This window comes from Grampus griseus (assembly GCF_964374135.1).
Source record: "Grampus griseus genome assembly, chromosome: X".
Classification (NCBI taxonomy): Eukaryota; Metazoa; Chordata; class Mammalia; order Artiodactyla; family Delphinidae; genus Grampus; species Grampus griseus.
The window spans coordinates 41,199,213-41,262,371 of record NC_138999.1 but is presented as its reverse complement, the minus strand read 5'-3'; the positions used below and the strand labels follow the sequence as shown (position 1 = coordinate 41,262,371).

At 41.6% G+C, this 63,159-nt stretch overlaps 1 protein-coding gene across 3 annotated transcripts; it reads right to left on the bottom strand.

Annotated features, from left to right (window-relative positions):
• Positions 1-41,169: 41,169 nt before the first annotated feature.
• RGN (regucalcin) lies at positions 41,170-62,110 on the bottom strand. 3 transcript variants are annotated; one of them, XM_082681903.1, is made up of 7 exons: positions 61,874-62,110; positions 59,873-60,053; positions 57,620-57,802; positions 44,422-44,637; positions 42,780-42,911; positions 42,264-42,418; positions 41,170-41,581 (listed from the first exon to the last, which is right to left on the bottom strand). In XM_082681903.1, the coding sequence occupies exons 2-7, from the start codon at positions 60,039-60,041 to the stop codon at positions 41,531-41,533; spliced, it is 906 nt and encodes a 301-aa protein (XP_082538029.1). In that variant the 5' UTR covers positions 60,042-60,053; positions 61,874-62,110; the 3' UTR covers positions 41,170-41,530. The 3 variants fall into 3 exon arrangements, with proteins under 3 accessions (XP_082538029.1, XP_082538031.1, XP_082538030.1); XM_082681905.1 differs by lacking the exon at positions 61,874-62,110 and adding an exon at positions 61,162-61,273; XM_082681904.1 differs by lacking the exon at positions 61,874-62,110 and adding an exon at positions 60,283-60,361.
• Positions 62,111-63,159: the final 1,049 nt, after the last annotated feature.

Sequence of the window (63,159 nt, the reverse complement as noted above, 5' to 3'; positions counted from 1 at the left end):
AGCATGGAAACCAACAGATGAGATAAATTCTGCCAGAAAGCGAGTGTGGCTGGAATACTGTGCTTACTAGAATCACTGGAATCATCCAGCAAAAGAGTGGTTAGAAACGAGGTTATAGAGATGGTCATGGGCCAGATCTGTAGGGCCCCATGGGCCATGGTTAGAAGGAGTTTAGATTTTTTTTAAAAATTGAAGTATAGTTGATTTACAATGTTGTGTTAGTTTCAGGTGTACAGCAAAGTGATTCAGTTATATATATTTTCAGATTCTTTTCCATCATACGTTACGACAAGATACTGAATACAGTTTCCTGTGCTAGACAGCAGGTCCTTGTTGGAAGGAGTTTAGATTTTACACACTACACAAAGTTGACCAGAAGCTGACTGAAAACCCAGCTTAGCAAAGCCCATCCCAGACAATTCTGGACTGTCTAAGGGGATTGCGTACAGTTTTTCTCCTGGATTACCCAGGAAATAAAAACAAAATATCTTACCGGATTCACAATGACTATTACTGATAGACATAATCACTGCAGAACAAACTGACAACAGCTAAAACCGTGAACTTTAAAATGTGTTAAGGGAAAACAGAACCAATGCTCTCAACCAAACATGAACCTGCAAACTGCAATCTTGAAATATTAGACTTGGTGAAAACTTGCCACAAATAAAGCTCAGAAGAACAGGAGCTATTCATTCAACAAATATTTATTGAGTGCCTACTGGGTGCCAGGCACTATTATAGGTAGTGGGGATACAGCCGGGAACAAAAGGTTCAAAACTTCCTGCCCTTGTGGAGTTTTGTTCTAGCAGAGGGAGACAGACGATAAACAAGACAATAAATTACATTATATTTGTGTATTGGGAGGTGATAAGTATGCATTAAATTAAAAATAAAGGCGGGGGGCTTCCCTGGTGGCGCAGTGGTTGAGAGTCCGCCTGCCGATGCAGGGGACACGGGTTCGTGCCCCGGTCCAGGAAGATCCCACATGCCGCGGAGCGGCTGGGCCCGTGAGCCATGGCCGCTGGGCCTGCGCGTCCGGAGCCTGTGCTCCGCAACGTGAGAGGCCACAACAGTGAGAGGCCCGCGTACCGCAAAAAAGAAAAAATAATAAAGGCGGGGGAGGGATAAATTAGGAGTTTGGGATTAGATATGCACTACAATATATAAAATAGATAAACAACAAGGACCTACTGTATAGCACAGGGAACTATATTCAATATCTTGTAATAACCTATAATGGAAAAGAATCTGAAATATATACGTACATATATATGTATACATATGTATATATATATAACTGAATCACTTTGCTGTATACCTGAAACACTGTAAATCAATTATATCTCAATAAAAAAATAAATAACAGCAGTAAGGGGGATTAGGAGGGCAGGATGGGAGAAGATTGTATTTGAATAGGGTAGTCTGCTTAGGACTTGTTGAAAGGCGATTTTTTTTTTGAGGAAAAACATGTGAAGAAAGAAAGAGATGAACTACAGATGCAAGAGCATTTCTGGCAGAGGGAACAACCAGTGCAGTCCTCAAAGCAAGAATGTGCCTGAGTTGTTCAAAGAGCAGCCTGAGGGCAAGGAGATATCAGGGGCAAAGCTATTATTGCTGAAATATGACACAGATAAGAATATTGATGTGTTGATCTAATAATCACTGTAAATATTAACCCGAAAATGATTCATCCCACTGAAAACAATTTCAGAAAAGTGAAAATGGACAAAATTGGCTTTGGGTTAACTTCGCCACTGTACGGCATTGAACAAGAATTTATATTGACTCAGAATTAACTCCAGGGCAAACTTCCTCAATAGAAATTAATCTGAATTGGTATAATTCTGATTTTAAACGTTAACATTTGTAAACAGAGCCAATACACTTGCGGTCGAAAGCATGGGAGTCAGAGGGGTGAATCCAGAGCCAACCAGGATCCAAGCAAGGCAGCCTGGAATCAGCCATCATTGGAAGGGTTCATTCACTCACTTATTCATTCTTTCATCCCACAAGGGAAGGGTTCATTCATTCATTCCACAAATATTTACCAAGTGCCTACTGTGTGACAAGGGATACAGCAGCAAATAAAACAGGCGAAAATCCTTGCCCTTTTGCAGCTGACTTCTAGTGCAGGACACAGATATTAAATGTAAAGAACGAATAACAATTTGCGGTAATAATTGCTAGATAAATAAAATGTATAATATAATGATAAATGTTAAGGAGAAAAATGACGCAGGAAAGGATATAGTGAGTGTGTGTGTGTGTGTGTGTGTGTGTGTGTAAATTTTAGCTAGAATGGCCATGAAAAAGGCCTCACTGAGCTGACATTTAAGAAAGACATAAGGGAAGTGCCTAACTGAAGAGAGAACTTTGAAACAAGACCCATGATTGCAAGACAGTCACAGGGGTTAAGGGCATGGATTCTAGAGCCAGACTGGGTTCAAATCACAGCCCTCTCCACATTCAATGTGTGACCTTATATTCCCATTTTCCTCCTCTATCAACTCGGGCTAATGACATTAACTACCTCCTAAGGATCTTGAGAGGATTAATCTGAGAGTACTTATAACACTGCCTGCCACAGATTAGGTGTTTGTAAATATTGGTTGAATGAATGAATCCTCATTAATATTAATGTAGTGGCCATGGAAGTGCCCTATAAAATGAACTTGTGGTAACTATGGTTTTGGGGATGTTCAGATTGTGGACTCGGTATGGAAGGTGGTTCTGGAAACCTGGCAGTCACTACTGAGAGGTTTAGGGTATGGTATTGAAAGTTGTGGTTCCAGTAGGCAAGGTCTGAAAAATTACTTAGGCCAGTCAGGTACTTTAGGTAGCAGTTGTCAGAAAAGCTGCAGGATTCTTGGAGTCAATTGCTTCAAAGGCAGAGAGAGTTTGGGGAACTCTGACAGGGTCAGAATGAGGATCCAGGGTTTCAGCTGAACTCTAGGAAAAGAGCAGAGCAGCCATCAACAAATGCCACGAGGTGTCAATTAGAGGCCCTGAACTGGGGCCCTGAAATGCTGTAGCGTTGTCTTTTTATCCTCTTTCCAACTCCCTCACCTCCTTCAAGTGTTTTGCTAAACATCAGCTTCTCAAAGAGGACTCCCCTCGTTTAAAGGTACAATCCCCCTTACTACTCATTCTCTAGGTTTTTTTTTTCTTTTGGAGTTTTTTTCCCCCCACAGCACACACAAACTGCATTAGTTGTGTTGTCCTTGTAATTGAGGTCATGCTACCAGCAATTAAACAAAAATAAACTAGGTTGTTATTTTAATGAGGGGGAGAGAGAAAGGAAGAGGAGAAAGAGGAGAGAGGAAGGGGAGATGGAGGAAATCTTCAAAAACCCTAAACCCATCAAGACGTGGCAGGAATGGTGGTTTGGGGCCAGGTGTCACACCGAGGTTTGGTGTGTGTGTGTGTGTATTTGAACAAATTCCATCTAAATGAAAAACATTATTTGCACAGTTTCCAGCCTCTGTTTCTGCCAAGATTCTAAGTCATAACAACCTCTGGGCCGCTATTTTTCTAACCTAGAATCCACTTTCTCCCTTTTTCAGAAAATTCCACTTGCCCTACAAACGTGGCCTCTTTGGGGGGAGATTCATTTTGAAAAAACAAGCTCAGAGGGGCCATTTGGGATCTGACCCTGAAAAAGGCTTTTGATTAATAAAATTTACCATTTTTAATTTAAAGTCTATTTTGTCTGATATATAGCTACACTTGCCTTTTTGTGTGTGTGTGACCATTTGCTTGAATTACCTTTTTCCATCCCTTCACTCTCAGTCTATATGTGTCTTTAAGACCAAAGTGAGTCTCTTGCAGGCAGCATATGGTTGGGTCTTGTATTTTTTAATCTATTTTATCTATGTCTTTTGATTAGAGTATTTAATCTATTTACATTTAAGGTAATTATTGGTAGGTAAGGATTTACTATTGCCATTTTCATTATTCTCTGGCTGTTTTGTAGATCCATTGTTCCTTATTTCTTATCCTGCTGTCTTTTTTGTGTGTTTTGATTTCTTTCAGTATCAGTATGTTTTGACTTCTTTATCATGTTCTTTTGTGTAGTTACTGCAGGTTTTTCCCTTATGGTTACCACGAGGCTCGTAAATTATCTTGAAATTATAACATCCTATTTTTAGCTGATAACTTCAATAGCACTCCTAAACTTTACACTTTTCCTCACAATTTAGGTTTTTGATGTTACAGTTTATATATTTTTTACATTGTGTAACCAATAAGAGTATTGTAGTTATGGTTATTTTTACTACTTTTGTTTTTCAACTCAAACTAGAGTTGTAGGTGAATTACTCACTACCATTACCATATTACAGAATCTTACAGAAAACACAATTACAGAAAGTTCAAATATATTTTGAAAAAATCAGACATGCACACATGCAAGTAAAATTTCCCATGCAGTCTGAAGGAAAGCCAATACCTAAGCGCTAGGTGAGAACTCCAAAGAAGCAGCTCGCTGAGTTAATCTTTAAAAGTGTTTTGGACCCACCCCCAGGTTTTTGTTTTTCCAGAATGTGGCTGCGTAGGGACTCTTTCCCTCTGTGCTCTTACAGTCTGGGAAACCTACACTGCGCCACGGTCTCTCTTCCCTGGTGGAGACTGGGCTCCAAACCGGACACCTTAAAAGGACCAGCAGAGGGAAGCTGGGATGCGCGCAGAGCCTGTTTGCAGGCACGCCCGTCTTCGTGTCAACAGATGTCTGGGAAGAGGTGGAGCCAGTCGTGACAGATCTGTGGGCCAGTGACAGCCCTTGGGTTAATCAGCTGTTCATCACAGCAGCTTTGCCACCTTTAGAGGGTGGATTCTCCATCTGAAAGGGCAGCAGATGGCCAATCAAGAGCTCTTGCTCCTGGGGCACTGGGTGTGCTGAGCGAGAGGGTGGAGGACTGATTGACCAGCCAGCCTGTTTGTGAGTGCAGGCTCTGGACCCGCCGCTCATCTGCGAGCAGGGGGCGGGAGTGGGGACTTGATTGATAGCCTTTCCAACGAGTCAGAATGTCTGAGCCACGGGGCCCTGCGTAGCACGGGTCTATTGGCAGTTGAGGGGAGGGTCTTGCTTTGACTGACACATTTGTCATCCAGTAAGCAGGTCTACTTGAGCTGGGGGCGGGGCGGCTAGTGGCAGAAAAGGCAGGGTCTTGTCCTTGACTGACCCTTGTTTTGCTCAACGAGGAAAACCAAATTCCACAAGTAGCACTCCCCCTTTTCTGTTTTTATTTTTTTATTTTAATTTTTTCCCCTTTTCTGTTTTTGAAAAGGCTATGATACTTTAAAAAGTTGGAAAATCACAGCTTTAGAGCAATTTAGCTTTCTCATGCTGGACAGAAATGGTGGCCTCACTGTGCCTGTGAAAAAAAGAGCAGCCCTTAGAAAAGGTGATCTTAGTGGTGGGGACTGGAAATGGAAGTGGTTCTCAGAAGCAGCTGAACAGCAGTTGGCATAGAATTGGAACTTGATTTGAGATGGCGATGGAGGAGGTTGTCTGATAGAGGGTCTCTGGTGAGAGTGAATGGGTGTTTCTGAGGACAGTGATGGTGGCCTGTGGGAATCTGTAATGGATGGTGAGTGGTTGAGGTCAGTCTGGGTGACTGATGTAGACGCCCATAGTATGGGCCTGTTCTCTGATGAGACCAACTAGAATCAAGCAGCGGATGGAGTCTGTGCTGCTCAGATCACTGCCGTTGTCCCTTGGACATGGTAACACATCCACCATCAGAGACTGGGTACAAAGTAAAAATCTCTATGTTTCTGATGCAGACTGTTTGCAGTCTGACAGTGGTGCACCCAACAGTGCTCCCTACCATCAGCAGGTATCTTATATTGTTGAACATTGAACAGCCTCCTCAAAAATGGACTCAAAAGGATTTCAGACTCTACCTCTCTCTACCTCTTTCTGGTCCACACACTTAAGTAAGTCAGTTTGGTCACTGGATGTGGCTGCCACCGGAAAGGGATCGCCTATTGGATACCTTCTGGGTAATGGTCAGGACAAAAGGGGTGGCAACTCAGCCCAAAAGGGACCTAGGGGATTTGAACTTCATTCTGGTTCAGTCACCTGGATTCTTTTGTTGGATGGATGTGGTCGTAGATCATAACAACACTGACCACTTGACTGAAGACACTGCTTACCGAATTCCCCTCCAGTGGCCCACAGGGGCCAAGATAGACGACATTAAAAAAAAATCTCTGTAAATTTTATAAAAATGCCTTTTGTCCTCTTGCACCTGACCCTGCATCTGGATGGAAGGTCTGTGTGCAAACAGGAAATGATTGAATAAAAGTGAAGTTATAGGCACTGGGATGGGACACAGCGATTTCATGGCTATGGAAGGAGTGTACTTGGGGAAGGAACATCTTAGACCCTGAGAGGTGCGAGATGGGGAGCCAATAAATGTTCTTTGTCCCCTAGATTGAGCACTACAGCCTGGCAAAACAATCGTGTGGTTTCCCCGAGTCAAGCAGACAGCTGGCAATCTGACCTGCTACCAGGTGTGTCATCACTTCCTTGGGATGACAAAAACAGAAAAACTCATGAGAACATGGCTGGTCCTAAACTAGTCTACTGTGCCCGAGGCCATCAATGTCAACTCCTGAAGACAGACCTCCCTCATAACTGTACAAACACATGGGCCAGCATGACCTTGTTTAGATCTGACCGATACAAATTCATCTGCTTCCCCCAACACCTGAATGGTCTCAGATTATGCTGTGTTTAGCGATTGATGTTACCACCTATTGGACTTCACCAAACCAATGTCATGGTGTTCCCAGTCAAGTCTAACAACAAATTCTGAACTGAAATGAACTGTGTTCCTTTGGGTTATGTGTTTGTATATGGAGGAAAGACTGGGGCATAGAACGTCTCTCCACTGGGGATGGGGTTTACTTTTGGGTGCTGTCATTATTGATGCTGACACCAAACATCCGAAAGTCAGTCTAAGCTCCTTTGTGTTGGGTGCAGTATCATAGCCTGACCATAGACTACTTCCTGGTTGTCTAAGATGGACTCTGACCACTTAATACCTTGGCCATTTCTCAGGGCTGTGTTGACAGTGAGGAACCTTGAGGGATGAGGTAATATCTCCCTCTGGGACAAAGAGCAGGCTGGATTCCCCAAATTCAGCTTTTCATGGCTGTGATGTAAACCCACTGTGTGTGCAGCATCCACCAGGGTCCCTCTATGTCACCCCTGTGGGACTTCGAGGACATGGGGTGCCGATATGATGTACGTGCTGCTTGCTGCTCCGTGAATAGCAAACTCCTTTGTCTCTGCCCCAGGAATCTCATGTCTTCTGTCAGCATCTCTAAAACTTGCTGTCTTCTAAGAGGGTAAAATCTCAGACCCTTTACAAAAATATCTTGACCCTGACAGTCAAGGACTGAGGGATGGTTCTGTATACTCTGATAGTCCCTATAATTTGGCCATTGGCAGTTTTGGAAGGTCAGTGATCAGCTGCCAGTGATGTTGGGAATGTGGCTCCATTAGTGAGTCCTGAGGGAAATAGTGATTGAGGCCTGCGAGGCTGCTGATTGAGGATACGTGACTGTCGATCACTGGGAGAGGGGCTGTGCTGCTCGTGTTTATGTGGGCCAGTGACGAGCGACACTCTGATGGGGGTTTCTTTGGCTCCTTAATTGGATTCTTTAAGGGTCAGTGTTTGGGGCTGTGTGTCATTGGTGTTTGGAGATTTTGGAGGACCCTGTGAGAAATACAGCTGCCCTTCAGGAAGATATGCAATCTTCAGGAAGATATGGGATAGGATTTTTCTTAGATAATAGTCATCCTTTAGATTCAGACTTACCTGCATTTGGTACTTAGCTCTACCACTTACCAACTATGTTAGAAAAAATCAACCAGTTCTCCCTCTTGCGTATAGGAAAAAATATCCCACCCGCGCCCTTCCCTGTGTCTCCCTTACTTCAGGGAGACACAGGGAAGGGAGAGGATGGGATTTCTGACACTCTGGTCACCAAACATGTGGAGGTTTTTTCCACAGCAAGCAATTCTCTGTGACATCAGCTGGGTATCCTACAACTGAACTCAATTCTAACACTGTCTACCTGGAGAGCACATCAGATCCCACAGGTTAAGGGCTCAGCCCCACAAGACTGCCCCCCACCCCACTTCAAATGCCATTTGCAAGTAGTAGGTCCCCAGGTTACCCACAAATTCTGTCTGATTTGGTTGCAACTTGGAGGTTCCCACGACCTCCTCTTCAGGTTGGATTAATTTGGTAGAGCAACTCACAGAACTCAAGGAAATACTTACTTACATTTACCAGTTTATTAAAGGACATGATAAAGGATGCCGATGAACAGCCAGATGAAGAGATACCTAGGGTGAGGTCTGGGAGGGTCCCAAGTGCAGGAGCTTCTGTCCCTGTGGAGTTGGGGTGCATCACCCTCCTGGTATGTGGATGTGTTCACCCACCCGGAAGCTCCTGGAACTCCATGCTATTGGGATTTTATGGAGGCTTCCCCACGTAGGCATGACTGATCATTAACTCCATTTCCAGCCCTCTCCCCTCTCTGGAGGATGGAGGTTGGGGCTGAAAATGCCAAGCTCCTAATCATGGTTTGGTCTTTCTGGTGACCATCCAGGAGCCCACCCAGAGTCGCCTCAGTAAAATAAAGGTGCTGCTAATGCTCTTATCACGTAGGAATTTACAAGGGTTTCAGGAGCTCTGTGTCAGGAACTGGGGGCAGAGACCAATATATTTATTTTCCTTTATTTCACACCAACATAGTTTGACTTTTGTTAGATTCCTTATTCCTTCTGAGCCTCAGTTTCCTGATTTGTAAGATGGAGGTAATATATAATACATATAGTATATAAAATGTATAATATCTTAGTATTATTGTGGAAAATGCTCAGCATGTCTGTAGTGTAAGATCATACACAATTTGGGGGAATAGGGACAGTAATACACTGGGGTAACCCCTATGGATTCAGGACTTGGAGGATGGGGTAACAGTGTGGATAGGGAGTGGCTTTTTTATATTGTAAAATGCATTTATTAGGATTTGGTTTTAAATGTTAGCAATTACTTTTTAGACATCTATTATATTATTACATGATGTTATTTTCTTATTTAACTTGAAATGGTATTATGTTAAAATTTGTCTGATACTGATATTGATCCTTGGACTTCTTTTTCTTTTAAAATTTATTTTATTGAAGTATAGTTGATTTACAATGTTGTGGGGGTTCTTTTGTTTTGTTTTTCTTTTTTTGGCTGCGTTGGGTCTTCGTTGCTGTGCGTGGGCTTTCTCTAGTTGTGGCGAGCAGGGGCTACTCTTCGTTGCGTTGAGCGGGCTTCTCATTGCGGTGGCTTCTCTTGTTGCGGAGCACAAGCTCTAGGCATGCGGGCGTCAGTAGTTGCAGCGTGCGACCTCGGTAGTTGCGGCACGCAGGCCCTAGAGTGCAGGCTCAGTAGTTGTGGCGCACGGGCTTAGTTGTTCCACGGCACGTGGGATCTTCCCGAACCAGGGATCGAACCTGTGTCCCCTGCATTAGTAGGCGGATTCTTAACCACTGTGCCACCAGGGAAGTCCCTACAATGTTGTGTTAATTTCTGCTGTACATCAAAATGATTCAGTTATACATATATATACATTCTTTCTCATATTCTTTTCCATTATGGTTTATCACAGGATATTGTATATAGTTCCCTGTACTCTACAGTAGGACCTTGTTGTTTATCTATCCTATATATAATAGTTTCCATCTACTAATCCCAAACTCCCAATCCTTCCCTCCCCTCCCCCTTGGCAATCACAAGTCTGTTCCCTATGTCTCTGAATCTGTTTCTGTTTTGTAGATAAGTTCATTTGTGTCATATTTTAGATTCCACATACAAGTGGTATCATATGGTATTTGTCTTTCTCTTTCTGACTTACTTCACTTAGTATGATGATCTCTAGTTGCATCCATGTTTCTGCAAGTGGCATCATTTCATTCTTTCTTATGGCTGAGTAGTATGCCATTGTGTGTGTGTGTGTGTGTGTGTGTGTATGTGTGTGTATGTATATATATCATATCTTCTTTATCCATTCATCTGTCAATGAACATTTAGCTTGTTTCCATGTCTTGGCTATTGTGAATACTGCTGCTATGAGCATAGGGGTGCATGTATCTTTTTGAATTATAGTTTTGTCCAGATATATGCCCAGGAGTGGGATTGCTGGATAATATGACAACTCTATTTTAGTTTCTTGAGGAACCTCCATACTATTTTTCATAGTGGTTGTACCAATTTACACTCCTACCAACAGTGTAGGAGGGTTCCCTTTTTGGAGATATATATTTTTTCATGTGCCATTGTTAATGTCCACTAGGCAATTAGATATACATAGTGAAATGATTACTACAGTCAAGCTAATTTACATATCTGTCTTCTCACATAGTTACCTTTTTGTGTATGTGTGCTACGAGCCCCTGAAATCTACTCTTACAGAGCATTTAAAAAAAATTTATTTATTTTTGGCTGCGTTGGGTCTTCGTTGCTGTGTGCAGGCTTTCTCTAGTTCCTGTAAGCGGGGACTACTCTTCATTGCAGTGTGCAGGCTTCTCATTGCGGTGGCTTCTCTTGTTGCGGAGCACGGGCTCTACGGTGTGTGGACTTCAGTAGTTGTGGTGCATGGGCTCAGCAGTTGTGGCTCGCAGGCTCTAGAGCGCAGGTTCAGTAGTTGTGGCACACTGGATTAGTTGCTCCACAGCATGTGGGATCTTCCTGGACCAGGGATTGAACCCATATCCACTGCCCTGCATTGGAAGGTGGATTCTTTTTTTTTTTTTTTTTTTACATCTTTATTGAGGTATAATTGCTTTACAATGGTGTGTTAGTTTCTGCTTTATAACAAAGTGAATCCGTTATACATATACATATGTTCCCATATCTCTTCCCTCTTGCATCTCCCTCCCTCCCACCCTCCCTATCCCACCCCTCCAGGTGGTCAAAAAGCACCGAGCTGATATACCTGTGCTATGTGGCTGCTTCCCACTAGCTATCTACCTTACGTTTGGAAGTATATATATGTCCATGCCTCTCTCTCACTTTGTCACAGCTTCCCCTTCCCCTTCCCCATATCGTCAAATCTGTTCTCTAGTAGGTCTGTGTCTTTATTCCTGTCTTACCCCTAGGTTTTTCATGACATTTTTTTTTCTTAAATTCCATAGATATGTGTTAGCATACGGTATTTGTCTTTCTCTTTCTGACTTACTTCACTCTGTATGACAGACTCTAGGTCTATCCAGCTCATTACAAATAGCTCAATTTTGTTTCTTTTTATGGCTGAGTAATATTCCATTGTATATATGTGCCACATCTTCTTTATCCATTCATCCGATGATGGGCACTTAGGTTGCTTCCATCTCTGCCTATTGTAAATAGAGCTGCAATGAACATTTTGGTACATGACTCTTTTTGAATTTTGGTTTTCTCAGGGTATATGCCCAGTAGTGGGATTGCTGGGTCATATGGTAGTTCTATTTGTAGTTTTTTAAGGAACCTCCATACTGTTCTCCATAGTGGCTGTACCAATTCACATTCCCACCAGCAGTGCAGGAGTGTTCCCTTTTCTCCACACCCTCTCCAGCATTTATTGTTTCTAGATTTTTTGATGATGGCCATTCTGACTGGTGTGAGATGATATCTCATTGTAGTTTTGATTTGCATTTCTCTAATGATAATGATGTTGAGCATTCTTTCATGTGTTTGTTGGCAGTCTGTATGTCTTCTTTGGAGAAATGTCTATTTAGGTCTTCTGCCCATTTTTGGATTGGGTTTTTTTTGTTGTTGTTATTGAGCTGTATGAGCTGCTTGTAAATTTTGGAGATTAATCCTTTGTCGGTTGCTTCATTTGCAATTATTTTCTCCCATTCTGAGGGTTGTCTTTTGTTCTTGTTTATGGTTTCCTTTGCTGTGCAAAAGCTTTGAAGTTTCATTAGGTCCCATTTGTTTATTTTTGTTTTTATTTCCATTTCTCTAGGAGGTGGATCAAAAAGGATCTTGCTGTGATTTATGTCATAGAGTGTTCTGCCTATGTTTTCCTCTAAGAGTTTGATGGTTTCTGGCCTTACATTTAGGTCTTTAATCCATTTTGAGCTTATTTTTGTGTATGGTGTTAGGGAGTGATCTAATCTCATACTTTTACATGTACCTGTCCAGTTTTCCCAACAACATTTATTGAAGAGGCTGTTCTTTCTCCACTGTACATTCCTGCATCCTTTATCAAAGATAAGTTGTCCATATGTGCATGGGTTTATCTCTGGGCTTTCTATCCTGTTCCATTGATCTATCTTTCTGTTTTTGTGCCAGTACCATACTGTCTTGATTACTGTACCTTTGTAGTATAATCTGAAGTCAGGGAGCCTGATTCCTCCAGCTCCGTTTTTCGCTCTCAAGATTGCTTTGGCTATTCGGGGTCTTTTGTGTTACCATACAAATAGTGAAATTTTTTGTTCTAGTTCTGTGAAAAATGCCAGTGGTAGTTTGATAGGGATTGCATTGAACCTGTAGATTGCTTTGGGTAGTAGAGTCATTTTCACAATGTTGACTCTTCCAATCCAAGAACATGGTATATCTCTCCATCTATTTGTATCATCTTTAATTTCTTTAATCAGTGTCTTATAGTTTTCTGCATACGGGTCTTTTGTCTCCTTAGGTAGGTTTATTCCTAGATATTTTATTCTTTTTGTTGCAATGGTAAATGGGAGTGTTTCCTTAATTTCACTTTCAGATTTTTCATCATTAGTGTATAGGAATGCCAGAGATTTCTGTGCATTAATTTTGTACCCTGCAACTTTACCAGATTCATTGATTAGCTCTAGTAGTTTTCTGGTAGCATCTTTAGGATTCTCTATGTATAGTATCATGTCATCTGCAAACAGTGACAGCTTTACTTCTTCTTTTCCAATTTGGATTCCTTTTATTTCCTTTTCTTCTCTGATTGCTGTGGCTGAAACTTCCAAAACTATGTTGAATAAGAATGGTGAGAGTGGGCAACCTTGTCTTGCTCCTGATCTTAGTGGCAATGCTTTCAGTTTTTCACCATTGAGGATGATGTTGGCTGTGGGCTTGTCATATACAGCCATTATTATGTTGAGGAAAGTTCCCTCTATGCCTACTTTCTGCAGGGTTTTTATCATAAATGGGTGTTGAATTTTGTCAAAAGTTTTCTCTGCATCTATTGAGATGATCATATGGTTTTCTCCTTCAATTTGTTAATATGGTTTATCACATTGATTGATTTGCATATATTGAAGAATCCTTGCATTCCTGGAATAAACCCCACTTGATCATGGTGTATGATCATCTTAATGTGCTGTTGGATTTTGTTTGCTAGTATTTTGTTGAGGATTTTTGCATCTATGTTCATCAGTGATATTGGCCTGTAGTTTTCTTTCTTTGTGACATCTTTGTCTGGTTTTGGTATCAAGGTGATGGTGGCCTTGTAGAATGAATTTGGGAGTGTTCCTCCCTCTGCTATTTTTTGGAAGAGTTTGAGAAAGATAGGTGTTAGCTCTTCTCTAAATGTTTGATAGAATTCTCCTGTGAAGCCATCTGGTCCTGGGCTTTTGTTTGTTGGAAGATTTTTTTTTTTTTTTAAATCTTTATTATTTATTTATTTATTTATTTTTCCGGTACGCGGGCCTCTCACTGTTGTGGCCTCTCCCGTTGCGGAGCACAGGCTCCAGACGCGCAGGCTCAGCGGCCATGGCTTACGGGCCCAGCCGCTCCGCAGCATGTGGGATCTTCCCGGACCGGGGCACGAACCCGCGTCCCCTGCATCGGCAGGCGGACCCTCAACCACTGCGCCACCAGGGAAGCCCTGTTGGAAGATTTTTAATCACAATTTCAATTTCAGTGCTCGTAATTGGTGTGTTCATATTTTCTGTTTCTTCCTGATTCAGTCTTGGCAGGTTGTGCATTTCTACGAATTTGTCCATTTCTTCCAGGTTGTCCATTTTATTGGCATAGAGTTGCTTGTAGTAATCTCTCATGATATTTTCTATTTCTGCAGTGTCAGTTGTTACTTCTCCTTTTTCATTTCTAATTCTATTGATTTGAGTCTTCTCCCTTTTTTTCCTTGATGAGTCTGGCTAATGGTTTATCTATTTTGTTTATCTTCTCAAAGAACCAGCTTTTAGTTTTATTGATCTTTGCTATCGTTTCCTTCATTTCTTTTTCATTTATTTCTGATCTGATCTTTATGATTTCTTGCCTTCTGCTAAGTTTGGGGGTTTTTTGTTCTTCTTTCTCTAATTGCGCTAGGTGCAAGGTTAGGTTGTTTGTTCGAGATGTTTCCTGTTTCTTAAGGTGGGCTTGTATTGCTGTAAACTTCCCTCTTAGAACTGCTTTTGCTGCATCCCATAGGTTTTGGGTAATCGTGTCTCCATTGTCATTTGTTTCTAGGTATTTTCTTAATTTCCTCTTTGATTTCTTCAGTGATCACTTCGTTATTAAGTAGTGTATTGTTTAGCCTCCATGTGTTTGTATTTTTTACAGATCTTTTCCTGTAATTGATATCTAGTCTCATAGCATTGTGGTCGGAAAACATACTTGATACAATTTCAATTTTCTTAAACTTACCAAGGCTTGATTTGTGACCCAAGATATGATCTATCCTGGAGAATCTTCCATGAGCACTTGAGAAAAATGTGTATTCTGTTGTTTTTGGATGGTGTGTACTATAAATATCAATTAAGTCCATCTCGTTTAATGTATCATTTAAAGCTTGTGTTTCCTTATTTATTTTCATTTTGGATGATGTGTCCATTGGTGAAAGTGGGGTGTTAAAGTCCCCTACTATGAATGTGTTACTGTCGATTTCCCCTTTTATGGCTGTTAGTGTTTGCCTTATGTATCGAGGTGCTCCTATGTTGGGTGCATAAATATTTACAATTGTTATATCTTCTTCTTGGATCAATCCCTTGATCATTATGTAGTGTCCTTCTTTGTCTCTTCTAATAGTCTTTATTTTAAAGTCTATTTTGTCTGATATGAGAATTGCTACTCCAGCTTTCTTTTGGTTTTCATTTGCATGGAATATCTTTTTCCATCCCCTTACTTTCAGTCTGTATGTGTCTCTAGGTCTGAAGTGGGTCTCTTGCAGACAGCATATATATGGGTCTTGTTTTTGTATCCATTCAGCCAATCTGTGTCTTTTGGTGGGAGCATTTAGTCCATTTACATTTAACGTAATTATCGATATGTATGCTTCTATTCCCATTTTCTAAATTGTTTTGGGTTCGTTATTGTAGGTCTTTTCCTTCTCTTGTGTTTCTTGCCTAGAGAAGTTCCTTTAGCATTTGTTGTAAAGCTGGTTTGGTGGTGCTGAACCCTCTTAGCTTTTGCTTGTCTGTAAAGGTTTTAATTTCTCCATCAAATCTGCATGAGATCCTTGCTGGGTAGAGTAATCTTGGTTGCAGGTTTTTGTCCTTCATCACTTTAAATATGTCCTGCCACTCCCTTCTGGCTTGCAGAGTTTCTGCTGAAAGATCAGCTGTTAACCTTATGGGGATTCCCTTGTGTGTTATTTGTTGTTTTTCCCTTGCTGCTTTTAATATGCTTTCTTTGTATGTAATTTTTGACAGTTTGATTAATATGTGTCTTGGAGTATTTCTCCTTGGATTTATCCTGTATGGGACTCTCTGTGCTTCCTGGACTTGAGTAACTATTTCCTTTCCCATATTAGGGAAATTTTCAACTATAATCTCTTCAAATATTTTCTCAGTCCCTTTCTTTTTCTCTTCTTCTTCTGGAACCCCTATAATTCGAATGTTGGTGCGTTTAATGTTGTCCCAGAGGTCTCTGAGACTGTCCTCAGTTCTTTTCATTCTTTTTTCTTTATTTTGCTCTGCAGTAGTTATTTCCACTATTTTATCTTCCAGGTCAATTATCCGTTCTTCTGCCTCAGTTATTCTGCTGTTGATCCCATCTAGAGTATTTTTCATTTCATTTATTGTGTTGTTCATCGTTGTTTGTTTCATCTTTAGTTCTTCTAGGTCCTTGTTAAATGTTTCTTGCATTTTGTCTATTGTATTTCCAAGATTTTGGATCATCTTTACTATCATTTTTCTGAATTCTTTTTCAGGTAGACTGCTTACTTCCTCTTCATTTGTTAGGTCTGGTGGGTTTTTATCTTGCTCCTTCATGTGCTGTGTGTTTTTCTGTGTTCTCATTTTGCTTATCTTAGTGTGTTTGGGGTCTCCTTTTTGCAGGCTGCAGGTTCGTAGTTCCCGTTGTTTTTGGTGTCTGTCCCCAGTGACTAAGGTTGGTTCAGTGTGTTGTGTAGGCTTCCTGGTGGAGGGGACCAGTGCCTGTGTTCTGGTGGATGAGGCTGGATCTTGTGTTTCTGGTGGGCAGGTCCACGTCTGGTGGTGTGTTTTGGGGTGTCTCTGGACTTATTATGATTTCAGGCAGCCTCTCTGCTAATGGGTGGGGTTGTGTTCCTGTTCTGCTAGTTGTTTGGCATAGGGTGTCCAGCACTGTAGCTTTCTGGTCGTTGAGTGAAGCTGGGTGCTGGCGTTGAGATGGAGATCTCTGGGAGATTTTCACCATTTGATATTATGTGGAGCTGGGAGGTCTCTTGTGGACCAGTGTCCTGAAGTTGGCTCTCCCACCTCAGAGGCACAGCACTGACTCCTGGCTGGAGCACCAAGAGCCTTTCATCCACCTGGCTCAGTATAAAAGGGAGAAAAAATAGAGAGAAAGAATTAGTCAAAGTAGGAAGAAAGAAAGAAAGAAAGAAAGAAAGAAAGAAAGAAAGAAAGAAAGAAAGAAAGGAAGGAAGGAAGGAAGGAAGGAAGGAAGGAAGGAAGGAAGAAGAAAATAAGGAAAGAAGGAAAGAAGGAAAGAAGGAAAGAAAGAAAGAAAGGAGGGAGGGAGGGAGGGAAGGATGGTGGGAGGAAGGAAGGAGGGAAGGAAGGAAAAAAGAAATAAAGAAAGAAGATGAAATAAAATAAAATAACGTTATTAAATTAAAAATAATTATTAAGAAAATAAATTAAAAAAAAAAACAAAAAACGGACGGATAGAACCTTAGGAGAAATGGTGGAAGCAAAGCTATACAGACAAAATCTCATACAGAAGCACAGACATACACACTCACAAAAAGAGGAAAAGGGGAAAAAATCATAAATCTTGCTCTCAAAGTCCACCTCCTCAATTTGGGATGATTCGTTGTCTATTCATGTATTCCACAGATGCAGGGTACATCAAGTTGATTGTGGAGCTTTAATCCGCTGCTTCTGAGGCTGCTGGGAGAGATTTCCCTTTCTCTTTTTTGTTCTCACAGCTCCCAGGGGCTCAGCTTTGGATTTGGCCCTGCCTCTGCGTGTAGGTCGCTGGAGGGCGTCTGTTCTTCGCTCAGACAGGACGGGGTTAAAGGAGCCGCTGATTCAGGGGCTCTGGCTCACTCAGGCTTGGGGGGAGGGAGGGGCATGGAGTGCGGGGCGAGCCTGCAGCGGCAGGGGCCAGCGTGACGTTGCACCCGCCTGAGGCACGCCGTGCGTTCTCCCTGGGAAGTTGTCCCTGGATCCCGGGAACCTGGCAGTGACGGGCTGCACAGGCTCCCGGGAGGGGAGGTGTGGATAGTGACCTGTGCTTGCACACAGGCTTCTTGGTGGCTGCAGCAGCAGCCTTAGCGTCCCATGTCCGTCTCTGGGGTCCGCGGTTTTAGCCGCGGCTCGCTCCCGTCTCTGGAGCTCCTTTAAGCAGCGTTCTCAATCCCCTCTCCTCGTGCACCAGGAAACAAAGAGGGAAGAAAAAGTGTCTTGCCTCGTTGGCATCTCCAGACCTTTTCCCGGACTCCCTCCTGGCTAGCCGTGGTGCACTAACCCCTTCAGGCTATGTTCACGCTGCCAACCCCAGTCCTCTCCCTGCGCTCCAACCACAGCCCGAGCCTCAGCTCACAGCCCCGCACGCCCCGGCGGGTGAGCAGACAAGCCTCTCGGGCTGGTGAGTGCCGGTGGGCACCGATCCTCTGTGCGGGAATCTCCCCGCTTTGCTCTCCGCACCCCGGTTGCTGTGCTGTCCTCCGCGGCCCCGAAGCTCCCTGCTCCGCCACCCGCAGTCTCTGCCCGCGAAGGGGCTTCCTAGTGTGTGGAAACCTTTCCTCCTTCACAGCTCCCTCCCACTGGTGCAGGTCCCGTCCCTATCCTTTTGTCTCTGTTTTTTCTTTTTCCCTACCCAGGTACGTGGGGAGTTTCTTGCCTTTTGGGAGGTCTGAGGTCTTCTGCCAGCGTTCAGTAGGTGTTCTGTAGGAGTTGTTCCACGTGTAGATGTATTTCTGGTGTATCTGAGGGGAGGAAGGTGGTCTCCACGTCTTACTCTTCCGCCATCTTCCCCTCGTCCCCCCTAAACAGCCTCAGAAGGTGGATTCTTAACCACTGAACCACCGGGGAAGTCCTGTGGAATCTACTCTGTGATTTCCTGTGAAATCTAGCAAATTTCCAGTATACAGTACAGTATTATTAACTATAGTCATGCTATACGTTAGATTTCTAGAACTTACTCATCCTACAAAACTGCAACTTTCTACCCTTTGACCAACATCTCCCTATTTCCCCCACCTCTCCACCCCTGTTAACCACCGTTCTACTCTCTGCTTCTATGAGTTTGACTTTTCTACATTTCACACATAAGTAAGATCATGCAATATTTTCACACATAAGATCATGCTTATTTCACTTAGCTTAACGTCCACTATGTTCATCCACATTGTTGCAAATGGCAGAATCTCCTTCTTTTTAAAGGTTGAATAATATTTCATTGTATATATATCCACCACAATTTCTTTATCCATTCATCTGTTAACAGACACTTGTTTCCTTATCTTAGCTATCTTGAATAATGCTGCAATGAATATGGGAGCACAGATGTCTCTTCAAGGTACTGATTTCATTTCCTTTAGGTATATACCCAGAAGCGGGGTAAATGGATCATATGGTAATTTTATTTTTAATTTTTTTGAGGAATTTCCATACTGTTTTTAATAATGGCTGTACCAATTTATATTCCCACCTACAGTGCACAAGTATTGTCTTTTCTCCACATCTTTGCTAACACTTGTTATCTTTTGCCTTCTTGATAATAGCCATCCTAACAGGTGTGAGATGATATCTCACTGTGGTTTTGATTTGCATTTCCCTGATGATTAGTGATGTAGAGCACCTCTTCATGTACGTGTTGACTATTTGTGTGTCTTCTTTGGAAAAATGTTTATTCAAGTCCTTTGAGGGACTTCCCTGGTGGCACAGTGGTTAAGAATTTGCCTGCCAATGCAGGGGACACGGATTCCATCCCTGGTCCGGGAAGATCCCACATGCTGCAGAGCAACTAAGCCAGTGCGCTGCAACTACTGAGCCTGTGTGCCACAGCCACTGAAGCCTGCATGCCTAGAGCCCATGCTCCGCAACGAAGACTAGCCCCCACTCACCACAGCTAAAGCCCACGTGCAGCAATGAAGACCCAACACAGCCAAAATATAAGTAAAAATTTTTTAAAGTCCTTTGCCCATTTAAAAACTTGGGTTATTTGTTTTTTTCTATTGAGTTGTGGGAGTTCCTTATATACATTGTATATAACCCCTTATTAGATATATGATTTGCAAATATTTTCTTTCATTCTGTAGGTTGACTTTTTATTTTGTTGATGGTTTCTTTTGCTGTGCAGATGCTTTTTAGTGCGATGGAGTCCCACTTACTTATTTTTGCTTTTGTTGCTTGTGCTTTTGCTGTCATATCCAGGAAATCACTGCTGAGACCAATGTCAAAGAGCTTTTCCCCTATGTTTTCTTCTAGGAGTTTTATGGTTTGGGGTCTTAAAATTTAAGTCTTTAATCCATTTTGACTTGATTTTTGTGTATGGTGTAAAACAAGGGTCCAATTTCATTCTTTTGCATGGGGATATCCAATTTTCCCAACAAGATTTATTGAAGAGATTATCATTTCCCCATAGTGCATTCTTGGCACCCCTGTTGAAAATTTATTGACTGTATATGCTTGGATTTATTTCTGGGCTCTCTATTCCATTTCATTTCTCTATGTGCCTGTTTTTATGACAGTACCATACTGTTTTGATTACTATAGATTTGTAATATAATTTGAAATCAGGAAGTGTGATGCCTCCAACTTTGTTTTTCTTTTTCAAGATTGCTTTTGGCTGTTCAAATTTGGAATTTTTATAGGGATTGTATTGAATCTGTATATCACAATATTGATTCTTCCAATCCATGAACATAGGATATCCTTCCATTGATTTGTGCCTTAATTTATTTCATCAACATTCTATAGTCTTCAGTGTACAAGTCTTTTACCTCCTTGGTTAAATTTATTTCTGAGTATTTTATTTTTTTTTTTTTGTTGCTATTGTAGATAGGATTGTTTTCCTGATATCCTTTTCAGATAGATCATTGTTGGTGTAAAGAAACACTACTGGTTTTTGTATGTAGATTTTGTATACTGCAACTTTACTGAATTCTTTTATCAGTTTTAACAGTATTTTGGGGGAGTCTTTAGGGCTTTCTACAAGTAGGATCATGTCATCTGCAAACAGAGATATAATTTTACTTCTCTTATTTGGATGCTTTTTCTTTTTCTTGTCTGACTGTTCTTGCTAGTACTTCCAGTACTATGTTGAATAGAAGTGGTGAGAGTGGGCATCTTTGCATTGTACTGGATCTTAGAGGAAAAGCTTTCAGATTTCCCCCATTGATTATGATATTAGCTATGAGATTTTTATAAATGGGCTTTATTGTGTTGAGGTAAGTTCCTTCTATACCTATTATGTTGAGAGTTTTTAAAAATTATTATGAATGGATGTTGATCTCTGTCAAATGCTTTTTCTCCTTCTATTGAGATGATCATGTTATTTTTACCTTTCATTTTGTTCATGTGGTATATCACAGTGATTTATTTGCATATATTAAACCAAACTTGCATCCCAGGGATAAATCCCACATGGTCATGTTGTATAATATTCTTGATGTGTTGTTGAATTCAGTTTGATAGTATTTTATATAGGATTATTGCATCTATGTTCATCAGAGATGACCTTTGGGTAGCAGTTGGGAAAGTTGGGACATTAGATAGCAGTCTATCCCCTTTCAGGGAGAAACTAGGGACTGGGTGTTTTTGCCCATTTGCTCTGGGCTGAGCCAGGGGGAGCAGCCATCAGGAGTGCTTGTGCACCCATTTTATTTTAATTTTTTTGATTTTTAGAATTTTATTTTTTTTATACAGAAGTTTCTTGTTAGTTATCCATTTTATACATATTAGTGTATATATGTCAATCCCAATCTCCCAATTAATCACACAACCACACACCCTCCCCCCCAATGACTTTCCCCCCTTGGTGTCCATATGTTTGTTCTCTATATCTGTGTTTCTATTTCTGACCTGCAAACCGGTTCATCTGTACCATTTTTCTAAGTTCCACATACATGCGTTAATATACGATATTTGTTTTTTTCTTCTGACTTACTTCACTCTGTATGACACTCTCTAGATCCATCCACATCTCTAAAAATGACCCAATTTCATTCCTTTTTATGGCTGAGTAATATTCCATTGTATATATGTACCATATCTTCTTTATCCATTCATCTGTCGATGGACACTTAGGTTGCTTCCATGTCCTGGCTATTGTAAATAGTGCTGCAATGAACATTGGGGTGCATGTGTCTTTTTGAATTATGGTTTTCTCTGGGTATATGCCCAGTAGTGGGATTGCAGGGTCATATGGTAATTTTATTTTTATTTTTTTTGTTTTGTTTTTTTTTTTTTGCGATACGCAGGCCTCTCACCGCTGCAGCCTCTCCCGTTGTGGAGCACAGGCTCCAGACACGCAGGCTTAGTGGCCATGGCTCACGGGCCCAGCCGCTCTGCGGCACGTGGGATCCCCCGGACCGGGGCACGAACCCGCGTCCCCTGCATTGGCAGGCGGACCCTCAACCACTGCACCACCAGGGAAGCCCTTATTTTTGTCTTTTAAGGAACCTCTATACTGTTCTCCATAGTGGCTGTATCAACTTACATTCCCACCAACAGTGCAAGAGGGTTCCCTTTTCTCTGCACCCTCTCCAGCATTTGTTGTTTGTAGATTTTCTGATGATGCTCATTCTAACTGGTGTGAGGTGATACCTCATTGTAGTTCTGAATTGCATTTCTCTAATAATTAGTGATGTTGAGCAGTTTTTAATGGGCTTCTTGGCCATCTGTAGGTCTTCTTTGGAGAAATGTCTATTTAGGTCTTCTGCCCATTTTTGGATTGGATTGTTTATTTTCTTAATATTGAGCTCCATGGGCTGTTTATATATTTTGGAGATTAATCCTTTGTTGTTTGATTCGTTTGCAAATATTTTCTCCCATTCTGAGGGTTGTCTTTATGTCTTGTTTGTAGTTTCCTTTGCTTTGCAAAAGTTTTAAAGTTTCATTAGGTCCCACATGTTTATTTTTGTTTTTATTTCCATTACACTGAGAGGTGGATCAAAAAAGATCTTGCTGTGATTTATGTCAAAGAGGGTTCTTCCTATGTTTTCCTCTAGGAGTTTTATAGTGTCCGGTCTTACATTTAGGTCTCTAATCCATTTTGAGTTTATTTTTGTGTATGGTGTTAGGGAATGTTCTGATTTCATTCTTTTACATGTAGCTGTCCAGTTTTCCCAGCACCAGTTATTGAAGAGACTGTCTTTTCTCCATTGTATATCCTTGCCTCCTTTGTCATAGATTAGTTGACCATAGGTGCATGGGTTTATCTCTGGGCTTTCTATCCTCTTCCACGGATCTATATTTCTGTTTTTGTGCCAGTACCATATTGTCTTGATCACTGTTGCTTTGTAGTATAGTCTGAGGTCAGGGAGTCTGGTTCCTTCAGCTCCATTTTTTTCCCTCAAAACTGCTTTGGCTTTTCGGGGTCTTTTGTGTCTCTATACAAATTTTAAGATTTTTGTTCTAGTTCTGTAAAAAATGCCATTGGTAACTTGATAGGGATTGCATTGAATCTGTAGATTGCTTTGGGTAGTATAGTCATTTTAACAATATCGATTCTCCTAATCCAAGAACACGGTATATCTCTCCATCTGTTTTTATCATCTTTAATTTTTTTCATCAGTGTCTTATAGTTTTCTGCATATAGGTCTTTTGTCTCCCAAGGTAGGTTTATTCCTAGGTATTTTATTCTTTTTGTTGCAGTGGTAACTGGGAGTGTTTCCTTAATTTCTCTTTCAGATTTTTCATCATTAGTGTATAGGAATGCCAGAGATTTCTGTGCATTAATTTTGTATCCTGCTACTTTACCAAATTCATTGATTAGCTCTAGTAGTTTTCTGGTAGAGTCTTTAGTGTTCTCTATGTATAGTATCATGTCATCTGCAAACAGTGACAGTTTTACTTCTTCTTTTCCAAATTGTATTCCTTTTATTCCTTTTTCTTCTCTGATTGCTGTGGCTAGGACTTCCAAAACTATGTTGAATAATAGTGGCGAGAGTGGACATCCTTGTCTTGTTCCTTATCTTAGAGGAAATGCTTTCAGTTTTTCACCATTGAGAACGATGTTTACTGTGGGTTTGTCATATATGGCTTTTATTATGTTGAGGTAGGTTCCCTCTATGCCCACCTTCCGGAGAGTTTTTCTCATAAATGGGTGTTGAATTTTGTCAAAAACTTTTTCGGCATCTACTGAGATGATCATATGGTTTTCATTCTTCAATTTGTTAATATGGTTTATCACATTGATTGATTTGCATATACTGAAGAATCCTTGCATCCCTGGGATAAATCCCACTTGATCATGGTGTATGATCCTTTTGATGTATTGTTGGATTCTGTTTGCTAGTATTTTGTTGAGGATTTTTGCATCTATATTCATCAGTGAAATTGGTCTGTAATTTTCTTTTTTTGTAGTATCTTTGTCTGGTTTTGGTATCAGGGTGATGGTGGCCTCATAGAATGAGTCTAGGAGTGTTTCTCCCTCTGCAATTGTTTGGAAGAGTTTGAGAAGGATGGGTGTTGATGCTTCTCTAAATGTTTGATAGAATTCACCTGTGAAGCCATCTGGTCCTGGACTTTTGTTTGTTGGAAGATTTTTTTAAAAAAATATTTATTTATTTATTTATGGCTGTGTTGGGTCTTCGTTTCTGTGCGAGGGCTTTCTCTAGTTGTGGCAAGTGGGGGCCACTCCTCATCGCGGTGCGCGAGCCTCTCACTATTGCAGCCTCTCTTGCTGCAGAGCACAGGCTCCAGACGCCGCGCAGGCTCAGTAATTGTGGCTCACGGGGCCAGCTGCTCCGCGGCATGTGGGATCTTCCCAGACCAAGGCTTGAACCCATGTCTCCTGCATTGGCAGGCAGACTCTCAACCACTGCGCCACCAGGGAAGACCTGTTGGAAGATTTTTAATCAAAGTTTCAACTTCATTACTTGTGATTAGTCTGTTCATATTTTCTATTTCTTCTGGATTCAGTCTTGGAAGGTTATATCTTTTTCAGAATGTGTCCATTTCTTCTAGGTTGTCCATTTTATTGGCATAGAGTTGCTTGTAGTAGTCCCTTAGGATGCTTTGTATTTCTGCAGTGTCTGTTGTAACTTCTCCTTTTTCATTTCTAATTTTATTGATTTGAGTCCTCTCCCTCTTTTTCTTGATGAGTCTGGCTAATGGTTTATCAATTTTGTTTATCTTCTCAAAGAACCAGCTTTTAGTTTTATTGATCTTTGCTATTGTTTTCTTTGTTTCTATTTCATTTATTTCTGCTCTGATCTTTATGACTTCTTTCCTTCTACTAACTTTGGGTTTTGTTTGTTCTTCTTTCTCTAGTTCCTTTAGGTGTAACGTTAGATTGTTTATTTGAGATTTTTCTTGTTTCTTGACGTAGGCTTGTATTGCTATAAACTTCCCTCTTAGAACTGCTTTTGCTGCGTCCCATAGGTTTTGGATTGTAGTGTTTTCATTGTCATTTGTCTCTCTGTATTTGTTGATTTCCCCTTTGATTTCTTCAGTGATCTCTTGGTTACTTAGTAACATATTGTTTAGCCTCCATGTATTTGTTTTTTTTTTTTTTACATTTTTTTCCCTGTAATTGGTTTCTAATCTCATAGCGTTGAGGTCAGAAAAGATGCTTGATATGGTTTCAATTTTATTAAATTTAATGAGGCTTGATTTGTGACCCAAGATGTGATCTATCCTGGAGAATGTTCCATGCACACTTGAGATGAAAGTGTGATCTGCTGTTTTGGATGGAATGTGCTATAAATATCAATTAAATCTCTCTGGTCTATTGTGTCATTTAAAGCTTGTGTTTCCTTATTAATTTTCTGTTTGGATGATCTGTCCATTGGGTTAAGTGAAGTGTTAAAGTCTCCCACTATTATTGTGTTACTGTCAATTTCCTGTTTTATAGCTGTTAACAGTTGCCTTATGTATTGAGGTGCTCCTATGTTGGGTGCATATAAATTTATAATTGTTATATCTTCCTCTTGGATTGATCCCTTGATTATTATGTAGTGTCTTTCCTTGTCTCTTGTAACATTCTTTATTTTAAAGTCTATTTTATCTGATATGAGTATTGCTACTCCAGCTTTCTTTTGATTTCCATTTGCATGGAATATCTCTTTCCATCCCCTTACTTTCAGTCTGTATGTGTCCCTAGGTCTGAAGTGGGTCTCTTGTAGACAACATATATATGGGTCTTGTTTTTGTATCCATTCAGCGAGCCTCTGTCTTTTGGTTGGAGCATTTAATCCATTCACGTTTAAGGTAATTATCGATATGTGTGTTCCTATTACCATTTTCTTAATTGTTATGGGTTTGTTTCTGTAAGTCCTTTTCTTCTCTTGTGTTTCCCACTTACAGAAGTTCCTTTAGCATTTGTTGTAGAGCTGGTTTGGTATTGCTGAATTCTCTTAGCTTTTGTTTGTCTGTAAAGCTTTTGATTTCTCCATCAAATCTGAATGAGATCCTTGCTGGGTAGAGTAATCTTGGTTGTAGGTTCTTCCCTTTCATCACTTTAAATATATCATGCCACTCCCTTCTGGTTTGTAGAGTTTATCCTGAGAAATCAGCTGTTAACCTTATGGGAGTTCCTTTGTATGTTATTTGTCATTTTTCCCTTGCTGCTTTCAATAATTTTTCTTTGTCTTTAATTTTTGTCATTTGATTACTATGTGTCTCAGCGTGTTTCTCCTTGGGTTTATCCTGCCTGGGACTCTCTGGACTTGGGTGGCTATTTCCTTTTCCATGTTAGGGAAGTTTTCGACTATAACCTCTTCAAATATTTTCTCGGGTCCTTTCTCTCTCTCTTCACCTTCTGGGACCCCTATAATGTGAATGTTGTTGCGCTTAATGTTTTCCTAGAGGTCCCTTAGGCTGTCTTAATTTCTTTTCGTTCTTTTTTCTTTATTCTGTTCCATGGCAGTGAATTCCACCATTCTGTCTTCCAGGTCACTTGTCCGTTCTTCTGCCTCAGTTATTCCGCTATTGATTCCTTCTAGTGTATTTTTCATTTCAGTTATTGTGTTGTTCACCTCTGTTCTTTAATTCTTCTAGGTCTTTGTTAAACATTTCTTGCATCTTCTTGATCTTTGCCTCCATTCTTTTCCCGAGGTCCTGGATCATCTTCACTATTCATTAGTGAAGATATTCACGTTCACATTCATTATTCTGAATCCTTTTTCTGGAAGGTTGCCTATCTGCACTTCCTTTAGTTGTTTTTCTGGGGTTTTATCTTGTTCCTTCATCTGGTACATAGGCCTCTGCATTTTCATCTTGTCTATCTTTCTGTGAATGTGGTTTTTGTTCCACAGGCTGTAGGATTGTAATTCTTCTTGCTTCTGCTGTCTGCCCTCTGGTCGATGAGGCTATCTAAGATGCTTGTGCAAGTTTCCTGATGGAAGGGACTGGTGGTGGGTAGAGCTGGGTGTTGCTCTGGTGGGCAGAGCTCAGTAAAACTTTAAACTGCTTGTCTGCTGATGGGTGGGGCTGGGTCCCTCCCGGTTGGTTGTTTGGCCTGAGGCGACCCAACACTGGAGCCTACCCGGCTCTTTGTGAGGTTAATGGTGGACTCTGGGAGGGCTCACGCCAAGGAGTACTTCCCAGAATTTCTGCTGCCAGTGTCCTTGTCCTCACAGTGAGCCACAGCCACCCCCTGCCTCTGCAGAAGACCCTCCATCACTAGCAGGTAGGCCTGGTTCAGTTTCCTATGGGGTCACCGCTCCTTCCCCTGGGTCCCGATGCACACACTACTTTGTGTGTGCCCTCCAAGAGTGGAGTCTCTGTTTCCCCCAGTCCTGTCAAAGTCCTGCAGTCAAATCCCGCTAGGCTTCAAGTCTTATTCTCTAGGAATTCCTCCTCCTGTTGCCAGACCCCCAGGTTGGGAAGCCTGACGTGGGGCTCAGAACCTTCACTCCAGTGGGTGGACTTCTGTGGTATAAGTGTTCTCCAGTTTGTGAATCACTCACCCAGAAGTTATGGGGGGCTTCCCTGGTGGCGCAGTTGTTGAGAGTCCGCCTGCCGATGCAGGGGACACGGGTTCGTGCCCCGATCCGGGAAGATCCCACATGCCATGGAGTGGCTGGGCCCATGAGCCATGGCCACTGAGCCTGCACGTCTGGAGCCTGTGCTCCACAACAGGAGAGGCCACAACAGTGAGAGGCCTGCATACCGCAAAAACAAACAAACAGAAGTTATGGGATTTGATTTTATTGTGACTGAGCCCCTCCTACCATCTCATTGCGGCTTCTCCTTTGTCTTTGGATGTGAGGTGTCTTTTTTTGGTGAGTTCCAGTGTCTTCCTGTCGATGATTGTTCAGCAGTTAGTTGTAATTCCAGTGCTCTCACAAGAGGGAGTAAGCGCATGTCCTTCTACTCCACCATCTTGAAGCAATCTCCCCATCTTCTGTGCACCCATTTTAAAACAACCCTTTATTCTCTGTGGTCCTGGGAGACTCACAAATACTGAGCCCTGTTTGCCCTCAAAGCTAGATGATTTAATCCTCAAATTTGAAGATATTTTTGCCAGGTATAGAATTCTAGGTTATCTTTTTTTTTTCAATTCATTATTTTAAAGATGTAGCTTCACTGGTCATTTTTATATTTTCCATGTCTCTCGTTGAGTTTTTGACCTTGTGGAATACCATTATAATAACTTTTAATGTCCTTCTCTGCTAATTTTAATATCTGTGTCAAATCTGGGTTGGTTTTTATTGATTATTATTTTTATGTTTTCCTACCTTAGCATGACTGGTAAGCTTTGATTGGTTGCCAGATATTGTGAATTTTTTCCTTTTGGGTGTTGGATACTTTTGTATTACTATAAATATTCTTGGACTTCGTTTTGGGATGTAGTTAAGTTTCTTAGAAACATTTCTATCCTTTCAGGTCTTGCCCTTAGGATTTGTTAGATGGGGTCCTGAGCAATGCTCAGTCTAGGGTTAATTATTCTTCTGAGACAATTATTCTGAGGCAAGACCTTCCTGAGGACTTTACCCAATGCTTTATGAATTAGGTGTTTTTTTTTCAGTCTGGCTGGTGGGAGCAGGTCCTATTCTTGCCCCTGTGTGAGTGCCAAGTGTTGTTCCCTCTAATCCTTTCAGATGGTTCTTTCTGTGTTCTCCTCACATGCATGCACTAATTGGTACTCTTCTGAATACGCAAGAGTACTATCTTCAGATCTCCAGGCTTCTCTTTCTGTATTAGTCAGCATTCACTAGAGAAACAGAACCAGCAGGAATAATCTAGAACAGTGAGAAACAATCTAGAATAATATTAGACCAAATATATGGATACTGTGGCCTAGCCAAGTGGACACATAAAAAATTAACTGTCACATTCTCTGCGCAGCTTTTTGCTCTTTGGTACTCTGTTCTATCAACTCTAGCTGCTTCAATTCCCCCATGAGACTCAGCTCCAAATCCTCAACTCAGGGAGTCAGTTGGGCTCTGCCTCAGTTCCTCCACCCTGCACCATGGCCTGAGCACTTTCTCAAGGCAGTCTGGGAGAATCATAAGTACTCACCTCATTTGTTTCCCATCTCTCACTTCTTGGATGCCTGCTGTTCAATGCTTAAAACCTATTCTTTCATTCATTCATTACTTTCAAATAACTTGGACCCTTAAAAAAATCTTAATTGGGGACTTCCCTGGTGGTACAGTGTTAAGAATCCGCCTGCCAATGCAGGGGACATGGGTTCAATCCCTGGTCCGGGAAGATCCCGCATAAGTACTTATATGAAAACAAGCTCAGAATTGCACACTCTTCTCCAAAGAAATTTCTGAATACATTAGAATAAATCTAGTGAAACTAAGCAGTTTGTGTGCAAATTATTTATTTAATAAATTTATTTATTTTTGGCTGCATTGGGTCTTTTTTGCTGCGCGCGGGCTTTCTCTAGTTGCGGCAAGTGGGGGCTACTCTTCGTTTGGGTGTGTGGGCTTCTCATTGTGGTGGCTTTTCTTTGTTGCAGAGCATGGGCCCTCGGCGTGTGGACTTCGGTAGATGTGGCACAAGGGCTCAGTAGTTGTTGTTCACGGGCTCTATAGCGCAGGCTCAGTAGTTGTGGTGCATGGGCTTAGTTGCTCTGCAGCATGTGGGATCTTCCCAGACCAGGGCTCGAATCCATGTCCCCTGCATTGGCAGGCGGATTCTTAACCACTGCGCCACCAGGAAAGTCCCTGCGAATAATTCAGAATCACATATTTCCTGTAAATAAACTCTTTACAGTGAGTTAAAGCAAATCTAGGTGAAATTAAGAGCTTTATTTAATTAATTAATTCATTTATGGCCACATCACCTGGCTTGTGGGATCTAGTTCCCCAACCAGGGACTGAACCCAGGCCCTTGGCAGTGAAAGTGCAGAGTCCTAACCACTGGACCACCAGGGAATTCCCAAGAGCTTTATTTTAAAACATATTCAGAATCACAAATTTTTCGCAAAAGTAATATGGGTAGAGTAAATGAAGATGAAACTAAGCTTTATATGTATAAATAAGCACAGAGTCACACATAATTCTAAAAAATAACTCGTGGTGATTTAGTGCAACTTAAATGGATTTAAACAATATAAGTGAAAACAAGTTTAGAATCACACGTTCTTCTTAGAAGTAATTCCCCAAAGCAGGTTAGGGCAAACCTAGATGAAGAGAAGCAGTATGTTTTAAAACAAGCTCAGAACCTCACACTCTTTGCCAAGGAAACCAATTCCTGAAAGAGCAAATTTAGATTAATCTAACCAGTATAAGTAAAAATGTGCCCAGAATCACACATTCTCCTCCAAAGTAGCTTCTTACTGTAAGTTAGGGTAAATTTAGATGAAACTCAGCAGTATTTGTGGGGACAAGCTCAGTGAAAACAACATCAGAGTAACCCAGTTTTCTTAAAAGTAACTTCTTATGGCTAGAAAAATCTTATTATTATAAACAGTGTATGTAAAAATAAGATTAGAATAACACATTTTCCTACAAAGTCAGCATAAGGTTAGGTTTAGGGTTAATGTTAGTGTCAGGGATATGGCTAGGTTTAGTATCAGGGTAAGGCGCAGGATCAGGGAAACAGTTAATTTCATGATTAGGGTCAGGGTTAGTTTCAGAATCACTATCAGGATGAGTCAAGTTCATTGTCAGGGTCAGAATTAGGGTTATGTTTAGTATTAACATCAGAGTCAGGGTTAGAGTTAGATGTCGAGTTAGGTCAGGTTCTGGGTGAGGGTCAGTGTTCTGGTTAGGTTTAAGTCACGGTCGGGTTCATGGTTAGGGATAGGTTTAGTGTAAAGATCAAATTTAGGATTAGGTTAGGGGTTAGGCTTAGAGTCAGGGTCATGATCAGGTAATGTTTAGGATCTAGTTTATGGTTAACTTTAGGGTTAGGGTTTATAATCAGGTTTAGAACCAGGTTTAGGATTATGATTAATGTAAGGGTCGAGTTCATGGTCAGAATCAGTGTTAGGGTTAAGTTTAGGGTGAGGTCAATGTTCAGTTGTTCGATTTCAGGGTCAGGGTTAGACATGGGTGAGAAAGGGGGCCAAGAAGTTCTTTACTTGAGATTGGTTAGATAGCTGGCTACAATTGGGATTGGAGGGGCACAACTGGGGGGATCGGGATCACCCCAGTTCCACAGTAAGCCTCTTCTAAAAAGTCTCTGAGTCCTCTGTGTTGGCCTCCATGGACTTCCCAGAGACATCCCCCACAGTCTCTGCACCCCCTGACAGGTCCTAGAGGCCTCCTGGTGCTAGTCCTTCTCTTCCTTGACCTCCTCAGATTAAGAAGGGGGGTCAGAGGACAACCAGGTCTACGTTAGACAGCTAGCTGTTTACAGGTGAGGGAGCATAGTGTTGGGCTTCAGATGGCTCCTGGTCTGCTGAAATTCCACCTGAAAGCCTTCTTCCTTCACTGCAGGGACTCTCAGGGACTCAAGTCACTTCACATGCTATCTGATTTCTCCTAGATGATAACCAAGGCCAGGATGTCACTGGCTTGAAGTAGCCTGGTTAACTTGCTGCAGTTGGAGGAGGAGTTTGGTCTGGAGGTAGGGACCAGCCCTGAATGTCAGGACATTCTTCAAAAAGCCCTCTTCTCCCCCTGAAGAGGCCACAGGGGCTCCTGGCACTGGTCCCACTGATTGCAGAGGTAGGAACCCAGAGCCCAGCAAGCCTAGCCTCTGTTGAAGCCTTCAAAGGACCAGGGAGCCTGTCCTACTTCTTTCTGACCTCACCTGCTGAGAACTGGGGCTGGGAAGCAACAGGGTAGAGGTGGAAGAGTTAGCCTCCTGAGGTGTGAGGAGCTTGATCTTGGGCTTTTCCTAGAGCTAAGTGTCTGGAAGGGACCTCCTAAAATGTCTCTGCACCTTGTGTGGAGGTCCATGGGGGCTGAGCAAGTCAATCTAGCTTCCAGAGTCAAGCTGAGCAAGTCAGTCAACCTTCCAGACCATGGCATCAGAGAGTGACAATGTCAGATCACAAGCTGGCTGAAGAGGGTGGAGCTTAGATGAGGTTTCAGATAGTCCCTGTTCCATAGGAGGTTCCCCTGAAAGATTTTTTTATGCTTCACATTGGTCCCTGGGGTCATTCCATGGGATTCCATTGCTCCCTTACATGAAAAACTGGGCCACAGATCCCTGGTAGTTATTGGAAGACCAGCTGGATGCAGAGAGGGGCACTGCTTGGGGCCTCAGATCCATCTAGTTCCTGCATTGCCCCTCCTGAAAGGCCACTCACTGCACCCACCACGGAGAACCCCAGGGTTGACTTGTGCCATTTTCATGAATTCTTTTCTCCCCTGCATAAGAGATGAGGTCACTAAGTGCCCAGGTGCTGGCTGTGTGTCTAGCCAACTCTGTTGCAGGAGCATGTGCTGGTATTTGGTTTTACCCCTTTTTCCCAGTGAGTCCTTCCTAAAAGACCTCTGTACCCTTGGTGTTGGCCCCTGAGGTTGTTCCCCTGCTCCCCAGCCTCCTCTACCCAAGAAATGGGGCTTCTAGGCGCCTGGGTCATTATCGACAGACCAACCAGCCACAGAGGGTAGAAAGGGCCTGCTCAGGGTCTGTTACTGTTCCTGGTTTTCCTAGGATCAGTCCTGAATGGACCCTGTACCTTCTCTGTAAGTCTCCAGGGTCTACTTTTGCTGGTCTCTCCCCATTCCTTTCTCCTCTGCATGAGAAATGGTATCATGAAATACTTGGTTGAGGTCAGGTGGCTAGACAGCTTTGGTGACCACTTGTGAAAGTTGGGACATCCTCTGCAGTGAAAATTGGAGACTTCATCTCATGACTAAGAATGAGGACTTAGATTCTGGAGCTGAAATTGGGACTTAGCATCTCAATGGGTACTGGAGGTTTGGCCTCTAGAGGGGAAATTGGGGAACCTAGTTGATCATGGCACAGGTTGGGAGGCAGAGGTCCTGACAATCTCTGGCAGGAGAGGTCAGGACTTGGTCTCTGGAGGGAAAGGTTGGAACCTAGTCTCTGAAGCAAAAGGTAAGAGGTAGGTTCTGGAGCTATTTGTTAGCCTCTGGAGGGGGAATTGGGGCACTAGTAGTTGGCAGCAGAGGTTGGGAGTTGGTGTCTGGCAGTGGGGAGACAGGACCTAGTGCCTGGTGTGAGGAGCCTGGTGTTACCACCTGGCCTGAGGACATTGGACTCAGTGTCTGATGGGTGCAGGTCAATGTCCAGAAATGTAAAGGGTCTGAGATTTTACCCTACTTGCAAGCTAACAATCTATCCTGTTTCATGGATGCAAGCAGAAGACATGAGACTCCTGGGTCAGAGATAAAGGATTTTACTATTCACAGCAAAAGCAGTAGCCAGAGTGCTAGTGTGTTGTTTGAACTGGTTCTCCAAGGGGGTAATACAGGTGGGCTTAGATGCATGCCTGTGCACATAGTGGGTGGTGTTATAGAAGAGGAACACTGAATGTGGGGGATTAGTTGCTCCTATAATGAGCAGCAACAAACCTGCTTTTTGTCTGGGAGGAAATACTACCTCATTTCTCAAGGGAGCTTGCTACAAATACAACTCTGAAACTGTGTAAAGAGTGACTAGGGCCTTGCATTCTTGGCATGCCCAGCAAGAAAGGTGCAGGTACCCTCAGGGAAGATGAAAGATTTCCTTTTGTTAAGTCAAGCTGACCAGATGACCTGCTTTGGGATTTGACAAGGTGTTCTGATTTGGGGGTTGATCTTACTTCTGTGTTCGTAAGTTAACCAGATGTCTTGATTCACTGCCAAGTAGACGTCGTTTTAGAAGTTTGGTTGATTAGATGGTCATCTGGACAATTAGCCAGAAGAGACTCAGTGCAAGGGGGTTAATGTTTGTCATGGGGGAGGCTTCCACCACCAGGGGAGGGGGCTAGAGCCTGGGTCCCACTAGGTTGAGTTCCTGGGGCTAGGGGTCCTGGAGAGAGCAGGAGAGCCACTCTGGGGGCTTGGGATCAACTGAAATTCCAGGAGATTTCCTCCTCACAGTCCTCAGAATACCCCACCTTGGTCCCTGGAGCTCCTCAGACATTTCACCTATCTACCTCTCTGACCTACCTCCTCAGCCTTTCCACCTCTATCTCTGTTTGGAAGTGAATGGGTTAAGAGGCTAGCCAGTTGTATTGGGGGGAAGGGGAAGGTACTCTATTTTGTGCTTCAGATCATCCCTGGTCTCTTGATGGCCTACAACAAAGCTTTCTACATCCTTCTTGGAGTGCTGGGAGTCTCCTCATGCCAGCTCTGTTGCTCTCTGAACTCCCTTGAGAAATGGGGTTGGGAAAGGACGAAGCAGAGATCAGACAGCTAGTGGACTGCAGTGAAGATGGGGGGAGAGGCTGGCTGAAGCTTCAGACCCACATGCTCCCTGGAGATCCCTGATGAAAAGGCCTTTGCAGACTGGGTTTGAGCCGAGGTATTCATAAACAATTTTATGGAGTTGCTTTTCCCAGCTCCTGACCTGCATGTGCATGGATTGGATCCTGATTAATATACCAAAGACTTTGAGAACTGAGCTAGTGCTAGATCCCTTCCCTGGTCCCAGACTGACCACTGGGGGTACACACATGAGACAGACATGAATAACACTGAAAAGCCTGTGAAAACTGAACTGACACTGGAACCAGACTCACAGAAGACAGGATGGAACTTGTGGACTGAACCTAACCATGCAGATTGTCTGCTAAAACAAATGTATCAACATTCTTCATAGGATTTATTTATTTATTTTTAACATCTTTATTGGAGTATAATTGCTTTACAATGGTGTGTTAGTTTCTGCTTTATAACAAAGTGAATCAGCTATACAAATACATATATCCCCATATCTCTTCCCTCTTGTGTCTCCATCCCTCCCACCCTCCCTATCCCATCCCTCTAGGTGGTCACAAAGCACCGAGCTGATCTCCCTGTGCTATGTGGCTGCTTCCCACTAGCAATCTATTTTACATTTGGTAGTGTATATATGTCCATGCCACTCTCTCACTTCGTCCCAGTTTACCCTTCCCCCTCCCCATGTCCTCAAGTCCATTCTCTAGTAGGTCTGCGTCTTTATTCCCATCCTGCCCCTAGGTTCTTCATAACCTTTTTTTTTCTTTTTTTAGATTCCATATATATGTGTTAGCATACAGTATTTGTTTTTCTCTTTCTGACTTACTTCACTCTGTATGACAGACTCTAGGTCCATCCACCTCACTACAAATAACTCAATTTTGTTTCTTTTTATGGCTGAGTAATATTCCATTGTGTATATGTGCCACATCTTCTTTATCCATTCATCTGTCGATGGAAACTTAGGTTGCTTCCATGTCCTGGCTATTGTAAATAGAGCTTCAATGAACACTGTGGTACATGACTCTTTCTGACTTATCTTCATAGGATTTAAATAAGACCTAGAGTCTCATAATGTAATATTCAAAGTGTCCAGGATACAATCCAAAATTACTCAGCATACAAAGAACAATGAAATATTCAATTCAAGTGGGGAATGACAATCACCAGGTGCCAAGAATGAGATAATGCTGATGTTGGAATTATCTGCCAAGCACTTTAAAGAGCTATTATAAAAATGATTGAGCAATCATGAAAATTCTCAAAACAAATATGAAAACGGAAAGTATTGGAATAGAAAAAAGACATAAAGATTAACCAAATGGAAATTTTAGAGCTGAAAAATAAAATAACAACAACAACAACAAAATCACTCAATGGACTCAACAGCAGAATAGAGATAATAGAGAAAAAAGCCAGTGAACTTGAAGATAGAGCAATAACAATCATCCAACCTGAACAAGAGAGAAAAAATATTGAAAAAAATTACCAGGAACTGTTAATTTCAGGAACTGTACTTCAGGAACCTGTGGCACAACAACAAAAAGTCTAATATTCAAGTAATTGGAGTCCGAGAAAGAAGAATGTGAGGCAGAAAAAAGTATTTTAAGAAATAATGGACCTCCAAACTTCTCAAGTTAGGTAAAAGACATAAGCCTACAGATTCAAGAGGCTGAGCAAACCCCAAACAAGATAAACCCGAAGGAATCCATATCCAGACACATTATAATCAAATTGCTGAAAACTAAAGACAAAATGAATAATCTTGAAATCAGTGAGAGAAAAATGACTCATTACCTGTAGGGGAACAATGATTTCAGCAACTGCAGATTTCTCATCAGAAACCATGAAAACCAGAAGGAAATGGCACAACATTTTAAAACTGCTAAAAGGCTGAAAGAAAAGAACTACCAACCATGAAGTCCATATCCAGAGAAAATAGCCTTCAGGAGTGAAGGTGAAATAAAGACATGGAAAATTAAGAGAATTCATAGCCAGCATACGTGCTCTAAATGAATTGCTAAAGGAAGTTCTTCACACAATAAAAAGGATATAGGAAGGAAACTTGGAACATCAGAAATGAAGGAAGAACAACAGAAATGGTAAGTATCTTGGTAAATATAATAGACTATTCTCCTCTTGAGTTCTTTAAAACATGCTTGGGAGTTCCCTGGTGGTCTAGTGGTTAGGATTCCAGGCTTTTACTGCTGTGGCCTGGGTGCAATCCCTGATCACGGAACTGTGACTCCTCAAGCCATGCAGCATGGCCAAAAACAAACAAACAAACAAAAAGAATAAAACATGCTTGACGGTTGAAAGCAAAAAATTTAACATTGATGAATTTTCAGTGTATATAGATACAGTATACAATACACTTATACATGAAGGAGGAAGTGTAAAGGGACCTATATGGTGGTAAGGTTTATACATTCCAGTTAAAGTGATCCTAAATAGACTATGAAGAATTAACTATGTATTTTATAATCCCCAAAATAGTCATAAAAATTAACGCAAATAGATATAGTCAAAATCACGATAGGTACAAGAATAAGTTCAAATAACCCAAAAGAAGGCAGGGAAGGGCAAACAGAAGAACAATAAACAGGAAAAAGAGAGAGAGCGAGAGCAAATAATAAAATGGCAGACTAAATGCAAACATACCAGAAATTATACCAAGTGTAAATGGTTTAAACACATCAATTAAAATATGAGATTTTCAGAAGATTAAAAAAATGACCCAGCTTACACCTGAAACTGACACAATATTGTAAATCAACTATACCTCAATTTAAAAAATGACCCAACTATATATGCTATCTAGAAGAAACTCACTTCAAATATAATGATATAGGTAGTACTTGAAAAGTAAAAGGTTGGAAAAAGATATACCATGCAAACATGAACTAAAAGAAACGGACAAAGTAGACTTTATTTATTTATTTATTTTTGGCCATGCCATGGGGCATGCAGGATCTTAATTCCCTGACCAGGGATCGAACCCATGCTCCCTGCATTGGGAGCACGGAGTCCTAACCACTGGACCGCCAGGGAAGTCCCTGACAAAGTAGACTTTAGAGCAAAGAAAATTACCAGAGATAAAGAGAGACCCTACATATTGAAGAAGAGTCAGTTTACCAAGAAAACAAACAGTTCTAAAGGTATATGTACCTAACAACAGAGTTCCAAAGTACACAAACCAAAAACTGTCAGAACTGAACAGAGAAATAAACAAATCCAAAATTATAGTTGGAGATTTCAACACTCCTTTCTCATTAATAGAACTAGAAAACAGAAGCTTAAGAAGGATATAAAACTGAATAACACCTGGGGGCTTCCCTGGTGGTCCAGTGGTTGGGAATTCGCCTTCCAATGTGGCTTCGATCCCTGGTCAGGGAACTAAGATCCCACATGCCGAGGGGCAATTAAAACCCACACACCGCAACTAGAGAGAAGCCTGTGTACCACACCTACTGAGCTCATATGCTCTAGAGCCCATGCACCACAACTAGAGAAGCCCATGTGCCACAACTAGAGAGAAGTCCACAACGAAGAGCCCGCATGCTGCAACGAAGACCCAGTGCAGCCAAAAGAATAATAAAAATAAAATAAAATAAAATAAAAAAATTTTTAAAAATCGAACAACACCATCAACTGAATCTGACATCTGTAGAACACTCCACTCATAACAGCAGAATACACATTTTTCTCAAGTGCACATAGAACACTTAGCAAGATAGACTATAACCTGGGTCATAAATCAAACTTTAATAAATTTCAAAGACTTGAAATTATAGAAAATATGCTCTCTGACCATAATGGAATTAAACCTGAAGTCAATGCCAAAAAGATAACAGTAAACTCTCCAATCATTTGGAAATTAAACAACACACTCAAAAAGTCTCCAAGGAAATTAGAAAATATTTTGAACTTAACAAAGATGGAAATACAACATATCAGTCTTTGTGGGCTGCAGAAAAAGAAGTGCTGAGAGGAAAACTTATAGCATTAAATGCTTATTTTAGAAAAGAAGAAATGTCTCAAATTCATAATCTAAGATTCCAATTTAAGAAGCTAGAGAAAGAACAACATAAATCAAAATAAAGTAGAAGGAAGAAAATAATGAAGATAGGAGGATAAATCAGTGAAATAAAAAATCAGTTCTTTTAAAAGATCAATACACTGATAAACCTCTGGCAAGACTGACAAAGAATAGAGAAGACACAAATAGCCAGTACCAGGGAGAAAGGGGGATGTTACTACAAACCTCATAGACATTATTAAAAAAAATAAGGAAATACTATGAACAACTCTAAGCACATAAATTTGACAATTTACACGAAAATGAATAGTTCCTTGAAAGCCAGAAACTACCAAACCTCACCAAGATTAAATAGATAACACGAGTAGTCCTATAATTATTAGGGAAAGTTTAAAAAACCTTCTGAAAAAGAAATCTCCAGGTCCAAATGGCTTCACTGGTGAATTTCGCTAAATGTTTAAAGAATAAATAACCATAAATAGACACTATCTTTTCCAGAGAATAGAAGAGGAGGGACTACTTTCTAACTCATTTTCTGAGGCCAGTCTTACCCTGATATCAACACCAGGCAAAGACACTAGAAATATAGAAAACTAGAGACCAATATCCGTGATGAACATAGATGTAAAAATCCTCAACAAAATTTTAGAAGGTTGAATCCAGTAATATATAAAAAGAATAATATGCCACCACCCAGGGCGGGGTTTATCCCAAGGATGCAAAAATCTATCATATTAATGTCTAAAGAAGAAAAACCATATGATCGCTATCAACAAATGCAGAAAAAAATTGATAAAATACATCCAGAATACTACTACTGGGCTTCCCTGGTGGCGCAGTGGTTAAGAATCCACCTACCAATGCAGGGGACATGGGTTCGAGCCCTGGTCCAGGAAGATCCCACATGCCGCGGAGCAACTAAGCCCACGCGCCACAACTACTAAGCCTGCGCTCTAGATCCCACGAGCCACAACTACTGAGCCCACGCACCACAACTACTGAAGCCCACACGCCTAGAGACTGTGCTGCACAACAAGAGAAGCCACCACAGTGAGAAGCCCGTGCACCACAATGAAGAGTAGCCCCTGCTCGCCGCAACTAGAGGAAGCCTGTGTGCAGCAAGGAAGACCCAGCGCAGCCAAAAGTAAATAAAAAATAAATAAATAAAATAAAATAAAAAACCAAAATACTACTACTAATAAAAACTCTCAGCAAACTAGACTAGAGGAGAACTTACTCAACCTAAGAAAGGGCATCTACAAAAAATTCTGCAGCTAACATCATATTTACTGAAGAAAGACTGCATGCTTTTCTCCTAAGATTGGGAACAAGGCAATGATATCCACTCTTACTATTCCTATTCAACGTAATGCCGGCAGTTTTAGTCAGTGCAATAAGGTAAGAAAAAGAAATTAAAATATACATATTGGAAAGGACAAAATAAAACTGTCTACTCACAGAAGACATGATTATATATCCAAAGAATCCCAGAGAAGTTATAGAGATACTCTTAGAACTAATAAGTGAGTTTAGCAAAGTCATTAGATACAAATTCAAGCTACAAACACCAATCATACTTCCATAAATGAGCAATGAACAACTGGAAACAAAAAATTTAAATAATAATAACACAATAGCTCCAGAAAATGAAATACTTGGATATAAACCTAACAAAACATGTACAAGATCTGTATGCTTGGGACTTCCCTGGCGGTCCAGTGGATAAGACTCCACTTTTCCACTGCAGGGAGCGGGGGTTTGATCCCTGGTCGGGGAACTAAGATCCCACATGCTGCATGTACGGCCAAAAACAAAAACAGAACAAAACAAATATCTGTATGCTGAAAACTACAAAATGCTGATGAAAGAAGTCAAAGAAGACAAATAATTGGAAAGACATGCCATGTTCATGGGTTGGAAGATTCAAAATCGTAAAGATGCCAATTCTCTCCAAATTGTTCTACAGATTTAAAGTGATTCCAATGAAAATTGCCCCTGGATTTTTTTGTAGATATAGTCAAGCTGATTCTAAAATTTATATGGAAGGCCAAAGGAACTAAAAGATCTAAAACAATTTTGATAAAACAAAGTTGGAGAAATCACAGTACCCAATTTTAAGGCTAATTTATAGTGACAGAAATCAGATCAGTGGTTTCCTGGGGATGGGGGCAGGCATACAGAAGGACCAAAGGGAAGGATTACAAAGGGACACAGGGAAAATCTTGGGGTAGTGGATAGATTCATTATCTTACTTGAGGTGGTGGTTTCATTAATGTGTATATATATATATGTCAAACTTATCAAATTGTACACTTTAAATATGTGTAGGTCAATTATAACTCAATAAGGCTATTTTTGTTTTGTTTTTGTTTTGTTTTGTTTTTTGTTTTGCAGTACGCAGGCCTCTCACTGTTGTGGCCTCTCCCATTGTGGAGCACAGGCTCCGGACGCGCAGGCCCAGCGGCCATGGCTCACGGGCGCAGCCGCTCCGCGGCATGTAGGATCTTCCCAGGCCGGGGCACGAACCCGTGTCCCCAGCATCGGTAGGCGGACTCTCAACCACTGTGCCACCAGGGAAGCCCCAATAAGGCTATTTTTAAAGTATTCTTTCCAAAGTGATACATTACATCTACTAGGTGGCAGTCGGAACCATAGATTTTGCCAAAATGTTTGATTCTTATCCTCCAGCAATATTTTAATTTGTAAAATAACATACAGGAAAAGTAATATGAAGGTAGGTCGGCACTGCAGCATATTTTATAAGATTATGATGAAAATAAAAAGGAACATAATCATAGCAAGTCATTACCAGACTACTATTTATTAATGTTTTAAAGCTTTAGGTATAGTAAGTATCGAATGCAGAGTAAAGAACAAATATGGTTCCTTCCCCCTTCCCCGATTCCACCAGCAATTTGCAAAGAATCAAGAGGCTGGTTGACGGTTGAACACCTCTATATTTCTATAGCACTTTTGCAGAAGGCCTTATAGTATGTTATCAAAACCACCTGTCACCCCTTGTTAAAAATGCTCTATGTTTTAAAAATTGTAATTAAAAATTTAATCCTATTAATATCATTGCTTCATTTTTTTTTGTAACTAGACTGAAATTTCAGCACCAGAATTTTCTAGTTGTCTTCTAAGTCTCTTCCACTATGAAGGAAGGCCTGTCACTCATCCTGCATAGGGATAGGGAGGAATTCCTTTGACCCCCAGGCCAGTTATCTGTTAAAAAAAGAAAAGAGAGAAACTCTGATACAAGGTAATTCACAAGTATTCTCCAAAAACATTTTTATGATCCACAATAATATATTTAGCCACCTATTATCCTTGTTTTGTTTCCTATAATAAAAAGGAACTATTTGATTAGGTATTTATGGTCCAACCCAATTATTCACATACATAATAATTCAACTAGCAACCATTTACAACTAGGATTGAAAACTGAATTTATTTCTATCTTCTTCCCATCTGTTAAGAAAGGGGTTTGCGCCAGATGATTTCTACATTTCTTTTCAGCTCAAGAGATCTATAACTCTTATCAGTGTTTATTTCACTGCCAAAAAAAGTTAAGAACCTGAAAATATTCTTGCAACATCAAAACAATCAACTAATCTTATAAATGTGTTTCAAACACTGGTTTTCCAAGCCTATTCTACTGATTTATAGAATTTCAAACACCACTGAAGCGAAAAAAATATTTTAAAGCACTGTACAAAGTGGGCTAAACACATTGTCCTGGACTTCAGGTCTAGAAAATCTCAATAAAATGTTTTTAAGTCTAGCATGATGAGCTTAAATGCCAAATACAATTGTATTTGGGAAGTATGAAAAAGCACCAATCATTCAGTTACTTAACCGAAGATCTCCCACCTCACCCTCAAAATAAAAGATATAGCCAGATCACCTTGAAAATTCCACCAGCTTCAGGTTGCTGCAGTAGACCCTCGGGGTCCATCCCATCCCGGGCACTGGTCACATACATTTCAGAGTAATCCTTCCCTCCGAAGCAGCATGAGGTTGTTTTAACAACAGGCAACTTCACAGTTCGGAGTCTTTTCCCTAGGTCACCAAATATTTCATTTAAGTCTAGCTCTAGCAAATTTCCACCCGCACAACTTTTCGGGACCCCTTGTGGAGCAATAGGAAAGTTCAAAGAAGATTTGGAGGTCAGACTTCGCCCAGGTATTTCACCTACCTTCCCCGACAATTTCTTCTGGGCAAAAAAGATTTACCTCTACAGGAAAAAGAGTTCTGACTATAACATTTTGGGCTATATCTTTGGCCTTTATTTCCGAAATCATCCAATTGAGACCTTTGAATATATCTCTATATAACTTTATTAGTAATGAAATTTCTCTGGCCCCTAGCGTGTGGTGTTTTCTAGACATGGCGGGGTTTTTCCATTCTGCTGTGGGCCTACCTGTCTCAGGATCCAAACGGATCACTCTTCCTCCATTGTAACAGGCCACCCAGAGCTTCCCCTCAACATCAATACACATTCCATCAGGGATTTGTTCTTCTTTCTCCAGCTTGTAAACACTTCTGCGGTTGGCTATGGTTAAAAAAACAAACAAACAGACAAACCAACCACACACACACCCCCCAAAACCACAGGCCACTCAATACTGAGCATCAAACAATGAGCAATCAAGTTGATTATAAATACTGATCGCTTCTGCTTATCCAGTGTCTGGCAAATGGGTACCACAGGTGGGATGATTCAGGAGGATTCCTAACTCTAAAAATGTCTAAAAACATGAGTGGGCACCCCTCAACAAAGGATTTGTACTGTAGGATTTGGGGTGGATTCACTCCCTTTAGTTTGGGTACAGACACAGCTACCTAAGCTTTCAGAGGAGGAGAGAAAAAAGAAAGCAGAATTCTTAATAAAATAACAAAAGATATTTTTGAGGGACCTGAACTGAAGCCCTGCATGCCCCCCTCAGACACACTTCAGTCTGTGGTTAGACCTTTGCTGTTTTACTTCCAAAAATGCCTACTTTGGGGAATTCCCTGGTGGTACAGTGGTTAGGACTCCACACTCTCACAGCCAAGGGCCCAGGTTTGAGCTGCCAACAGTTCACGCACAAAAACTAACAAGGTATATGAGTTCTGTTTCTGCCCAACTAAATGCTCCAAAATCACCTTATCTAAATATTAGAAGAGCTTGTTTCTGAAAAGAGGGGTATTCTGAAACCAACTGGCCAGCCTTAAAGGGAATCATAATATACAAAAAACAAGCATCAAAATCCAGAGGAACATTACACTACAAAATCCGGGTCATTACAGTAATCAGATTGAGGTATAAGGGGAAAAATGTTAAAACCATGTGTAAGTAAAGTGGGTAAAAACAGTCATGAAAAAGAGCACTACATATTTCAAAGCAAAACATCTGTGCTGGAATATTTAGCCTCTGATTAAATCTACATGAGACTCATGATTTTTTTCAAGTCATTTTTATGATTGGTTTTGCTCTTGTGGTCTGGCACCTTTCATGAAAGTTTCAAGCACTCCTTTTTAAATTCTTTCCAATAATTCCTTCCCTCCCAGTTTCCAACTATGGCTCATTTATATCCGTTGGTGGAGTTGAACAATCTGCAACTACTTTTTTTACTTTTCCATTTTGAAAGGTTGTTAATTTGTCTTTAAGTACTTGCCTATAGTTAACTAAAGTACAAATAAGAAATATCAACCCCAAACTCTAATTTTCTGTTCTTTTTTCCCATTCTGTTGTATACTATTTGCCTTTAAGCACCAGCTGGTAGAACAGGATCCGTTTTACAGTGAGCCTCTTTCTAGTGATGGTTGCAAGAAAAAGGATTAAGGATCTAGCCATATTATGCAAACTGTGGCCATATTTAGTTGTGCTGAGAGCCATGGCTTGACTGGCAGCAGAGTCAAGTCTGTGTAATCATTACAATATTGGAATCATAACATTAGGCAGTTCTTTGTTTGAAAAGTAAGGACCTTTTCAAATGGGTTAAGGGCGAGGCAGCCTGCTAGTCATATGCATATGAAAAAAATACCAGCAATATTAAGAAAAATAATGAAAAAGTACATACAGATCTTCCCTGTTTGCAGGTCATAGTCAAAAGCATCCACCGAGTAGGACAGGCTATCGATGTAATAGAAGATTTTGTGGTCCAGAGACCAATCCAAACCATTGGAGATGTCCACCTGGTCAAAGTACTTTTCCACATGGTGGTCAGGAAAGAGGGAGTACAGGGACCCTTGGTGCCGCTCCAGAACTGCTGGAGCTGTTTCCTCAGCCATGGTACCTACAAAACCCAAAGAGTATGGAGCTCAGCTGCACAGCATCCCGCGCATGCACTGCACCATCTTCTCTCACCAGGACTCCTTCCCTGTGATGAAATCAAGGAAATTATTATACAATCCCAATCTGGGTCCTATGGGTTTTTTTTTTTTTAATGACAACTACCTTGCTTATAACGCAAATTAAAACTACCTTGAGAGGTTCTGGTTCCAGACATCTGCACCAACCTCATTTTCTCGCACTGAGCACAACTCTAAGACCTGGACAAAATGCATGGCATAGCTATTTGACAACTCTGCAATGTGAATTATCAGGCGGCTCAGAGAAGAACACAGAATTTGAAGTATCACCTAATTGGTGGCGAGTTCTTGAGCTCTCCATTTTATCCTCTAGTATGTCCTGGCCTGAACTCAACCCAGCTTGAAACTTGGAAGTGAGCACCATGGTGCAGGCAGAAAGAGGTCCGGGAGAAACCTCTAGATCTGGCGCAAGGAGCAGAAAACACTCCTACGGCTCAGAGAGAGAGTGGAAGAAACCCCCTGCTTATTTTCTCCTCCTTTTTCTCCATTTTCTCATGCACCAGCCCCCAGGCAATTCTGCAGTGAGGGTAGCCAAGGCAGAGAGAGGTCAGCAACAGGAAACTACAGGAATCAAAACTCTGAGGGAAGGCGACATTCCTCTGCATTTAGTGAAGCTGCAGGGACAAAAGGGCAGATCAAACACCGTTGCTTTCATGTTCTCTCTCTCTCCCCTCCTGCCACTTGGCCCTGGAGGCAGAACAGTCATAGAAGTGGGTGGTTTCTGACTGGAGGAATGAAAAGGAGCTACAGGAAGCTGGAAAGTACTAGAAGAGGGATGATGCTCAGGAATGCAACCCCATAAAGTTGTTTGTGATCTGCTGGGCTCATCTGTTTGTACATGCATGGATCTGATTCTAATTAGCATGCTAAAGATTTGGAGAATGGAGCTAATGGATAGAACTCCTTCTAGGTCTCAGACTGACCACTGAGTGGTGCACCTAATGGCACCTAATAGAAAGTAGGAACTTGTGGAAAGTGGAACTTGTGATCTGAACCTAAACATACAGATTGCTTACTGAAACGAATATATCAACATTCTCCATAGGATTTAAACAAGACCCAGCATCTCATAAGGTAATAGTCAAAATGTCCAGGATACAATCCAAAGTTACTTGGCAACACAAAGAAGCATGAAAATCTCAAGTCGTATAGGAAAACGAATCAAGAGGCAGACAGTGAGATGGCACAGATGTTGGAATTACTTGACAAAGACTAAAGCAATTCTTATAAAAATGCTCAAAAGAACGATCTGCAAAGTCTTAAAACAAAACTCAAAATAGCAGCAAAGGAGGAGAAATATAAAGAATCCCCAAGTGAAAATTTTAGAACTGAAAAATGAAATTAATGAAATAAAAAACCCACTGGATGGACTCAATAGCAGAATAGAGATGACAGAGGAATGAGTCAGTGTATCTGATGCTAGATCAAGAAATTATCCAATCTGAACAACAGAGAGAAAAAAAGACTGAAAAAAAATAGAATGTTAGGGACCTGTGGGACAACAACAAAAGAGCTAACATATGTGTCACTAGATTCCTAGAGAAGAGGACAAAGAATACAGGGCCAAAAAATATTTGAAGAAGTAATGGCTCAAAACTCTCCAAGTTTGGTGAAAAGCATAAGACTATATATTTGAGAAGCTGAGCAAACCCCAAACAGGATAAGCCCAAAGAAACCTATACCCAGACACATCATAATCAAATTTCTAAAAACTTAAGTTAAATAGGGACTTCCCTGGCAGTCCAGTGGTTGGGACTCCATGCTTCCATTGCAGGGGGCATGGGTTTGATCCCTGGTCAGGGAACTAGGATGCCACATGCCATGTGGCATGGCAAAAAAAAAAAGAACAAACAAAAACCCAAAAAAACAAACAACCAAACTTAAGTTAAATAGAAATCCTCAAGATTAATGAAAGAAAAATGACATACATACAACATATAGGAGAATAATGATTTCAATGACTGTTGATTTTTCATGAGAAACTGTGGAGGTCAGAAGAAAGTGATACATTTTTAATTTGTTGAAAGAAAAATAATGTGTCAACCTAGAATTTTATATCAAGTGAAAATATCCTTAAAGAATGAAGGTGAAATAAAGACATTCTCCTGTGAAGTAAAACTAAGAGAATTTATAGCCAGCAGACTTGTTCTAAAAGAATTGCTAAAGGAAATTCTTCAGACAGAAGGGAAATACCAAAAGAAACAACAGGAATGAAGAAAGAGCAATAGAAATAGCACGTATATGAGTAAATATAATAGACTATTCTTCCTTTTAGTTCCTTAAAATATTTCTGATGATCGAAAGCAAAAATTACATTTTCTGATGGGATTTTAAATCTATGTATATAAAGACAACTATGACATAAATGCGTGATTGTCAATTGAAGTGGTAAAATATTGGTTCTAGACAGACTGTGAAAAGTTAACTATACATTTGTAATCCATTCAGGAGCCCTTAAAAAACTATACAGAGAGATATAGTGAAAAATCACAATAAGTAAATTAAAATTGAATTCTAAAAAATATTCAAATAACCTAAAAGAAGGCAGGAAAGGGGAAACAGAGTAACAAAAAATACAGAGGGAAAGAAGAGAAAACAAATAATAAAATGGTGGATCTAACTCAAAGCATATCAATAATTACATTAAATGTAAATAATCTAAACACATCAATTAAGATAATGTCAGAATAAACTTTTTGAAAATAGAACTATATGCTGTCTATAAGAAACTCACTTCAAATATAAGAGACATAGGTAGCTTAAAAGTAAAAGGATGGGAAAAGACCTATCCTATGCAAATATTAATTTAAAAAAACTGTAGAGGCTATGTTAGTATCAGACAAGATATACTTAGAGCAAAGAAAACTACCAGGGATAAATAGGAGTAACTACATATTGTGAAAATAGTCACTTCACTAAGGAGACATAATAATCCTAGATGTGCATGTGCTTAACAACAGACCTTCAAAATACACAAGGCAAAAGTCAGAACTGAAAGGAGAAACACACAAATCCATAATTCCGGTTGGAGATGTCAGCATCCCTTTCTCCGTAATAGACTCAAGTAGATAGAAAATCAGCAAAGAAATAGAAGAACTGAATACCATTAACCAAACTGGACTTAAGTGACATTTATAGAGAACACTCCATTCAACAACAGCAGAATACACATTCTTCTCATGTGCCCATGGAATATGCACTTAGACTTGAGTGTGATCTCAGAGGATAGAGCAGAATTTAACATAATGAAGAAATCGGAAAGCTCATTTACTATAACATGCTCTATCTGAAAGAAGAGTGAGTTAGAGGAAAATGGACTGAAACTGGGAAGCCTGAACAGCAAGCCAGACCTCCCTCCTTGTTTTTTTGCTATAGGGCAGTTGGGCTTGTTTCCATTATTTCTGTTCCACCCCCACCCACCCCCTTCCCCCACTATCTGCCTCACAGAAGGAGATGCCTGGAACATGAATGTGGATCCCCCACTGCTTAGAAAGGGCTCTTCCTTAGTGGGAAAGAAACTGGAGCCCTGGTTTATCATTATCTAGTAGTGAGCCCAGACAGGTGAGACCTTGGGTGTTGGGACACCTTCAGGGTACTACCCACCACTAAGAGACCCCCATCCAGACTATCAGATGACCCCACCCTTTTCTGGGCCAGGGACAGCTCTCAACACCTGCTGAAATCTATAAACTCTCTCTAGAAAAATTTTCTCAGGTGCTTCTGACAGATGCACATGACCAGTATGTATGCACACTGATGCCTACAATTTTAAGGGGTCTCCAGAGGGCAAAGGTTAAGAACTGGGGACTCCAGGCTAAGAACTCAGGCCTCTGAGGGCATTTTAATTTTGTCTCACCAAGTGCCACAGAGCTGTAAACTTCTAGCCATAAGGGAGAGAGAAAATCAACTTCAACAGGAGGTAGAGTATCCAATCATATTTCTTCATCCTGCAGAAATTACTGGCAGAAGGGCTTCCAATGGATTCTCATCTTTAATCTTTCAACCTGTCCTGGACTAGATCTGTGCTTGTGTAAAGTCCAGGAAGATGGGAAACAATCCACACCACCTGCTCAGATCTTACTTACCTTCCATGTTGAAAGTGAATGGAGGAACTTCCCTGGAGGTCCAGTGGCTAAGACTCCGTGCTCCCAATGCAGGGGCCCCGGTTTGATCCCTGCTCAGGGAACTAGATCCCACATGCATGCCACAACTAAGAGTCCACATGCTGCAACTGAAACATCCCGCATGCCACAACTAAAGATCCTGCATGCCGCAACAAAGACCCAGCACAGTGAAAGAAAGAAGGAGATAGAAAGAGAAAGGAAGAAAGAAAGAAAGGAAGAAAGAAAGAAAGAGAATGGAGCCAGGACAGCATGGCTGATGATGTGAGTGGAAGAGTGGGGAGGTGGAAACAGCAGGGATTTAGAATCAACTTTGGCTAACTATAGGGTTGTTAGGATGGGAGCTAAATGAGAACTAAATGTGAAATGCATTATTTAATTTCAAACTTAGAGTTAAAATTCATTTAAATCTGTATATAACTCATTCTGCAGCCATCATAATAAAGATGGCTTCAAGTGAGAATCATCAAGGAATGTAAAAGCTAAGGAAGATATTTTGATGAGGACCAGGATATTTGCTTGGACTTAAAGTATCTCCCCATGTTGTAGCCAGCCTCTAAGTTGACCCATAATGATCCCTGCCTCCCAGTATTCACACCCTTGTCTAGTCCCCTCCATAATTTTGTGACCAATAGCACATGGCAGAAGTGATGCTATGTCACTTCTGAGATTGGTTATAATAGGACTGTAGCTTCCATCTTGGGCTTTCTCTCTTTCTCTCTCTCTCTGCCTCTCATCACTGGCTCTAGGGGAGGCCATGCCCCGGGCAGTCCTATGGAGAGGCCCACACAGTAAGGAAATGAAGCCTCCTGCCAACTGCCTGCCATGTAAGTCAGGTTTGAAGCAGATCCTCCAGGCCGCTTCACAGACTCCAGCTCCCTCCAAGGCTGTAGCCCCAGCCAACAGCTTGACTGCAACTTCAGGACATAGCCTTGAACCATGCAGCCAAGCCAGACCCAGGTTCTTGACCTTCAGAAACTATGTGAGATAATATATGTTTGTTATTTTAAGCCACTAAATTTCAGGGTAATTTGTAACACAGCAATAGATCACTAACAGACCCCACAAACTGCTTATAAATTGCAATTTAAAAATAGTAGCTATGTAGTAGAGAAATCTAAGACCTCAACTGGGTGATCAAAACTGACATCACCAATGAGGGACAGATGGTATCCAGATGGGATACCCCGAGAAGGACAGAACAGCACCTATGCAGTGATTCCAGCCATGAATATATAGCATCAATCTAATCACAAGGAAACATTAGACGCAAAAACATGAGGAAAGTTCTGTTAAAAAAGAGGGGAGTTGGGCGAGATTGTAGTCTTCAAAAATGGCAATGTCGAGACGCTGGCAGAGCTCACGTCAAGGAGTACTTCCCAGAACTTCTGCTGCCAGTGTCCTTGTCCCCATGGTGAGCCACAGCCACCCCCGCCTCTGCAGGAGAACCTCCAACACTAGCAGATACACCAGAAATACATCTACACGTGGAACAACTCCTACAGAACACCTACTGAACGCTGGCAGAAGACCTCAGACCTCCCAAAAGGCAAGTAACTCCCCACGTACCTGGGTAGGGCAAAAGAAAAAAGATAAAAACAGAGACAAAACGATAGGGACGGGACCTGCACCAGTGGGAGGGAGCTGTGAAGGAGGAAAGGTTTTCACACACTAGGAAGCCCCCTCACGGGCCGAGACTGCGGGTGGCGGAGCGGAAAGCTTTGGAGCTGGAGGAGAGCGCAGCAACAGGGGTGCAGAGGGCAAAGCGGGGAGATTCCCGCACAGAGGATCGGTGCCAACCGGCACTCACCAGCCCGAGAGGCTTGTCCGCTCACCCGCCTGAGTGGGCGGGGCTGGGAGCTGAGGCTCCGGCTTCGGTCAGAGCGCAGGGAGCGGACTGGGGTTGGCGGAGTGAACACAGCCTGCAGGGGACTAGTGCACCACAGCTAGCCGGGAGGGAGTCCAGGGAAAAATCTGGAGCTGCCGAAAAGGCAAGAGACTTTTTCTTCCCTCTTTGTTTCCTGGTGCGCGAGGAGAGGGGATTAAGAACGCTGCTTAAAGGAGCTCCAGAGACGAGCGTGAGCCGCGGCTAAAAGCACGGACCCCAGAGACGGGCATGAGACGCCAAGGCTGCTGCTGCCGCCAGCAAGAAGCCTGTGTGTGAGCACAGGTCACTATCCACACCCCCCTTCTGGGGAGCCTGTGCAGCCCGCCACTGCCGGGGTCCTAGGATCCAGGAACAACTTCCTCAGGAGAACGCATGGCGCGCCTCTGGCGGGTGCAACGTCACGCTGGCCTCATGCTGGCCTCTGCCGCCGCAGGCCCGCCCCGCACTCCGTGACCCTCCCTCCCCCCGGCCTGAGTGAGCCAGAGCCCCCAAATCAGCGGCTCCTTTACCCACATCCTGTCTGAGCGAAGAACAGACGCCCTCCGGTGACCTACACGCAGAGGCGGGGCCAAATCCAAAGCTGAGCCCCTGGGAGCTGTGAGAACAAAGAAGAGAAAGGGGAATCTCTCCCAGCAGCCTCAGAAGCAGCGGATTAAAGCTCCACAATCAACTTGATGTACCCTGCATCTGTGGAATACCTGAATAGACAACGAATCATCCCAAATTAAGGAGGTGGACTTTGAGAGCAAGACTTATAATATTTTCCCCTTTTCCTCTTTTTGTGAGTGTGTATGTGTATACTTCTGTGTGAGATTTTGTCTGTATAGCTTTGCTTCCACCATTTGTCCCAGGGTTCTATCTGTCCGTTTTTTTCTTAATAATTATTTTTTATTTTAATAACTTTATTATATTTTATCTTACTTTATTTTACTTTATCTTCCTTCTTTCTTTCTTTTTTCCTTCCTTCCCTCCTTCCTTGCTCCCTCCCTCCCTCCCTCCTTTCTTTCTTTCTTTCTACTTCTACTAATTCTTTCTTTCTACTTTTTCTCCCTTTTATTCTGAGCCGTGTGGATGAAAGGCTCTTGGTGCTCCAGCCAGGAGTCAGTGCTGTGCCTCTGAGGTGGGAGAGCCAACTTCAGGACACTGGTCCACAAGAGACCTCCCAGCTCCACATAATATTAAATGGCGAAAATCTCCCAGAGATCTCCATCTCAACACCAGCATCCAGCTTCACTCAACGACCAGCAAGCTACAGTGCTGGACACCCTATGCCAAACAAATAGCAAGACAGGAACACTAACCCACCCATTAGCAGAGAGGCTGCCTAAAATCATAATAAGTCCAGAGACACCCCAAAACACACCACCAGACGTGGACCTGCCCACCAGAAACACAAGATCCAGCCTCATCCACCAGAACACAGGCACTGGTCCCCTCCACCAGGAAGCCTACACAACACACTGAACTAACCTTAGTCACTGGGGACAGACACCAAAAACAACGGGAACTACGAACCTGCAGCCTGCAAAAAGGAGACCCCAAACACACTAAGATAAGCAAAATGAGAACACAGAAAAACACACAGCACATGAAGGAGCAAGATAAAAACCCACCAGACCTAACAAATGAAGAGGAAATAGGCAGTCTACCTGAAAAAGAATTCAGAATAATGATAGTAAAGATGATCCAAAATCTTGGAAATACAACAGACAAAATGCAAGAAACATTTAACAAGGAACTAGAAGAACTAAAGATGAAACAAACAACGATGAACAACACAATAAATGAAATGGAAAATACTCTAGATGGGATCAACAGCAGAATAACTGAGGCAGAAGAACGGATAATTGACCTGGAAGATAAAATAGTGGAAATAACTACTGCAGAGCAAAATAAAGAAAAAAGAATGAAAACAAATGAGGACAGTCTCAGAGACCTCTGGGACAACATTAAACACACCAACATTCGAATTATAGGGGTTCCAGAAGAAGAAGAGAAAAAGAAAGGGACTGAGAAAATATTTGAAGAGATTATAGTTGAAAATTTCCCTAATATGGGAAAGGAAATAGTTAATCAAATCCAGGAAGCACAGAGAGTCCCATACAGGATAAATCCAAGGAGAAATACTCCAAGACACATATTAATCAAACTGTCAAAAATTACATACAAAGAAAGCATATTAAAAGCAGCAAGGGAAAAACAACAAATAACACACAAGGGAATCCCCATAAGGTTAACAGCTGATCTTTCAGCAGAAACTCCGCAAGCCAGAAGGGAGTGGCAGGACATATTTAAAGTGATGAAGGACAAAAACCTGCAACCAAGATTACTCTACCCAGCAAGGATCTCATGCAGATTTGATGGAGAAATTAAAACCTTTACAGACAAGCAAAAGCTAAGAGGGTTCAGCACCACCAAACCAGCTTTAGAACAAATGCTAAAGGAACTTCTCTAGGCAAGAAACACAAGAGAAGGAAAAGACCTACAATAACGAACTCAAAACAATTTAGAAAATGGGAATAGGAACATACATATCGATAATTACCTTAAATGTAAATGCACTAAATGCTCCCACCAAAAGACACAGATTGGCTGAATGGATACAAAAACAAGACCCATATATATGCTGTCTGCAAGAGACCCACTTCAGACCTAGAGACACATACAGACTGAAAGTAAGGGGATGGAAAAAGATATTCCATGCAAATGGAAACCAAAAGAAAGCTGGAGTAGCAATTCGCATATCAGACAAAATAGACTTTAAAATAAAGACTATTAGAAGAGACAAAGAAGGACACTACATAATGATCAAGGGATCGATCCAAGAAGAAGATATAACAATTGTAAATATTTATGCACCTCAATACATAAGGCAAATACTAACAGCCATAAAAGGGGAAATCAACAGTAACACATTCATAGTAGGGGACTTTAACACCCCACTTTCACCAATGGACAGATCATCCAAAATGAAAATAAATAAGGAAACACAAGCTTTAAATGATACTTTAAACGAGATGGACTTAATTGATATTTATAGGACATTCCATCCAAAAACAACAGAATACACATTTTTCTCAAGTGCTCATGGAAGATTCTCCAGGATAGAGCATATCTTGGGTCACAAATCAAGCCTTGGTAAATTTAAGAAAATTGAAATTGTATCAAGTATGTTTTCCGACCACAACGCTATGAGACTAGATATCAATTACAGGAAAAGATCTGTAAAAAATACAAACACATGGAGGCTAAACAATACACTACTTAATAATGAAGTGATTGCTGAAGAAATCAAAGAGGAAATCAAAAAATACCTAGAAACAAATGACAATGCAGACACGACGACCCAAAACCTATGGGATGCAGCAAAAGCAGTTTTAACAGGGAAGTTTATAGCAATACAATCCTACCTTAAGAAACAGGAAACATCTTGAATAAACAACCTAACCTTGCACCTAAAGCAATTAGAGAAAGAAGAACAAAAGAACCCCAAAGTTAGCAGAAGGAAAGAAATCATAAAAATCAGATCAGAAATAAATGAAAAAGAAATGAAGGAAACGATAGCAAAGATCAATAAAAGTAAAAGTTGGTTCTTTGAGAAGATAAACAAAATTGATAAACCATTATCCAGACTCATCAAGAAAAAAAGGGAGAAGACTTAAATCAATAGAATTAGAAATGAAAAAGGAGAAGTAACAACTGACACTGCAGAAATACAAAAGATCATGAGAGATTATTACAAGTAACTCTATGCCAATAAAATGGACAACCTGGAAGAAATGGACAAATTCGTAGAAATGCACAACCTGCCAAGACTGAATCAGGAAGAAATAGAAAATATGAACAGACCAATCACAAGCAATGAAATTGAAACTGTGATTAAAAATCTTCCAACAAAAAAAAGCCCAGGACCAGATGGCTTCACAGGCGAATTCTGTCAAACATTTAGAGAAGACCTAACACCTATCCTTCTCAAACTCTTCCAAAATACAGCAGAGGGAGGAACACTCCCAAATTTATTCTACAAGGCCACCATCACCTTGATACCAAAACCAGACAAGGATGTCACAAAGAAAGAATACTACAGGCCAATATCACTGATGAACATAGATGCAAAAATTCTTAACAAAATACTAGCAAACAGAATCCAACAGCACATTGAAAGGATCATACACCATGATCAAGTGGGGTTTATTCCAGGAATGCAAGGGTTCTTCAATATACGCAAATCAATCAATGTGACAAACCATATTAACAAATTGAAGGAGGAAACCATATGATCATCTCAATAGATGCAGAGAAAGCTTTTGACAAAGTTCAACACCCATTTATGATAAAAACCCTGCAGAAAGTAGGCATAGAGGGAACTTTCCTCAACATAATAAAGGCCATATATGACAAACCCACAGCCAACATCATCCTCAATGGTGAAAACCTGAAAGCATTTCCACTAAGATCAGGAACAAGACAAGGTTGCGCACTCTCACCACTCTTATTCAACACAGTTTTGGAAGTTTTAGCCACAGCAATCAGAGAAGAAAAGGAAATAAAAGGAATCCAAATTGGAAAAGAAGAAGTAAAGCTGTCACTGTTTGCAGATGACATGATACTGTACATAGAGAATCCTAAAGATGCTACCAGAAAACTACTAGAGCTAATCAATGAATTTGGTAAAGTTGCAGGATACAAAATTAATGCACAGAAATCTCTGGCATTCGTATACACTAATGATGAAAAATCTGAAGGTGAAATCAAGAAAACACTCCCATTTACCATTGCAACAAAAAGAGTAAAATATCTAGGAACAAACCTACCTAAGGAGACAAAAGACCTATATACAGAAAATTATAAGACACTGATGAAAGAAATTAAAGGTGATACAAATAGATGGAGAGATATACCATGTTCTTGGATTGGAAGTATCAACACTGTGAAAATGACTCTACTACCCAAAGCAATCTACAGATTCAATGCAATCCCTATCAAACTACCACTGGCATTTTTCACAGAAGCAGAACAAAAAATTTCACAATTTGTATGGAAACACAAAAGACCCCAAATAGCCAAAGCAATCTTGAGAACGAAAAGCGGAGCTGAAGGAATCAGGCTCTCTAACTTCAGACTATACTACAAAGCTACAGTAATCAAGACAGTATGGTACTGGCACAAAAACAGAAAGACAGATCAATGGAACAGGATAGAAAGTCCAGAGATAAACCCAGGCACATATGGTCCCCTTATCTTTGATAAATGAGGCAGGAATGTACAGTGGAGAAATGACAGCCTCTTCAATAAGTGGTGCTGGGAAAACTGGACAGGTACATGTAAAAGTATGAGATTAGATCACTCCCTAACACCATACACAAAAATAAGCTCAAAATGGATTAAAGACCTAAATGTAAGGCCAGAAACTATCAAACTCTTAGAGGAAAACATAGGCAGAACACTCTATGACAAAAATCACAGCAAGATCCTTTCTGACCCACCTCCTAGAGAAATGGAAATAAAAATGAAACTTCAAAGCTTTTGCACAGCAAAGGAAACCATAAACAAGAACAAAAGACAGCCCTCAGAATGGGAGAAAATATTTGCAAATGAAGCAACTCACAAAGGATTAATTTCTAAAATTTACAAGCAGCTCATGCAGTTTAACAACAAGAAAACAAACAACCCAATCCAAAAATGGGCAGAAGACCTAAATAGACATTTCTCCAAAGAATATATAGAGACTGCCAACAAACACATGAAAGAATGCTCAACATCATTAATCATTAGGGAAATGCAAATCAAAACTACAATGAGATATCATCTCACACCAGTCAGAATGGCCATCATCACAAAACCTAGAAACACTAAATGCTGGAGAGGGTGTGGAGAAAAGGGAACACTCTTGCCCTGCTGGTGGGAATGTGAATTGGTTCAGCCACTATGGAGAACAGTATGGAGGTTCCTTAAAAAACTACAAATAGAACTACCATATGACCCAGCAATCCCAATACTGGGCATATATCCTGAGAAAACCATAATTCAAAAAGAGTCATGAACCAAAGTGTTCATTGCAGCTCTATTTACAATAGCCCGGAGATGGAATCAACCTAAGTGCCCATCATCAGATGAATGGATAAAGAAGATGTGGCACATATATACAATGGAATATTACTCAGCCATAAAAAGAAACGAAATTGAGCTATTTGTAATGAGGTGGATGGACCTAGAGTCTGTCATACAGAGCGAAGTAAGTCAGAAAAAGACAAATACCGTATGCTAACACTTATATATGGAATTTAAGGGAAAAAAATGCTATGAAGAACCCAGAGGTAAGACAGGAATAAAGACACAGACCTACTGGGGAACGGACTTGAGGATATGGGGAGGGGGAAGGGTGAGCTGTGACAAAGCGAGAGAGAGGCATGGACATATATACACTACCAAACATAAGGTAGATAGCTAGTGGGAAGCAGCCGCATAGCACAGGGAGATCAGCTCAGTGCTTTGTGACCGCCTGGAGGGGTGGGATAGGGAGGGTGGGAGGGAGGAAGATGCAAGAGGGAAGAGATATGGGAACATACGTATAACTGATTCACTTTGTTATAAAGCAGAAACTAACACACCATTGTAAAGCAATTATACCCCAATAAAGATGTTAAAAAAAAACTCATTTAAACTACAAAAATACAATACAAATTTTAGTCTGCTAGAGACAACAGTTGAAAGGGATATCTATGAAGTTTTTCTCATGGGATTTTTTTTTTGATACAAGTGACTTAAGTAATAATGAAAGAAGAACCCCAGACCCGTTACGAACACTTATTTTACTACTGCAGCTGTGAGGCTTTTGTAAGTCACATTCTGGTCTTCCCCAAAGCTCAGTAAGTAGGTGCTAAAGGTAAACCATACCAGCAAAGTATCTCCCAGCGGGATCCACCTTCCCGTCATTGAATCGATTGTTTTTCTTGTCTTTATCTACTGTGGCCAAGACAACTGCTGATTGATCTTCCCAGTTCAAAGCACAGAACTTTGTTCCAACTGTGGCGACATAGCCTCCTGAGTGGCGAAGGGCCACAGAGCTGACTGGGGCATCTGCAGAGGTAAAAGCAGCAGTCAGGGGGCAGCCGGTAGTCACACTGTGTCCATCACGCCACCCAGCATCTCTAAGAGGTTGCAGCTCTTTTGACAAGGGGAGTGCTCCCTCCTCTCTGTTGAACAGTGAAGGTTACATAACCCAGTATATTCGTTGATCATGAACTCCGTGTGCTGTTCCGGGCAGCATGGATGTAAAGATGAATGAAACCCAACTCCTCTGGAAGCTCCGAGTCTAGCGGGAGAAGCGGAGAAGTCAAATCACAGCAGCCACCGTACACTGGGGCAGATGCCACAGCAAGTTCAGAGGAGAGGTTCCTAAGGGGGTGATGTGTAAACCAGGGCAGTTGTCACAGAGCAAGCAATGCTCAGTTTGCCTGATCTTCAGGAAATGCAGGGACACAAACTGTGTTTAGTTCCAGCAACTGGGTTTTGTGACATCTCTCTCTCCCTCAAGTACAGGACTTGTCTTTTTTTTTTTTTTAAATTAGGACTTGTCTTGTTAAAGGTACCCTGTTTTGTATGTATTTAATTGAAAATTGTTTCTTAAACCCTTTTTGGAAGTAAGCATGATTAAAAAATAATAGAGGGACTTCCCTGGTGGCACAGTGGATAAGACTCTGCGCTCCCAATGCAGGGGCCCGGGTTCGTTCCCTGGTCAGGGAAGTAGATCCCACATGCATACCGCAACTAAGGAGCCCACGTGCTCCGACTAAGGAGCCGGCAAGCCACAACTAGGGAGCCCGCCTGCAGCAACTAAGACCCGACACAACCAAATAAATAAAAATAAATAGTAAAAAAAAAAAAAAAAGAAATGTAGATGCAATGATTTAAAAAATCACGTCTTCCTTATACTACCATATTTTGTATATTTAAATTTTAGGTTTTCTGGGTTTAACATTTTTCCACATATAAGGAAACTTTTTTTAAGTGGAGAGATTGATTACCATGGTGAGTACTCACAGGAAACAAATTGACAGACTTTATTGTGAAAACATTTCCTAAGCATCTATTCAGTGCAAGACGCTTGGTGCCCTGTGCAGAAGTTGATTGGAGCCGTGGAGGGTCCCAGGGAATGTGCAAGACACTAGTAGGAGCGTCATATCCTCATCAGGGATCCCAACCTGTGGCCTGAGGCTTCTGTTAGCTTTTAAGCTGCTGTGGACACCACAAGCCCTTCCCAGGGTTGGGGGGGGGGTTGTTTGTTTTGTTTTTGTTTTGAAGATTAGGGGTAGGACTATATCCCTAATGTGTGCATATTGGGAAAGAGAGACTAGGGAAGGTGATGGGTCCCTCCCCCAAGTCTGATCACAGTAGGTCACAGTCATTTTGCCTCGAGCCAGTCATGTCCGTGAGTGAATTAAAAGCTGTTCCCTCTCATCTAAGAAAAAAAGGTCCCCAGTTCTGGGTTGAGAGTGTCCTGAGGTCACAGGAATTCCTGGTATCTCTTTCCCAGGAACACAATAATGAAAAGAAGAAACTTCTTTATCTCTAGTCAAGCCCATATCCTTGGGCCATAAAATGTGATAAACCCCTCCATGGGAAATCACAGGGCCATTAACAGAATCATACTCCAATGCACTCGAAATTCCTTTGTGAATCCTGTTTTGAACAGTGAACAGAAAGCCCTGGTTAATGCTTTCTAAGTCCAAAAGCTCCTCTTTGCACAAAGAGGGGATATATCTGTTGTTATTATTATTATTTTGTTTTTCAAATTAAGGCCTTGGCCTGACCCAAGGTAGATAACCTTTGCTGTGCCACAAACCGGGTCTCCAACTTTCACGGCTGTTAACTGAAGGTATGATGGAAAGATCCTACCGTGACTCACCATCCAAAACATAATGGGGAATGTTGCCCGGCACCCGCAGGGGAAGAGGAAAGTATTGACCATCCAGATTTTACTCCTGGGTCAAAGTGGGGGACACAGAAAGGATGACAATCCAACAGTTTTCAAGCATATTCAGTACGCTTTAACAAGAAGGTTCCGGAGGAATGACACATTAGGTGACCGTGCCTCCCCAGGGAAGAGATGGCTGTCTGGGCAGATCCAAGCCCATCCTTCATCCTTACCCACGGTCACTTGCTGCACTTCCTTGCTGAGCGAATCCCACCGGCAAACCTTTTTTGCAGGAATATCTACGAAGAGCAGAGAGTTGGATGCCTCCTCCCAGACTGGAGACTCACCGCAGCGCCAGTTCTCCCGCAAAACACACTCAATCTTAGCGGAAGACATTGTCATGGGAGAGATTTACTGAAGACAACAGAGATAAAGTGAAATGTCATCGCATGGAGCAAATTCAGCAAAACACCTAAGACGCTGGTAAGATCCCAATACAGATTGAGTTTTTAAAATCAGAACTGGAAAGGCTGGACACACTTTCCCCAGATCAGAACAAAATACGCAATGTGGCAGGAGGAGACAGATAAAAATGAAGAAAGAGCTGATAGGCCATAACACAAGACGTCTTCAATCAACTTACCGGTGCTTTTTTTTTTTTCAAGGTTTCTCTTAAAAAGAGAGAGAGAAAAAGCAACACTCCAACATCCACACCTTGGCGCTAGTAACCCCCAGAGAGAGCTGGCTGCTTCTACAAGGCAAGGCTGCCTTTATGCCAGCACCCAAGCCCCCAAGGCGGGTCAGGGGGTGGGAAACTACCTCATTGGTGGCCCTCTGGGCATCCTTCTCCTGCTGTCCTTCCCATCCGTTGCATGGTGTTGATTTCCTTCTCTAACGGCCCAAAGGCCAATCTTCCTGCTCTGCACTTTTCTGAACTGCATTTTTCGAAATGCAGTTCATCAGTGATAATACACTAAAGTAGAAATAACATCCATATTCTTTTTTTTAATTTAAGTATAGTTGATTTACAATGTTGTGTTAATTACTGCTGTACAGCAAAGTGATTCAGTTTATATATATATATATATAGTCTTTTTTTAAAATTTTCTTTTCCATTATGGTTTATCATAGGATGTTGAATATAGTTCCCTGTGCTATACAGTAGGACCTTGTTGTTTATCCATCCTATATATAAAAGCTTACATCTGCTAATCCCAACCTCCCACTCCATCCCTCCCCCAGCCCCCTCTCCCTTGGCAACCACCAGTCTGTTCTCTATAACATCCATTTTCAAATTCAGACAATGGAAAGGGGGGAGAAAAGGACATTGTTGGGGCACCACTGTAGGAAATGACAGCCCCTCAGCTATTTCTTGCTGCCTAGGAAGGCACCATGCCAGTTTGGCAAGGAGTCTTGAACTCCATAGGCAGGAACATTCTATGCTGGGACTTTAGGCCAGAGGCTGTGACCAGCGAACAGGTAGAAGAAAAAGAAAAATAATCAGAAAAGAAAAAATCCTTACTTAAGAAACCCACGTGGGAGAGGAAAGACAGACAACTTTCAAGAGCATTCTCTCTTTCCCAGACTGTGTCCTGATGGTGATCAAAACTGCCTGCATCTTCACCTTTCTCCTTGACAATTATCTGATTTGAAGTCACTGGTCCCACACATGGATGGGCAAATTAATGGTAGGGGAAAATAATCTTTGGTTTAATATTACCTTCGATAAATCGCTTTTTTTTTTTTTTTTTTTTTTTTAAGAAACACAGCTCAAATCGTCCTCAAATGCTGCCTGCCAGCGCTGTAGCATTTGCAGTCCTCACTGGCTGTTAAAAATTGGCAGAGGTTCTAAAGGCCTTCCTGCTGTCAATCTGAGATAAGGCCCAAGATCAGACGCAGGACTTTTGCAATCGCAACTTTTAACCCCACGCTCCGTGGTGCAAGCCGGGGGGAGGGGGTGTCTGGCAAATGTCCCTTTTCTGCTCGGGCCACCTGTGCGGGCGCGGGCCCGGTACCGGCTGGCGGCGCAGCCGCGGCCTAGGGTGCCGCGGGGAAGCTGAAGGTTGTGCCCGCCTCCTCCCCAGCCCCGGCCGGCCGAGTGGGGCGCGGGTCCCCGGGTGGCAGAGGGGGTCGGTCTCCTTTCAGCCGCGCGGGTTTGGGGGTGGGGCTGGCTGTCGCCAGATGTCCCCTCTCCAGGGAGGGGGCGGGGAGGCCGGCCTGAGCAGGACACTCACCAGCCTGATGACTTGCAGGTGGCTCAGAGGTCAGGTGGCAGAGCAGGGCCCGCGGTGGAGAGTCACCCGGCCGGAGCTGTGGGTGGGAACCGATTCCCTCCAGGCCTTCCCTCCTCCTCGGCAGGAAGAATCCAGCAAAGCCCGCTGGGGCAGGGAGGTGGGATAGAGGCTTGGAGTCCAGTGAACCTAAGCTTTGGAGTTTGGACGGATAGCTAAACGTAATCTCTGACTTAACCAAAAAATGTTATCCAAATGCCTCACCGAGAGATTGGGTCGAGGGTCCGGTTAAACACAAACAGGTTCTAAAGGAAAGCTCAAACAGTTAAACAAATCCTATTTTCCTAGTGGAGAAGAGTCAGCTGGAGGCCAACTATTGCAAAACGTTTTTGGTGGGGCAAGAGGAGAGGCTTTATTTGATGCTTAGTGAAATAAGTCAGACAGAGAAAGAGAAATCCTGTGTAATATCACTTATAGATGGAATCTAAAAAATACAACAAACTAATGAATATAACACAAAGAAGCAGACTCACAGACACAGAGAACAAACTAGTGGTTACCAGTGGGGAGAGGGAAGGGGGGAGGGGCAAGGTAGAGGTAGGGGAGTAAGAGGCACAAACTACTATGTATAAAATAAATAAGATACAAGGAAATATTGTACAGCACAGGGACTATAGCCAATATTTTATAATAACTATAAGTGGAATATAAACTTTAAAAATTGTGAATCACTATGCTGTACATCTGAAACGTACATCAACTATACCTCAATAAAAAAAAAAATCCTGTGGAATAAATATTCCTAAACTGCACTCAGTTTCACATTCTCCATTGAGAGCCTAAATGCATTCCTGGCTCTGCCACCTGACCATCCATACTTTCTCTAAATAACCCACAAGTTTAAAACATTAAAAAATAAAATTAAGGGAGGGAGGCAAACAGAATGGTGGCTGCTTCTGAGGGATGCGAGTCAGGTATTAACTGCGAAGGGGAGTTGAGGGAATTTTCTGGGGTGATGGAGCTGTTCTGTAACCTGATGGAGGCATGAGTTGCACAGGTGTATGTACTGTCAAAAACCATCCAGTGCCACGCTTGAGATTTTTGCATTTTATTGTATGTGTTGAATCCAAGGTCAGTGTTACCTCATTATTTATATCTCTCAATCAAGTGTCCCATTCTTTGCCATCTGCACTATCAAATCGCACTCAAATCACAATCATTGTGGCATTCTAATTTCCTTTAATTCACTAAGGAGGAAGAACCAGAAATCAATACCTAAAGGCACAGGC

Bases quoted from the DNA above. Each gene is read 5' to 3' on its own strand.
- RGN (XM_082681903.1), bottom strand. From the start codon at position 60,041: ATGACAATGTCTTCCGCTAAGATTGAGTGTGTTTTGCGGGAGAACTGG. The intron at 57,803-59,872 runs GTAAGGATGAAG...TTACCTCTGCAG, and splicing joins AGTGCAGCAAGTGACCGTGG to ATGCCCCAGTCAGCTCTGTG. The intron at 41,582-42,263 runs GTGATCTGGCTA...TTTTTTTAACAG, and splicing joins AAGCTGGTGGAATTTTCAAG to ATAACTGGCCTGGGGGTCAA.